Source organism: Pyrus communis, chromosome 3, assembly GCF_963583255.1.
Source record: "Pyrus communis chromosome 3, drPyrComm1.1, whole genome shotgun sequence".
NCBI classification, from domain to species: domain Eukaryota; kingdom Viridiplantae; phylum Streptophyta; class Magnoliopsida; order Rosales; family Rosaceae; genus Pyrus; species Pyrus communis.
The window spans coordinates 19431151-19492098 of NC_084805.1; the positions used below are offsets into that span (position 1 = coordinate 19431151).

The following is a 60948-nucleotide window of genomic DNA, read 5'->3' on the forward strand; positions in this document are numbered from 1 at the left end:
ATAACGTCATGAACGGAGTTTGACCAGATAGGAACAAAGAGATCTCGATTCTTTGAAACACATGAGACCACATGGATCAGCCGATTTTAACTACAATTTTGGAATATTAGTGACTGCAGTTAGACCGTTAGTGAGAAATTAATTAGTGCAAATGTCGTTATTAGCAAATTAAAATGCCATTTTACCAAACTAATACATGTGCAACAGATATATGATCAGCCACCCACGATCACCTACAAAACCTTGATTTTTGACCAACTAGTTAATCTCCATAATCCATATGAATGTTCAATTATACTAATATTAAGGGGGTCACCATTGACTGTTACCCAATTAATGCATTTGGATTTTTTATTTTTATTTTTCATGCTATTTTCTTTGAGAAATGCTAATTAAGTAGACTCTCTCAAAGTGGAACTCTCCGCCACATCATGTTTTATGCACAATATTTTATAACGGTGGCACGGAAATTGTGCCAAAAATATGAGGTGATTGAGAGTCTCACGTTTGAGAAAGTCTCCTTAGCATTTCTCATTTTCTTTTGGTATAGTTGTGGCAAACCATATTTTATCTATTAGCATATAAATTAGTTGGTTAGTTTTGTTATTGGAAAATCAACATGCGGTTTGAGATGCTTAATTATGTAAATAGTAGCATTAACCAAAACATTTCCTTCTCAAAACCTTCTGTGAGCTGCCAGTTTCTGCATCAAGGACGACAACAGTTGGCTACTTTGGCCACTTGTACTATTGTAGTGACAAGTTAGACATTTGAAAAGCTTGATTAATGTCTTCACAAATAGAAGCATGTTCCTCCTTAAAATGCCCAAATACGTACATTTTTAATGTACTTTGAAATTTAACACGCGTGCATAGATGATTGGCTGGTATAGATTGGAATGTATTAATCACAAATAGCACTCATTTACGTATACATAAATGACTCACAATAACATTCCGTCGTAATGTATAGAGTTTTTCCTTTGAGCTCTAGTTTTAAGGCCAGGCTAAATGGAACTCCACTAATTAATCCAACGGTTGGGGTACATTGACACAATCATAATTGAGGGGGCATTAGTTTTGAAATGTGGGTTTTCTTCTCCTCTACATATGACACGAACTTGGCTGCACTTATCGGAAAACTTTGAATTACAACCACAATTTGGAAACAAATATGATAAGGTCATATCAAAATGATGATCTTCAAAGAGAAGGCTCAATTTGGATGCATTTGATGTGCCATGGGATAACGAAAGTGACACACTCGGACTTCTATTAGGTCAACATCATCTCATTCATCCTCGATCGATTGAGTAAGCCAAATTTAGAGCACATTATTTATGATGAAAAATTTCACGACAACGATATCACGTCGGCAACCTAGTTTTTTTGTTTGATTTGAAGAATGAATCTTAGCTTGTATTATAGAGTCAAGGGAATTGACTAGATTAGGGTTTGGGCAGCAACCATACAAATGAAGCTTATTAATTCGTATGTTATTACTTAATTAGGTTATGTACAAGTAACCACTCAACATTTAGAAGATATGTTAAATGATGTGGACGAAAATACTGAAATTGATTTTTATTGACATGTCATCTACTAAGTTATGGATTCTCCAATCAAGTCTTTTTAGCGAAATTAAAGCCTCAATATACTTGGCTAAAAAGGGAGATTGGGAAATTCAGAGCCCCATAGATAATTTGAGGGTGAAAACTCTCTTCAATATTTGCCTACGTCATCACTAATGACAGTGACTTAACAGATGTACAATTTTCACTAGCAATAGTGACATAGCAAATGTCTAGTTTTCAAAACGGTAGATGATTGTTTAGAATATAAAGGTTGTGGCCAATTTGAGACCACCCCTAAAAATTAGATAGTATACTCGTACTTAACCCTACTACTTATTGAGCTTGAATTAGTTCAATACAATCCTCTTGTCCGGCCCTAATCACAATCACTTCCACTAAAGTTATTAGAGCATGCCATGCAATCGTGATTCTTATAAACAGTTTAACAACATAACACATTTACATTTATCAACAATTTAACAACATAACACTAACCCAGTAGGACGAAAACGTTTTGTAACTGTTTACATGAATGCCGGGGAATGGACCCAAGAATAATAGATAAATTTTGATTGCATACATAACACGATATTGTGGTTTGTGTCTAATTTCAAAGTGGCAGGAGGAGATTAGATGGAGAAATTTGAGGGGACCTATGAGCCATGGACCAAAATACCAGGGGTGATAAATTGGTTCAGTCAGGTACCCTTCAAATATTTACCTACATGGACCCAAAATTTAGTGGATAGGGTCCAATCTGGTGCAACAAGACTAGTTTTGCAAGCTGTACAAACCAAGCCGACGAAGGGCCCGTTGTGTGGTTTGCAGAAAAATATAGGGTGGTCCAGTAGGGGTCCTAAATTTGTTACGTGGTCCAGAGGCTAAGTGAGGAACGAGGACTTTCTTGTGGTTGAGAAGGGCATGGTGAAGCCCCTTGTGAAATAGGTGAAGGTACTAGGCAAGTGCCATGTGAAATCCTCATGGCTAGGGAGAAACAAAAAATTTTGAATCAAATTTTGATTTGATTTTCAAGGACATGTCCGTGTCCAATTATGTCTTAGGAAATCAAGGTTACTAAGAGCTAGATATTTTATCAACTTGTTCTTTGATTTCTATGTGTTTTGACTTTAGAAGTTTGGAGAGAGGTGCAGCAATTGGGATTAGAAAAAATGGAAGTCAAAGATGGTGATGCACAAGAGGGCTTTATTGCAAGTCCACTAGCTTCTCAAACAAGATAAATTCTTGAGTGTCGGCAATTGTATATGACTAACGAGATGATCAATTTTTTTCTTCAATTAGGCTAAAAGAGAAGCCAGGAAGTTATTGACATTGGTGGGGATGAAGAAAGTTTAAAGTGTGTAAAGATCGTTTATAATTCTGTTGTATTTCGCATCACATGACTAAGTACGTGATAAGAAAGAGAAATTCATTGCATATAGATAGCTAAGATTTTAACGACTGAATTGGAATTAACCATCACACTACATGGATCAAGCCGCCTTGCATAATTTCCATCTCTTTATTTGATATTAATATGAGTTCAAGGACATTATAATTGTTTAGTAGGTTTGCCCAGAGGAACCCAAAATTTATAGTTCGTAAAATTCCACCATACAATTTGGTTTAAGTGACAGAGAACATAACAGTAGACGGTTTTGTAACTCAACTGAATTTGGAAACACCGTAAGCATTCCACCCTCCACTTTCGTCCCTTTTTAGCACCCACACCATACACCAGTCATATAATGGTGCCTAGAAGCAAAAACTCTTGGCAGGACCGGTGTAAACGTCAAACGTCTCCCGGCCCCTTCATATCTAATCGTTACTTCCCGCTAGGATAACAGGCAATCTCGACAGCACGAGAAGAATCTCATCCAAAAAAACACCTTAAAATTATGTATAATGCTAGTATATTTCTTTGTACAAACAACAGAATTGGTGGGGGAAGAAATAGCTCAGCCACCACACTACAAGAAAGTATGTGTACTCCTAACATCTATCTTCCTGCATATATTGGCAGAAGAGACTAGGCAAAGGAGAAAGAAAAAAAGAATGCACACCCACTTCCATGTCTTTGCTTCCCCTTTCAACGAGGATTTCACACTTTGAATGCCCAAATAAAAGAATAAATAAAGAATTTTACAGAAGGGGCATGGATATAAAATGGGGGAAAGAAAAGAAGAAAAAAGATTTACAACAAATGCAATAGAATTTGAATTACTGTCCTACCTAGAGAAAACAAGATAAAATCATGTTCGCGCATCCTTATAGCCTCACTCATGTAAAAACTCGAAGGCAGGATGCTCAAGAAGTTCATCTGCTGGTTGGACATCTGAAAACTCCTTCTCTTGTAGGGACGTAGAGAGGTCATCAACCGAGAAGGGGATGCTATATTAAGAAACACGGATTAGTAGCAATTCAGAGTGCCAAGTCTTCACAGGTTAATTGAAATTAAATAAAGCAAACACACGTTCAATCGCTAGACAGTTTAGATTGCATCCCGTAGAATGTATGGTTTCATTTTATGAATCGCCACTATGTTCATGCATGCAGGTTTGTACGGGTATGGTCATTTTCCTTCACTCTGTCGCACAAACCTTTTCCAGTAATTAATCAACAAAGAACACATGAGGAGAGAAAGAAAGCCCACCTGGAATTGTCATCCAACAAAAATGAGTTGCTGACAGCATTGTTGGAGTCCTCGGTCATAAGTACTCTCATGCTGGAAATTACCTGTAAAATGATGAATATGGTGGTTGTTAAGAACAAAAATCACTGGACAACAATATGAATCCAAATACTGCAACCAAAGAAGATATTGTCATGAACAAACTTACATCTGGAGATACACTTCGGGTATTATAGTTGTCATCCCAATAGAGAGTACATATTCTATACAGCTGTTGAACACTCAGGATCTGGAGAAACAAAGAATTGTTATCTGAGAGAAAGAGAGTGAGATAGAGAGACGGGAGAGAGATTATTGGTTGAGTGGGAGTGCGTGTATGTGTCTCTGGAGAATATGCTAGACTAGTTCCGAGAGAGGAGAGGGAAAGAGAAACTCACGGGGCACAGATCATTGGTGATTTCATCATAAGAAATTCTATACTTCTGATGTATGACCTGTTGATAAATGTGAGTCAGATCAAGTAAACTCCACAGCCACATATTTAATGACATAAATTATAACGAGATGGGGATAACCATACCAGGAAACCAACAGCTTGTCTTATGTGCTTAAGTTCATCCCACGATGAGCCCGCATACTGAAATCCAAGGAGACGAAGCCATGAAAGTCAGAAAATAAATAACAATGAACCGAGAAGTTACATAGAGAGAGAAGAGGGAGGGAGTCACCTCTTCTTTTGCTTGACAACACCACAACTCCAACTCAGCCAATCCAGATTTCACATACTCCCCATTGCTGAATGTACAGCATTCACGGCGTAGGAGAAGACTGAAAAAGATAACATGTTCCGGTGTAAATGAATATTCTGGCATAAACGATGAAACGTCAAAGCAGAAACAAGTATTTACCTATTGAACAGTTGTACATTAATATATGAGAAAGTCTGAGTGAAGATCTCCTTGACAAGAACCGGAGGCACCTGAAACCCCATAAAAGAATAAGATAGGAAAAAAATTGATGAAGTAGAATGTATGGCATTGCCCAAAATTAGTATAGTATAGTAAACAAATAGTGCAATAAGTTTCTTACAAAATTTTCTTTCAATGTGCTAAGGAAAGTGCTAAGGCCGTCAATAATGCTCAGCCAGTGACTCGCTGGAGAATCTTTCCCAAAGGACCGCCCAGATCTTAGTACACCCTTTGACATTCTCGGTGCCTATATCGCAGATGAGAAAAACAAAGTTCAAAGTGAAGAAAGCAAACAAAAACAATTGGATAATGTAACCAATTTCATCTGACAAACTCATTATAAATGTTTAAGAAAGACTTTAGAAGTCAAAACCCACGGGAGATCAATTGGATTTATAACCGAAATAGTATCACAGCTACTGCTCTCTTGGTAGGACTAAGATTCTTTTGTTCCAGTCAGACAAGAAGTCAAATAAAATTCAGCGTACCTGGATGCACAAAGAAAGCAATGGATTCAACTCCTTTTTCAAGTTGTCTCGAATAATGCCATATATTTTCTCCACATATGCTGTAAGCTGCTGCTTGAATAGCAATGCAGGGTACTTGGCCTCCACTTGGCGTACTACCTCAAGTGCAGGTGCAAGGTTTGCAGAAGAAGGGGATGAGCGAAAACCCTGCAATTACAAAACCATATTATAAGACAGGAGTGAAATCTCCAAGAAATAACCAAAATAATAATGCATTTCAAACATAATATATAACAAAAAGAACCAAAAGGAAAGTAGAAAAAGAATATATTGAAGAATCTGGATACCATGGTCATCCTCCCAAAGAGAGATGTTGGAGCGGCTGGCTTCTTTGCACCTGCACCAGAACCCTTCAGACTTCGTTGGAGTAAGAACAATAACGCAGATGTATTTGACAGCCAGTAAGCCATGTGATCATTGTTGTCTTGGTTCTGGAATCAACAGACAGATTAATTGATTGGTGCACAATTTCAGTCATATTCATCATGCTTAAAAAAAAATCACATTTCAATTTTGTTTTTGACTTCCAACAGAAAACCTTATACAGAGTAATCCAGTTACCTCAATTTCCGAACCAATCATCTGGATGAGGCGATCAAACACACTAGTCCTTTCAGCCTCAAAAGATTTCCAGTGGAGAAGACATTTGTAGATGGTGAAGGCCGCAACAGGCTTTCCTTGACTGAACCCAATGTTTTTCACGACACAGTTGATAAGAGCATCAACACTCTCCTGTGGAAAACGACCAGGCACGATGTTAAAAGAAGCCAACCTAATCAAAGGATGTTTGTATTAGTTAGAACATACATGTTGACGTTCAACAAATGATCTCCTCAGCTTGCTATCAGATTCAGTGCCAAACTTCTTTGGCGTTGCACTTTGTGGTTCCTGCAAAGACACCAGTGTCAATTACTAAATGATAGGGAAAAGGAGCAGCTATATGAGGGGCAAAGATAAAAGAAGATTGACAGCAACAGAGAAGAGAAAAGTAAAATTACATTGGCTCTGTTCTCTTCGTTCACATGGTGACCATTTTCCACTCTCTGAAATAATAGCATAAATCAATAAGGAGATGTGTTTGTTTGTGTGTGTTTATGTATGGACAATGCACACACACATATGTGTGTGTGTGTGTGTGTGTGTGTGTAGAGAGAGATAGGGGGAGGGAGGGAAGGAGAGAGGAACAGAAGGGGGGAGGGAGTGCTACCTGAGTTTCTGGAGTTGGTGGAATTGGTGGGTGCTCATGTGCCCTTTTAACAGGTGTACTTATTTGCTGTCGCCGAAGAATTTTGTTTTCAGACTCAATGTCAGCAAATTTCTCTTCAAGCCTGCAAATGAAAGTAACAATCACTATGAAATAAATAACTGAGAGAGAGATGACCGGTCGCAATTTGAATGGATAGTCAGACAAGAAGCTTACTCAAATAACCTTTGCATGTTCGTCTTTAACTTAATAATCTGTGATTCTGCCTCCAAAGCTTGCTTCAACCTTTCTTCACTCATTTTGTTTGCCTCTTCATATTTCTTTTCTGTTTCATCAATTTTTATCTCCAATGAATTCACTAAAGCCTGCAACATGTTTGAATAAGCAAGACACAAGTAAATAGAAATGTACGAGTTCATTCCCCCAAATTTAGCGTACGTTCTTGATGTATCAACTCAAAATATCAAAGTACAGTACTCGGCAACAAATTTTGATCACTTTACCTTCAGTTGTTCATTTTCGTTGGTTAGCTTCTCCATCAAGCCATGGTCTACAACTGGAACCTCCTGTATTAGTGGGACTACTTTTTCAGCTCTTTCTAAGGCTTCACACTCCTTCTCAAGCATCGCCTTAGTTTCTTTAAATTGAACTTGCATCTCTTGCAATGCAGACTGTAGTTTTTCATTTTCTTGTGTTTTGGCTTCTTCCATGTCAGCCTGCAAGCAAGGGAACATAGTAAGCGATTGGCAAATAACTTCCCCTTTTCCTTTCGTGTAACTATTTTTTGTTTGATATTCCCACTTTCCAGCAGACATCACATTCGAATGAGATACACAGGATAGCAACAACCACCATCCCCAAAGTAGTTTTTTTTTCTCAAGAAGATTATGCAGAGAACAATCTAAGTTTTTGCATGCCTAGACAAAACACCAGTATCACAACTTTACAAATGTTTTATTAAATTCAGTATCATGCATACCCTCATGCGTTTCTCCAGCTGTAATCTCCATGTCAATTCTTCAACTTGCTTTTCTAATTTATTTTTGGCAGCTTGGAGGGCTCCCGTCTCCCTTGCAGCCTGTACAATAGAACAATAAAGAAATGAGACCCTCTAAAGAAACATGACACAAAGTCTTATTTCAGTAGTACTTGGGAAGATTACGTGCCCCCAAATATGAAGAAGGATATAGATCTGCAAAAGACTCCATTTTCAGTTTAAAATGTCCAAACTTTAACCTAATAATGCATACATATCATCTAACAGACCTTATGAAAAGAAAAGAAAAAGAGCTTGTTACCATCTTAAGCTTTCGTAGTTCCATACGTGCAACCTTCCCCCTCCAAGCACATTGTGTGGCAATTGCAGCTTTCTTTGTCTTCTTATAATGCGACCGTGCCAAGAATTTGCGACAGTGGCTCTGCAATCACCAAAGTGAATCTAAATTTTTTGGGACAAATATGAAACAACAATTTTTTTTGCCAGATATAGTAATAGAAAGGCCCTATAGACATTTAAAGTTTTAAAAAACTCTTTGAAACATTTCGAAATTCAAAAGAATGATATTGGCATTTCATCTGTAACCTTTATATGATTAAGGAAAACACAAACTACGAAGAGCTTAAGAAATTTATTATAACAATCATCTTTTTTATCATTTTACCTGGATGATAATTGCTGCTTTGGTCTGTCTTCTGAAGCGTAGCTCATTACGGGCAGTTAACCCTCGCATACCGGTCTGAATAGATACAGCAGAGCAATACAATTCTTTGTAAGCTTTCCTAGCAAGATACATGCGCAAATGCCTTTGGATCATTAGACTGGAAGCTTCTCTCCTCATGGCCAGATAGATATGTCGAGCAAGATGTCCTACAATAAACATACGCAAAACATCATAACAATTAGGTGAAAGCCTTAAGGTATCGACAGACTAGAGTACTTGAAACCTCGAATAACATCCAACTAATTTACCTCTGCATGCAGCTTGAAGTCGTATTGCAGAAAGACGGAGCATGATAAAACTTCTTTTAGCCAAATAAGAACGCACTTTCCTTTGAATAATACTAGCTGATTTTCCTAAGACCTCACTTCTACGAGCATCCAGTTCCGCCATCTGACCAGCCCGAAGGAAGACCTTTGTTTTACCAATCTGAAAACATGAATAAGTTAGTAGGTTAGGTTTAGTTTTAAAACATTATTTTGCATATTGGAGGATAACAGAAATACATCATTCCGTCAAAGATTAAATTAAGACAACAGTACCAATAAAATGTCTAACTGCAAAGGAGAGCATCACTGTCTTCAAATTTCAAGCTGAGAAGCAAAATTGATTATTGGATCAGCAATTACCTGATAGCCTTCTAGGCCCACCTTTTCTAAAAGTCTCTTGCAAGCATTGACCTCATCAGTGCTAAGTATAACATAAGCGGAAAGAAAAAAAGTTAGAACCTTCAATGCTGTGACCAATCGAGATTTACATCCCCAACCCATAAAACAAAATGTGCAGATACCTTCCATCCAAAACTTCAGGTGCAAGAAGGCCAAATCGGTCTATAAATTCAGCAAAAGCTTTTCTAGTAGGATACCCAGCACAGCTTATCCTGATTGCTTCCATGACCCCCTGAAATTCAGATCACATATAAATGCTGGGAATCCTAATTGCAACACTATCAGAAAAAAGAAATCTAAAGATATCAACATTGTCATACCCCACACCGAAGTTGTTGTAAAACATTTTTGTTCTCAAAGATTGCTGGCTTAAGAACATTGTTGGGTTTTACACACCGAATGTAATGTGGCTCCGTAGAACTGAGAGTTTCAAGCAATTGTTGCAGTTGTTGCTGCATAAAGCACAAATGCGGTGTTCATAACCACAAAACTAAGCAAATACACAAATCACTTACTTCAACAGAATTTAAAAAAAAAAAAAATATATATATATATATATATATATATATCAGACCTTAAACCGAGAACCTATTGAGGAGAACTTGGAGGACTTGGACGAATCCTCAACTAAAGACGTAAACATGCCCGAGACAAAGGAACATGTAGAAGCACTCAAAAGTGCTTGATGCTCAGCAACCACATAGTCCTTGTTCTTGTCCAGAAACAGTTCAGTTTGATAAGTGACCTGAAGGTTATATTAAACCTTGTTACTTGGTACAATTACGACTCTAAACTCTATAACCACAACATATTATTACCTAAAACTAGCAGTAACCGTAGTGGTCAACAAACAAGTACACTTACATCACCAGCATAATGGCAAATTGTGAAGTCACTTTGAGACAATTTAGGTTTCACGAAGCGCTTATGATTTTTGAATGTTTGATATAACTTCTGAGCAAATGTTTCATGTGTCGATCTTGGAAACATACTACAAAAAATAAGCCTCGGTTATCTCACCATAAAATAGTGTCAAAATAATTTTTAAGCAAATAGTAATTAAATAAACAATGGTATGTCAAGGATTAGCAATGTGACATAAAAGGACAGGCTAATCCAAACTACTTCACTTACCAAGCTTCATCGAGAAGAGCAATTATGCCACCAGGTTTCTGAAATTCAAAAGATTTATATTTAAAAACGTCATAAGAACTCTTACACAAGAATCATCATAAAAATAAATGTGAATATTCTAATAACAAGAAACCAGATCAACAAATTTACGTGAACAGTAGATTCACCAAAAAACAAACCAAATATACATATAAATACATGGTGGTAAATAGCGACAGAAACAAATTACAGAATTCAAGTTAGACAGCACAAACCTTTTCAATCAGATCTAGGATATCTTTGTTGTCAACAAATTCAATGTAACTCCAATCAATCTCTTCTTTTGTATATTCTTCTTGCTCCATTTTGAAAACGTGCTGCCCAAACAAATAAGCAATATAGATTAGATGTACAGAAGAAGTGCCAAGGATACTAAAGAAAATAGGGAGTCCATTGACCGACAAACCTGATTGAAATGTTGCTGAAGCTTCTCATTCGTCAAATTGATGCAAAATTGCTCAAAACTACAAAATTCATAAGCAACGATGCATCAGGAGAAAGAGCCAAACAAGTTTCTAATAGTAGAATCATCTCTCTATTGATCGGAAATGTATATCAAATTATCAATGCATCTTATGTATTCACAGATACTATGACCACCATCTCTCTAGGTTTCTGACAAACTGCGAACTTTCCAGCCAACCCTAGGCTATCCATAAAGCGGTACTAGAATAATGTTATGCTAATACTAGAAATTTACAATCCTCAATGCGATCTGGTAGGAAACCTAGTTGATCAGTGGAGCTCAGTGGACTGCTAAATGATCATGAGAGCAATGATTTGAAAGTAACTGATGGGAGATGATCCTCCACCTATTTTGCATCTGCCGTGCACACTATCATCGAGGGGAGGGGGATACTTCTTCACTCGACGAAACTATTTCATATCAATTATGTAAACAAAAGGAATACCAATTAAGCACCTGTTCGTTTTGAAACTCTCAAATCCATAAATGTCCAAAACTCCAATTAAGAACTTTGAGTCAGGATCTTGACCAATTGAATTGTTAATCTTATCCACAAGCCTGCACAAACAAGAGAAATGACAAGGATATCAGCATGAGAAACCTCAGTATGGTTCCAAATCTAAGGAAACGGTAAAACCAAGGAACGACCATACTACGATAACTTCATTCAAACTTTTTGGTATGGAAACTTACCAATCAAACAACCTCGAGTACACAACTTTAGCCAAAGCATCTCTACTGACAGCTGCGGCTTCTGGATCCAGCCATTTTGTGATTGTTTCATCACGAGTAACAATAATGCGTTTGCAAAGAGAATCTTCTAGCGCCTTCACATCACACCTAAACAAAATTCATTGAAAAGGAGGCTGCATTTCATTAATTTATAGAAGATGGAGAGCCAATATAAGAGAACCAGCTTGTGTGTGATAATGTGCCAATGAAATTGCATAATTACATGAAAAGCTGGGCAGCAGTTTTTAGGTGGAACCAAGATTTGTCGTCCTTCGGCATGGAAGAGTCCATTTCCTTACCCTTTGCAAATTCAATGTTTCCAAGATGTAGAATTGCTGCCACAACTCGAAATATGGCATCCTAAATACAGTTGCAAAGATTAATTATAATTCAAGGCCACTTTAGAAAGATCTTAACATTTGAAGGTACTCCCTGTATCAATACCTGTTCTTCAGAACTTATTCCAACAACCTCCATTGCCTTCCTTGTAGCAATGTATTCTTCAGCATCATCAAGCGCATCCAATTCAATACAATCTGATTGATTCAAATAATGAAACGTTTTTGCGGGTCCCAATTTGAACCTCTGAACATCCTGAAGATGACAACGTAAAGTCAATCCAAATTGTTAGAGAAGAAACATTGAGCTTTGCCTGCAAACATGGATACTAAGCGTTTCTGCTTCTAGTTGTATATTTGATTTTAAGAGATTCATTACCTCAGGTGGTGCAGCACAAAGCATGTAGAAACAATGATAATTTCTCTCAGGATTGGACACCTGACAAACGCGTGATCTTTCAAGCAAATAAGTTCTTATTGCAGCTCCAGAGATCCTCCCATTCTGATCAAACTGAAGCTCCACAAACTTACCAAAACGACTGCAGAAATCACAACCGGCAAATAAAGTTATACCCCCAATCGAGCATGTAGTATATAAAAAATTCAAGACGTGAGAAACATTTCAAAAGATCCTCTGACCTGGAGTTATTGTTTCTAACAGTCTTCGCATTTCCAAATGCTTCTAAAACAGGATTTGACTGAAAGTTACAAAAAACCAAAACATATTAAATCATACAGACGATAAATTAATAATAAGAAAGACAATAGTTGTCAACCATATAATTGTATCAAATCTCATGACTTCTCGTTTCTGTTTGCAATGCAAACTAAAGTTCTAAATCCTTGGTACCTCCAAGACTTGCTGCTCAACACTCCTCCCTTCAGCAACACCTCTCCCTCCCATGTAGGCAAGATAGCGCATAAGCAATTTGGTGCTTTCAGTTTTACCAGCCCCACTCTCACCACTAACCAATATTGACTGACTTATTCCGTCATTAATCATAAGCCTGTAACCAAACCAATGGAATCTTACATCACTGGACAAAACGAGATCACAAAAATAAACAAATAAACAGCGAGAATGTGAAAATGTACCTATATGCCGCATCTGCAACAGCAAACGGGTGCGGGCTCAGTTCACCAAAATCTGCCCCTTTATATTGTTCCATCATATGGCTATCATACAGATGAGGTAGTCTACAAAAAGGGTTCACGGCGATCAAAATGCTCCCTGTGTAAGTCTGGAAGCAGCATTTAGTATATTAGATCATTGGCTTTCATAAATTAAAATTAAAAGCACACTCACACGCACCAAATGCGTAAAGAAAGATGACATAATGCAGATAAACCGCAGAAACTCACCGTCCCCACCCGATCAACAAGCTAAATAGAAAACATACATAAGCAAATGGAAGAACTTATTTAATTTAGTCAAATACTTACATATATTTCGTTGATATCATATCTTGATCTTAAATTATCCAGGACACCTGGTTCATGCAAATAAGCCAGCTTTGTCATATCATCCACTCCACAGGGTGGGGCCTCGGCATCTTTAGGATAGACACTGGAGGCTTTAACGACAACCTGCGGGAAATGGGGAAAGCAAGGAAGATCGAAAAATTATCAGAATAAACTGATGGAATATTGTAAATAAATGATTAAACACTAAACATTATTAACAGAGATCGGGATGCACAAATTCATAGTGCATAAATATTAAATGCACCCACCGTCTTCCCTGAAGTGCAGAGAACCTTGTAGTTTTCACTTTTAATCTCCACAATTTCACCATCTAGCCAAGCTTCTTCAGGATCCTCGACCCAAACAAGAGATCCAACCACAAGACTAATAGCAGCAGCCTAACGGAAAGAGTCCCAAAAGTTAACATATCAAGTGGAACATTAGAACAAGAATCAATTGTAACGGCAACAATACACAAAGTGTACCGCAAGGATTTTCTTTTAATTTTCAAAAGCAAGGAAACTCTACAGAATTAAGCAGAAGAGTCAGCATATGTGCAACTTAGAAAAAAGGCTGAGCCAATCCAAATTAAAGATAAGGAAAGTACTGCATTCTCTGATAACTGAAAAAAGAGTTAAACGGGAAAAGAGTGTCAGATGTCTATACGAGTTAACTGATAAATACGCTAGATTTGGCATGAGATAAGCTCAATAATGAACCTTTCGAAGTTCAAACTCAACTCAAAATTATTGGCAACTCAAAAACAACCACGCCTTTAAGTTCGAATACCAGTGTCACTCCGAAGAGTCTATTTTCCTATTGCCAAACAAATCTAACTAATGTTCAGTGACTGATTTAGGCATGGTCATAAAATCTGCAGGCCGACTGCTAGTCGCAAAGTGGATATGAGAGCTGAACCAATAAGTCACTTTCAAGCACAACCCCAGAATCCAACATCCAAGTTACTGATTACATTGAGTTATAAAGTCGCACTCTTGTTAATTACTCAGCGTTGCCAACACGCCAATGCTACAAAGAAGAAGCTCGAAACAGTTGCTCACTAAATCCAGATGGCCATTTCAGTAGATTCACATTGAGTTATAAAGTCTCGCTCTTGTCAATTAAATTCCTAAACTTTAAGCATCGTTGCCAATATGTTTATGCTACCGAATACGAAGCTCGAAGCGACTAAATCCAGACGGGCATTCCAACATGACAGCAGAAGTAAACAAATCCTAATGACATTCATCTTACACCAAATGACACAAAACACAAAACAACGAAAGCAAATCAAATCTCTGTTCTGCTCCAAACCAAACGCAGATCAGTCCACAAAGCAAGTAAACCAAAGACAACCATCAAATCATCAACAAGTTCCAATCTTTAAACAAAAATTCCATACAATAATAAAAACCCAAAACTCCAAATCAATAAAATATCCTAAAAAACACAAAAACCAGCAGAAACATACAAAATAAAATTACCATTTTTACAGATAAACTGATCGGATCAGAGACTTGGGTTTGCTTCTGGATCTACTCCCAGCCTTTCTCAACAAAAAACATCCAATTCCAGCAACCAAAAAGCTTCCAACTTCTCCTCCTTTCACTACAATTTTTGCCGATACTTCTTTCCAAAAAAATAATTTAATAAAAAAATTAAATGAAAACTGAGAAGCTTAAACCCTTCAACAAACCCAAATAATTTGCAGAAGAGATTAAGCCCCCGCCCCTTCTGTTTCTTTCCAACTAGATTTTCTTCTTATTTCTCTCTGTTCTGTCGACTTTGGTTTTTAATTTTTCGGGTCTCTGTAAAGTTTTATTAACATAATTGTTCCTATTAACAATTTAATTAACAAAATAAAACGCCTAATAAGCTCCCAAGTTTCCGAAAATGCCACTAGATCTTGACCGTAATTACGGAATTTAAGACACGGTCCCGCTGGAGTGCACACAAGGCTTGTCTGAAAACTTTGACCTTAAATATCGAATTCCGGAGGCGGTAAACTCTCAATATTTCTCAATTTTGTCAACTTCTTTTCTTTTCCTTGTCTGTCAAAAGTTTTGTGAAAAGTTGAAAGTTGGTTTTTCCTTTATTAATTTTTGAATTTAATCCTAATTCATATATCGGTTAATACTAGACTCAATTTCTCTTCACGCATGAATGTTAATTATCTTTTTTATTGTATAAAAAGATTTTTGTTTGCTCACTCAGGGTACGCGCAGCATAAAAATAGATTACGTGGTTGAAATTTTTTGTGATTGAGTGCACGAGCTGTATTTATTAGAAGCAATATTCATTTACGATTAATCACTTTAAAAATGTAGAATTTATCATTCATATGGTATGAAGTTGTAAGAAATGTTATGATGAATATTGCTATTTTTGGTAAGACAAATATGTTAATTCATAAAATTTTATCAAGGGTTGTTATTTTTCACTAAATTTTCTCCCCACCCCTACATTTACATTTTACATTTGTTTGGCTACCACTAAAATGCTAATACTAATTGTTTTGGGTATCTTCTCAACTTAAAGAACTTAAAAACAGAGACACTATATTTTACTTTGCCATAATACACTTTTGTAGGTTTGTTTAATATATAAATTTTGAAAACTATGCTTTTTCGTGATAATTTTAGGATAAATACAGTACTTTTAAGCGTTTCAACAAAAAATACAATGATTTGTAACATTTGATATCAGGTCATCCGTATAATTAATTTTTTTGTGATATTCATATAGGTTTTTCTATGTGAGCTACATAAAATATACAAATATAATTCTCAAGTTCACTCATTGATTCATTCTTTTATGATATAGCTAATTAACTAAAACATTTCCAATGAGATCAGGTGAGATATAGACGATTTGTGAATCAACAATAAGTAATAAAAATCCCACTTTGATAAAATTTATAACATCATCAAGTTCAAGTAAGTACATATCTAGATCGTAATTGTATGAACTTATGATCTAGACTCTGAGAGGGTGCACAAGTTCTTGAACGTGCATGGGAATAGAGGCTAGCTTCGTAATAATAACTCAGTTTCGTGGGTAGTTATGGGAGGGGACAAATATTCGGTGTCCACAACACATCAGATGCAGAGACATCCAGATTAAGGTAAGATACTAAGATGGTGAACCAAGTAAAATGGTTAAAGTCAGAAGTTACTGTTAATTGCCATCTCATCGAATTAAGGATGTCACCCACCACGCGCCTTAGTCTTGATTGTCAAACTCCTCGTTGCTGGTTTTCGTATTTTGGTTGATTGCATCAAATCTTTGTTTCATTTTTTGGTTAATTAAACGAATATATTTTTCTTTTCTTTAACAAAAAGTTACATAAAACGATAACAAACTAAGCATAAGAGCAACACGAAACATTTCCTAAGTTTTTAGATTTATATTCGAATAAAAGTGACCTAAATAAATATTAACATTTACCATATTTCTCCCTCAATACTTTCGCTGTAAGTTTTCTTAGAATCAATTTAGATGGATAGAACTCCTAAAGCAATGTTAGATTTGAAGGAAAAGCTATGAAGCTAAGCTTTAGGTGAATAAATAATATATTATGAGGAATGCTACATAGACCCTCTCAAAAGTAAGTTCAACTGAGACTTGTTGACATGTATATATTTCATAGTAGCTTAATTTGTGATGACAAATTTTGACGGAAAAATTACACAACAAGTACAACTTGGACTTGCCTTTTAATGTATCAACTAGTCTCAATAAATTTAAGATGCGTATTTTCATTGAATATGTGAAAAACCAAATGTCTCCTTGTTAAATCGCATTTTTCTTTCTAGTGTTAAAAGGGGTTTAAGGTTTGAATTTTCATTACCCACAATGCAAAGAAATTGAGAAAATTTGACCTTATTATTGGATTATTTTGTAAAATTAACCTTTTGCATTAGTTTGTCATCCAATTGAATGATATAGATTATAGGAGTGTCAAATGGCATGGCATATTTTGATACGATTCATTTAAAGTCAGTTAACATCAACTTATTGAGAAAGTCATAATGGGTCTGGATTGCAGCTTGTGCGTGGCTCATGTGAGTCATGAGCTTGGCTAAGCTTATTAGGCCTAAATTTTAGGTTCGATCCACCCAGTTCTTACAAATTGTGTTGTGTCATATTTTTTTAAATCGATCATGGCCATACCATACTTGTGCCACCGCTCTATTTGGTTTGACACCTCTAGAATAATATATGAAAGAAGAGCCACATATTCTAAGGACAATAAAATCAGCTACTTAGTACTATACTATAGTAATATCATATTCACTTATAAGTAAGAGGTCTTAGGTTTATTTATCTTCAAAGCAAATTCAAACTGAATATTATGACATTAGCTAGCCTATTTTCATACTCAATATAAATAATATCGTATATATTTAAAAAGGACAATAAAAACTGAATTAGAAAATGAAGACAATCAAATGGAGGGCGTGAAAATGTGAGCGTGGGCTAAAATTTTCATTCTTAACTCACTCGTGAGCACGTTTTCAGGACGTGCAAAACGAAAAATGTCAATATCAAATGGGGTCATCAAACCAACGGTGCAGATAAGAGGACCCACATGCGGTGCAACCACAGCCGTTGGACTGAAACACTGTTGGAAAAAGTGGACGGTAAAGACCGCCTTGACAGACGGGATCAAATTAGAAGATTGCAATCATAATCATACTTTAAACAAGTTCGCTTTATTTCCATTTTTGTGGGTTGGGGGCTAACCGCCTTTTTTTTTGAAAATATATATGTTTTTTCTTTCTAACAAGCGATGGTAGGTAGGAACCACCGAACTCGAAATCTCAGGTGAAAAACGACAACTTCAACTAATTTAAATATATATATATATATGTATATATATTTTTTTTTTGTGTATTGTCAGGCCATTTTTAAAGAATTGACTAACCGACTATTGTAATTTACGAGAAGATAAATTCAAACCTAGATGCCAAGTAACAAGCACACTAATCTTATAAATTGATCTAATTTGCACATCTACTAAAGTTTGTCGTTTTAACATAAGTAAAATAGCTTGGAAAAACAGTATAGGCTAATAGATGACGAGTTCAAACCCTAATTAGATAGTGTTATTCACTCACCTATTTTTATCTCCTATACACTCTTGTTAATTTTTAGTTATTAGTCGTCTTAAATTAATTCGATCCAACGACCAGAAATTGAGAAATGTATATAAGAAGTAAAAATAAATGTGTGAATAATTATACCCTATCTAATTATAACTAGCGTCTAGTCTAGCACATATGTTGCTTAGCCAAAATCCCCAACTAAGGGAGCTTTTATTTGTACAAATGAGTAAGAGGACCAAAATGTAAAAGGAAAAACAAAATATTGGAAGGGTAATAACGTAACGTCACTAAATCGAGATAATTTAATGACTGAGGTTATCTTTACAAGCAAAACTTTGCAACATTTTCACTTCTCTATAAACTAATAATATCATATTGTCAAAAACAATATATACATAAAATAAGGTTAACTATATTTTACACTTCACCATAAACTAATAATATAATCTTGTGAAAAACAATATATATAAAATAAGGTTAACTATATTTTACACCTTCAAAAGTTAGAGGGAATGTTAAAATTAGTCAATTTTCTCAAATCACCCTGTGATTTTAAAGTTGTATTAGTTTACACATTTTGTATATTTGAACATCTAATTATTCATTAATTGATGAACTTTTTAGGCTGTATAGTACAAATTAAATGTCAAGCCAATTAAGTCACTATGTCATAAATTTAATGAAGACTCAAATAACTCACTAGACGAAATGTATAAACTGTTACAGTTTCAAAATATATGAGCAATGTGAAAAAATTAAAACCTCGCAACCCATTTTAAAAATCACCGTAAAAATGAAGGGTGCAAAATATAGTTAGCCTTATATAATACTATAATAGCAAGTTGGTGGGAAAACAATACGAACAAAAACATAAAACTCTTAGCTTTATATAAAGAAATAGGTTTTATATAATTCAAAGCACATTTTTATATCCAGATCCTTGTAAGATTAACTAACATGACAGCACGAAAGTTGAACTACAAGCTGATTAATAATAATTAAATAATTAACTACTTTCATATCAAAATCTAAATCTTGGAGATGAAGAAAAGTTCGTAATCAAACGTGAGTAGGAAGGAACAAACCATTTCAAATTTTCCCTGCTAAATAATGAGGTACAAGAAATTCTCATGTGAGTTGATTAAAACATGGACTAAAAAATAAAGCTTTCCAGGAAGATATGGGACAAGTTTATGCTCAACATTTTCAGGATATTAAGGGAAAAAGAAGAAGAAATATTAACAGGACTATCTCTATGTCGATCCTACCCCGATGCCATTTTGGTACAGAAGTGAGCATGCGTCGCGACTAGTTGGCTGTGTTGTAAGAAGGCAGATAAGACTCTAGAATCAATTGTGTCGGAGAAGGTGATTGTATCTGAACAATCAAATACGTGAACTTCCATTGCTTGTCTGCTCCGTCTTTGAACATCTCCGCAAATACTTTCCCGGCTCCATGGGGTCCGCGAACATGAAAGTTAACCTGCGCTCAATTGGTAGAAGCACAAATTCAAATGAGGGTCTGGGAATCAACTTGTATTGCAAATAACATGGTGAAGTTGACAATAGGAAATCACCTCTACATGCTCTACGCCTTCTTCATCGTGCCATACTCTGTTGGGAATGCGTTGGCGAGCAGCACGGTTTCTACTTTCTTGACCGTATCCAGTAATAGGATATCCGACCCTCATCCTAACCTGATTAAAAAAAAAATCAGGGTCATCTAAGCCACAATATTGGCAACACAATATTCACAAACATACACACAAAGAGGATTATGTGCAAAATTGATCAGTAATTAATTCACGATTGGCTCATAAATCCCATGAACTGCAGGAAAAATACGCATTTCTCTCCCCAAGCAATTGTAGTCCTATATGCAATTGTAGCTAGCACATGTATGGCGTACAGAATGAGGTGTTGACACATTTAATTTATACATTGATAGCCTTAGTTATGTAGCTCTTGAAGTTTCCAGTGTTGGACATAAAAAAAAACCTGTCACCCAACGAATTTACAATATTTTCAAGGTTCACTGCCACTGTACAGATAAGCATAGTCTCAAGACTCCCAACCCCTTTCATGAAATCACGGTTCCAGGATTAAGAGAAATTTTTACACTTCTTTTAGACAAACAATAATGATATACTAACCTGTGCATCATCTTGAATCCTTTTAAGAGCCTTGTTAAAGATCTTGTACCTGCCAATGACCGTGTTGTCATTACAGAGTAATACTGAATAACTCAAATTTTCAATTTATGACAGAATCAAATATTTTATCTAGAAAATTAAAATAAGGTTTTTTTTTTTTTTTTTTTTTTTTGTCTCCTTACTCTTTTGGTTCAAAAATAAGCTCCTTGAAAACAGCATATCCTGCAGCAACAGCAATTCCAAGCCCTGCAAGAATGACAAGACTGTAGGAAGCTCCCTCTACAAACGTCACGGGCTTTTCTGGGATGTTGTATGTAGGAGCATCGAAAGGATCCTCTACAGTAGATACATCTTTCTTATTCTGGCAAAACAAATAGTTGACGAATTAAGAAACCAAAAGTTGAGGTTGCAAAAAGTATCAAGAGAAAAGCAAGTTTAGCAACCTCAAGCACAGAGTCTTGAGGAAGTTAGTTGATACAGATAATCCTAATGTTTCCATACAACACAGAATGAGATGCCTAGAAAAGCCCTTGACCATTTCAACCTAATAATTTCTCTTCATCGAAGCAAGTGCTAGTTTTGGATCAAGCAAATAGATGACGGATCAAACCAGTCAACATGAATGATGTTTGACTAGGTTAAATCACCCAACCACAAACAAGCAGACAGAACACACATGTAAATTTTTTAAAAAATCAGTTCAAACTAAAACCTCAGATGAACTTTGTTGCTGTTTCCGTGTAGCTTTTGACGAAAAGGATCTGCTAAAGAGAGGAATGGTGGTACTTGCTCCGTAGTTTCTTGTGAGTTGTGACTGTGGCAAAGAAGCATGCATAAACTCTCTGGCGGGATACCTTCCATATAGAACAGGAATTCCTGGAAACATGATTGTATAAAACTCAACTACAAATAATAAACTACTAGATAATTCAAAACAATAGGACCTTTCCCTACTCCCCATGAGTAGAGTGTATCATTATACCTCAGACTTAAATATGAGGCAAACTTTTGGCACCAAAAGCTTCCTGGTATTTATCCATAAACTATACAGCATACATATACATCTAGACCCTAGAAAGTTTAACACCTCAGACTTAAATACGAAGGCAAACTTTTGGCACCAAACGCTTCCTGGTATTTATCCATAAACCAGCATACATATACATCTAGACCCTAGAAAGTCTAACTAATGAACTTTTCCTATTTAAGCTGTATATTCGAAGCTAGAAACTAAGAAAAGAATTAATGATTGGAGGCACATCATCTAATACTCTAATTGAAGTCATTTAACGGAAGACTTGATCGACCGAAAAAAGGTCACCCAGTTTAAGTAACTCTCTCACATCCCATAGTTGAAGGATAACCATCTATGACGGAAAATGAAAAAGAAGCCAACCAGAGATTCTTTTGCTGACACTAACCAACAGAAGACAATTGAAATACTTATCCTGAGCACAAGAATTACTTATCAACTGTATGAATTGGAAAAGCAGTCACTAACCATTAGCTCCGGCTATGCCCTGCAGAATTACAAGAAAACGAACATCAGCGAGCAATGTGCGAAAGAAACAGAATACTAAAACCAATATCATACAATTACCTCACCCTAGTCAAATGGCTTCCGGGAGCAGCAGATTGACTCGCAAAACCTGATCTTACTACTGCCAGCAACTGTACCACAACAATCAAACAGTAACTCAGTACATAAATTTCAACTCTTCTGAGTAAAACAGAAATGCAAATCAATCAAATCATATTAAAATAAAAAATAAAAAATAAAACCTGATCTGCCTTGATCTCCTCTATGTGGAAAGCCCTCTGCCCCCTCAATCTCATCCTGGGCAAAACCCTAATCAAATCTACTTGATTTTTCCTCAATAACTCCATTGCACACTTGTAGGATCCTAAAGAACCAAAAGGGTTGCCGCCGCTAAGTCAGATGAAGATAAACCCTTTGAAGAACAACACTTGAAACATAAAGAGAGCTTTATTTCCTGTTTGGATGCTGAGAAAAATGCGTGAAAAAAATTCCGAAAAGGGTGCATACCCATTACGGTTGATGTTGGTTCAGTCTGGTCTCTCGAGGGTTGATGCCCAAAAGCTTTTTGTTCAGCTTCTTGTTCTGCTCAATCGTAAAACCCTCACGGCGCAAAGGGGATTTGTTATGGATCCGTAATAACGGGTCGGGTTAATTCGATTTGAAATTCACGTCGAGCTGAGTGGGTTAGAAGAAGCCTAGGATTGAGTTAGTGGACTCATTTTCCTTACTGGGCCTCAATGCTTGGTATGTGCGAGTTGATTGGACCAACCATGTCTTAAATGTTCCTTTGTTTGGTATGGGGAAGTTCATTGCTAGACGATGATAAGACGATGATACTAATCTGCTAAGGGTTTGTTTACTAATCCGTAATCAAAATGAAGAGAATTAAATCGAGGAGAAGTTGGAATGAGGCCCATTAAGGAAAATGAGTCCACTAAACTGTTCTGGAATTGGAGAACGAATGATATTTGATTTCGTATAAGTTGTTTACTAACTACCTGAATCGGAATAAAAATTAATATGATTACAAAAATACCCTTGTTTTAAATTAGTTATTTCGTATACTAATTAATAAAAAAATCAACTGAATTTTTTACCGATAATAGGCCTCTTAATATAACACTAGCCTCTCCGCACGCATGTTACATTTTTGCATCACGGGCGCTACGCTCTCCTAAAGTTGTATTGTGTTAGTTTTTTTTTTTTTTTTTTTTCATTGTAATTGTCAAGATATATTTTAAATGTATTGTACAAAGAAGAACTTTTACTTTACCATGCACATCTTAAAAGGTTGTCATGCTTTTCGTTTTTACTTTGCGTAAAATAATGATTTAAATGTTATTTATGCAATTGTCGAACAACATGAGATTTTGGATGCAAGTTCCTACCTAAAGTTCATGAACAATAGTAAGTAGATATAAATAAAAAAAGAGTAGATGAAAAGTACTTGTAACAAAATACATAACAACTTAAATGTCAAAATATAAAACCTACATCATAATATGTACATTATTCACAATACCCATAAAGTCTATATGTCACTGTTTCTTTTGAAAAGAAAGTTTACATATTGACATCAATACTGCAATTTCCATCCATTTGTTCATGATTGATGCTTCATATTTTTATTGCCAATCTACAAACGATAGTGAGAAAAAAAAAAAAAAGAGTTAATTGATAAGTGAAAAATGCATACTGAAAGGTTATCGTTAATAAAGTTGTTACCTATTAGGAATCACCATAATTAGCTGGAATGAAGCAAGACTTCTTTGTATACTACATTCCGTGTAAATACTTCTTATTGGCCTACTATGGAGCCATTTTTTACTAACACGGTTCTGGTTGACATTGAGACCTCCTCAATAAAGCAACATATAATTGTTCATGACTAAAGACATGATCTGGAAGGTAAATCCTTGTATGTGGTATTGTCTGACCTTGAAATTTGTTTATAGTGATAGAGAAACTTATTTTAACTGGAAACTGTTTTCTTGTAAGTTCAAACGGAAGCCCAGCATTATCAGTACTTTTGAGAGGGATTCTTGGTAAGAAAACTCTGGATCTGGCAAATTGTCCAGTTAGAATTTCAGCATCAATAAGATTGCGGTAAGAACCACGACACAATAATCTTGTACCATTACACTAACCCAATTCGGATCAATATTTTTTAAAAGTATAATTGAAGCACCTCTTTTCAAAGTTAACTTATGTAGAGGCAAACCACCAAGTGAGATTGAATTCAAGAACTTTTGTTGATACAAATTCCTTGTGTCATCCTCAACTGAATCAAATGAATATATTGTCTCTTCTAAACCCAAAAACATATTGATTATCTTTTCATTCAACATATCAACGTATTCATTTGTAGGAGTTACTACTGCCCTTTGAACCATCTAGGTTGCATCATTTATATGATCCTCTAAGTCATGGAAGATCTTGACAATTAATTGATTAATAGAATGCTCACTCTCCCATGGTATCATTATGCATTCAAGTAGTTTTACCATATCATCCATAATAACATCTTCATTCCCATCACCAACATGAAGTAAAAATTCTGAAAATTCACAATCATTTATGGATCTCATATTTTGTTTGAGTTTTAAAATCTTTACATGTGACCAAAATGATGCTTTAACAACACTGGCTTGGATTAGTTCGGACTTGGTTCATTTCCGAATAATAGGAAGAACTTGTTGAAAATCTCCCCCAAATGGTAAGTCAATGTCTGTTAAGTCTCTAAACTTTCGATCAAGTGCTTGAAATACATGGCAATGCGTCATTGTTGCTTTTTCCCAGATAATTGACTTTGCCTTTTGTATTAGTTTTGCTAAATTAGATTGCTTACTGATCGAACACATCGATGATGCATCGAGACTAAGTGGTATCTTGAATTTAGAATGTGTTATCCTCCCACCAGGCAATATAGTATAGTTGCTATTCCAGATGATATTGTTGCTAATACTATGTGCCAAAACCTTCTCAAGCTTGCTAACAATGCGCGATATAAAAATAAGTTTTTTCCATCCCACAAAGACCATCCACAAAAAAAGTTGCATTCTCCTATCGTTGAACTGCAACCATTATTGTGTTAAACGCACTTCTTTGGACATCATTTAAGCGTTCGATTGCATTAAGATCTAAGATCTAAAGGAGAGGGGTATGGACTTAGCCTCACAATGGGCTAGCAAGAACATGGTTCAAACTCGCATTTGGTCAGAATCAAACCTAAGACCTCTCCCTTACAAGTGAAGAGTAATACCACTAAATCATAGTACTAAGTGGCTTATAAGAGGCTTTTAGATTAGGGTCTAGAAACATAATTCACTCCGTGATTTCAATGTCCTTCTTCCTTCGCCGTCATTTTTGTTCACATAACTTCTAACTTTGAACCAAAACATTGAACTCAGTGAGATTTCTATTGTATATTTTAGTAGGTTACCAGGTGAGCATTCTCAGCCACATGATTAAATTTGACGGTCAGCAAAAGTTGGGCATAAAAGTCGAACAGTAATGATGGAAAATTGCATTTTTCATACCACATTTATAGCATCTCTCTAATAAGTACATTTCCTGTTTGAGGAATAAACAACATATATCATTGAGACAAAATCAAAGTTATGAGGTACTGGTCTTTTTGAATTACTTTACCTTGGTAAAATTCCATAGGAAAACCCTCTTTAAGGAAAAAGAGGTCTCACATGCCCATACCATAACAAAAAAACCATCAATAATAATGTAGTGTAGGAAAATCTAATTAGAATTCTCATGGGCTAGGTTTTGTAAATCCCTGTGGGCTTATAATTATTTGTACATCAAGCCAGTTGACCGGTATATACTTATACTATTGTGATATCACTGATATTAAGGAATTGCATTCCTACATAGTATCACTAGTTTTAGGTTACCCTTTCCCAGTAAAACCCTAGCCTTGCCCCACCCCACCCCCCTCTCTTTCTTCAACTCTTTGCCGTCTCCCATTCAATTTTCTCTCAATTTTTGCTTTGTGCTATGACCACCTCCTCCATTCCATTGCTCACTTTCTGAAACTCACCGATTCCAACTACCTTATTTGGCTTAGTCAGATGAAGTTAGTTGACTAGTATATGTTTGTACTATTATGATATCAGTGATAATAAGGGATTACAATCCTACAAATAATTACAATCTAATAAATCACTAAATGAATTTGGGAGGCTCTTCAAACCATAAAGAAACTCAAAAAGGGTAACGTGCCAACTTTTTGTGTTAATGAAGTTATGTCCTTTAAAGCATCTCTAATAGAAACTTACAAGTGTTTCAAGTTTCGACAAATAAGTAAAAGAGAGTCAAGTGAAAGAGTTGTAAATTTGAAATCCTATTAAATTTTAACTCTTTGATTAGTGGGATCCATCACCGATAGATGTAAAAAGAATATAGTTATAGATTTTTATTTACATCTCCCGACAAAGATGAACCGTTTATATTCTACCATTAAAGAATTTTTTAACAATTCAAATAGATGTAAAATGCCCATTATATAAGCTCAGAAATTTAGGCACTTAAATAATTTATTTTCAGTGAGAGCCTACTCTTGTTCATGACCGTTGGATGGAAGAGGTGAAAAATGAAATCAACAAACTAAACAAACAATATGCAAAGGATAAAAACGGAAAAGAAAATACTGTAGAAATAAGAAATTACAAGGGTTTCGGGTTTGACAAAGAAGCAAAAGGTCAAGCGAATGAGGTGGAAATTTGAAATCTTATTTAAACTTAACTACTCTTTGATTTGTGGGATCCATCACAGAAAGATGTAAAAAGAATATAATTATAGGTTTTTATTTAGGTCTCATGGCAAAGATGAATAGTTTACATTCCGCCATTTAAAGAATATTTCGACAATTAAGAGATGCAAAATGCCCATTATATAAGCTCAGAAATTAAGGCACTTAAATAAATAATTTTTAGTGATAGCCCACGCTTATTCATTACCGTTTGGCGGAAGAAGTGAAAAAAGAAATCAACAAACACAACAAACGATATATGCAAAGGAGGGAGAGAGAGAGAGAGAGAGAGAGAGAGAGAGAGAGAGAGAGAGAGAGAGAGAGAGAGAGAGAGAGAGAGAGAGATTACAAGGTTTCGAGTTTTAAAAAGGAAGCAAAAGAGGGCTAAGTGAAATATTTGTAAATTTGAAATCCTATTTAATTTTTAACTCATTGATTAGTTGGACTCATCAGCGAAAGATGTAAAAAGAATATAATTATACGTTTTTATTTAGTTCTTCCAGCAATGATGAATAGTTTAGATTCCGCATTAAAGAATATTTTGATAATGAAGAGATGTAAAATGAGAAATTTAAGCACTTAAATAATTTATTTCGGTGACATCCTACACTTATTCATGACAATTGGATGGATGAAGTGAAAAAAAAAAAAAAGAAATCAACAAATTAAACAAACAAATATAAGCGGAAAGGATAAAAAGAAAAAGAAAAAGTGGGTAGAAATAAGAAAGGAAGATGATTCTCTCTCTTCCATTCATTCCCCTCATATTTGAACGGTCATGGTTAAGCCACGTCAACATCTTATATTGATTTTTTTTTATAGAGACAATAAGACAAAAAACAATGTGTGAGGGGAGGGGAGGTAAGACCTCCTCCAACCCTGGGCTAAATGCCAAATTACCCCATTTATTCCCCCTCCCCCCAAAACACCACCCAACCTAAGCTAAAACATTGGGTTAAAAGCCAAATGCTAAAGTTGGACCACATACCCCTCTAAATTCCCCTCCCCCCCCCCCCCCAAACATGTGGACTCACCTGCATTTAGGCCACTCTCGGCCCGCCCACTCGTTGGCGTGCCCCACGCGGCTCGCATCAATTCAGCTCTCAACAGCGGGGAGGGCCCACTGTCAAGGCCCCTGTTAGCCACTTCCCCGAGCCCAACGACTCTTTTCTTCATTGAACGGCCACAATTTAAGGACCGTTGGTTGATCCAACGGTCCAGATTCAAATTTTATTTTTTAAAAATATGTTATTTTAAAATATATTGAATCTAATGGCTGAGATTAAATATAATCAAATTAATGGTAAAAAAAAAAAAAAAAGATCTAACGGCCCAAATTTAAATCCAACGGAAAAAGTAATTAAAAAAAAAAATTTAATCCAACGGCTAAAATAATTTAAAAAAATTATTTAACTCACAATTCATCCAAAAACTCAATAAATACCTATGTATTTGTTCAAACATCTACACAAAACTCAATTTTCTCCTACAATTCTTCCAATTTATCTTTCTACTATTTCTTTCCATTTCCAAATTGTTCAACATGGCAAGAGAGCATATTAGAGGTTGTAATTGGACCTGTGAGGAAGATGTTGCTTTATACTTGGCATGAGTTTCTGTTAGCGAAGATGGTGCAGTTAGCACAAATCAAAATAAAAATGTTTTGTGGGATAAAATCATTGCAAAGTTTCAAGAAAACTGCAACGGCGGTGGTGGTGTTTATGATTGGTGGAAGACTATCAACAAAACATGCACTTTATAGAAGGTAAGCTTGGAGAGAGCCGTGGTTGGCATGGCTAGTGGAAGGAGAAAAACTTTTGACAAAGGTAGACCAACTAAGATAAATATCATCTACTAGGTAGTAACCTAGCTCATACCTATTACCATTTACCTTGTAACGAAATTCTGGTGCCCATCCATTCACAATATCATCGAACAGATGAGAAGACCAAAAAATGTTGATATTGTTATTTGATCCGGGAACGCCGAAGAAAGCATGCCAAATCTATGTGTCGTAAGACGCTACAGCCTCGAGCACGATGGTTGGCTTATTATGATGGCCCTTGAATTGGCCAACCCAAGCAGTATGACAATTCTTCCACTCCCAATACATGCAATTGAGATTTCCTATCATGCCAGGAAAGCCTCTTTTGTCTGCCTTGCGTACCTCAGCAATTCAAGCGCTTCTGTCAGACAATTCAATTCCCTCGAAATCTCATGTTGAGATGTGAGATTTGTGGATGCTTACAATACACTACAAAATCTCTCAAATTCCTTCTAATTCCTCAACTTTTTCAAATTCTTTAAAATCAAATTCTAATTGAATACATCTAGAATGTTATAAACTTCTTTAAAATTCTAATTGAATACTCCCAGATTTCTAAGAATTTTAATAAACTATCTTAAAATCCTGATTGAAAACGCATTAAATTTGAGAGAATCACTTAAAATTCTGATTGAATACTAGATTCCTTAAAAGAATTAAAAAAATCCTAATGGAATACACATTCTCAGTATTATGCTTTACTGGTTCGGTATTCCCTGCAATTTTCTGTATTATCCTATCTATAACTGATTCACAACTATTTCATTTCGATTTCGATTTCAAACTCAATTTATTTGTATGGAGTTGGTTTTGTTCCCGACAATGAAGAAAAATATTGCTTCCTATAAGCTATTGCTATTGCTGTTACTCTTGCTATTGTGGTGCAATGCCTCGGCTGACCTCTTTCCACCTTAGGCTATCTTCTGACCATCAGATATCTAATGGCAGCTTGGTGTCGGCACATTGTGTGTTGATTTTTTGGCCTCAGTGGCCTCTTATCCTAAATCCGGACGATAAGATCAAAACAACCAGCTTCAAGGTAATTTAATTTCCCATTGTGCTTACGCTACCGCTACTTGAACTTAGGTTGACTCTGTAGCCCGGTCGTTTGTGCACTTTTAGCCGATGAAACCATGTTCTGTATTGTTATTGGTAATAAATCTTGTTGACACATGAATCATGCTATAGCTTGGCTTTGATAAGTGAGGTTGGTTGGTTGGGTTCGTAGGTTCAAAAAGGTGCGAACGCAGGCAATGCTTTAACATGCGCAGCTCGTTTGGGATTAATTCCGACGCTGATTTCCAAGGTCTTTAATTTTATCAATAACTTCGAATTTTCTTTCTGCAGAGGGAGCCTTGATTGTCTGATTTAGGTAACGTTTTTAAGCTTTGTAAAACGATAGGTTGCAGATGATACACAAGGCAGGGCTATACTGCAGGAGCTACAAGCCGACAGCATAGATACTTCTTTTGTGTTGTGGTAAGCTTCAATTTGAATAACCTTTTTTCAACCCTTATCTTTCAACTTTGTTGAAGGAGAAAATAGGAACTAAAAATTTACAACCAAATTTTGGGTTCAAATAGAATGAACCATCCATTTATTTTTCTAAGAGTCCAAATTCCAGGGACCTTGTTGTGATGCAAGGTTCTTTACAGGCATGTGAATATATGAGTGCATATATGTATACATAGAATATGTATCATCTGGTCACTCGCCCATGTATTTTACAATGGAAACTTCTCAGTTGCCAAAGTCAAGAGTGTCGGTGATATCTACTGTACTCATGCATTGATTTTTGGAAACTACCCCTGTTTCAGCTGATCCGGTTTGCTCACTTTAGTCCTGGATGAACATGGTGTGTCATGATTTTTGCAACGGGCTCTCGCTCGCTACTTTGTAGTTTTTATAAATTGTTAGAAATGAATACCAAGAATTGTAGCATCTCAGAAGGCTGTTTTGGATAATCATCTCAATTTGATTTACTGTAATTGACATTTCCAGGAAAACTCGTACTTGTATTCATACTCCAGGATATCCTCCCTTGATTCCAAGCGACCTTTCCCCATCACGTTTGACATCTGCACTGGATGAAGCAAGAATTCTCTATTTAGATGGACGAGTACATGAGACTGCTTTTCTCGTTGCTCAGAAGGTAGCTGTTGTCTTTCAGTATCTAGTACGTAACTTCTTGCTTTTAAGTTGATTTATCTTTAGGCGATTTGCAAGAAAAAACTTATCATTGAATCAAGAGAGAATAAATCAGCATAATTGGATTCTTACAGGCTGCCTGCAAGAATGTACCCGTTTTAATTGATGCCGAATGTATAAGAGAAGGGTTGGATGATCTCCTAAATTTGGCTGATTATGCCATATACTCAGTGAAATTTCCACGGGCAAGTCATATATGTTCAGTTTCTTTCTTTTGATTTCCAAAATCCCAAGTCATATCCAAAGTCATAAGTGTAATGCCGCTAGGTCATTTATGTGGGTGACTTTGGATATGTTGTCTTACAGGCCTGGACAGGAGCAATATCTGTTCCTAGTGCTCTTGTTTCGATGCTTTTGCGATTGCCAAAGATCAAATTCCCAATTGTGACATTGGGTGAAGATGGATGCATAATGCTTGGGTGACGAGATCTTGAAGCTTGATGTAGACTTGGGCTTCATCGTCCATCGAGAACTCGAGGCATTCCTCCCATGTTTTGATGTGGTTCTTGATAGGTAGCGTGTCTGCTATTGGATCAAAAAGGTGCCGAACATGTTGTTTGTTGTAATACTCCTAATTGCGGTGTATAGCATACAGTAGTCATTCGTGCAATGAGTGCCCCAATCGTTGGCGTATAGTTTTGTCAAACAAACCCATGAACCTCCTAACGGAAGACAGGGGATCGACAGCGTACTTGTAGAGGTTACGTAGTTGTTCAACAACAGCCTCATATGATCCTGTTTTAACAAATTTTAAAGAACCTTGTCAATCAATCATAGTAAATATATACACACACATTAAAAGCAAGGATAAGACATAAGAGTTGCATCTCAAACTGATACAATAAACAAACAGCAAGGAAGGCAATTAAATCAATCTATCAACAAAGTTTTAAGTTGAAGATAAGAAACATAAAAGAAGAAAAAAAGTTATTTGTCAATCAATCATATATGTATTGATACCCAAAAGCTTCTTGGAATGGACGTAGAGATTACTACATGAGATTGAGGGCTAAACACAAGGGCTTCCTCGCTTCGTCTGTTTGGCTCTGCTCTTCCTCTTCCACTTCAACCGTACCTTGGGCTGGAAGTGAAACCAACATCATTTAGTCAAACCCGAATTTCATTAAGCGCGCAGCTCAATTCAACAACTTAAACCGAAATTCGAAATCACCCTATGTAAAAAGTGCAAAGAATATTTTGCAGAAGATTAATTTCTTCAATTGATACTAAGAGACTTTATACAAAGAGAGTACTTGCCGAAGAGGTAACCTATCCTACATTCTAGGGTTTATAGATAATCACAAATAAATTACAAACAATTTACAAGATAGTTTCCCTAAACTAAGCCAAGATATCAGGAATGATATCATTGACTTCTCAACACTCCCCCTCAAGTTGGAGAGTGGATATTGAGAACTCCCAACTTGTGAATGATCTTTGAGAAAGTTTCCTTCCCTAATGGCTTCGTGAGTACATCTGCAAGTTGATTGGAAGAAGGAACAAATCTCGTAACAACTGAACTGTCTTGTATCTTGTCCCGGATGAAGTGACAGTCCATTTCTATGTGCCTAGTTCTCTCATGAAAAACTGGGTTAGCAGCAATGTGAAGAGCTGCTTTATTGTCACAATGGAGCAGAGCCGGTCTTTGATGCAGTATACCTAGATCTTTCAATCAATATCGTAGCCATGATAATTCACAACAAGTTCCAGCCATGGCTCGATACTCGGCCTCCGCTGATGATAAAGACACAGTCTTTTGTCTTTTTGACTTCCAAGAAATCAATGAAGAGCCCAAAAAAATACAATACCCCGTAGTTGATCTTCGTGTTATTGGAAAACCTGCCCAGTCCGAGTCACAATATGCATTTAAGGCCAAATCATTTTCAGAAGAGAAGAACAAACCTTGTCCAGGTGTATTTTTGATATATTTCAAAATCCAAAGGGCTGCTTCCATGTGTGGTGTGCGAGGCTCATGCATAAACCTACTCAACACATGCACGGAATAGGTTATATCCGACCTAGTGATTGTTAGGTATATCAGACGCCCCACCAATCTTCTATATTGGGCCGGGTTTTTGAGAATTGCACCATTGTCTGATAACTTAAGATTTTGTTCCATGGGAAATTCAACGGGGCGAGCTCCCAAAAGACCTCCATCTTTTAATATTTCTAAAGCATACTTTCGTTGGGAAATAAAGACTCATTTCTTAGAACGTGATACTTCGATCCCAAGAAAGTACTTTAGATTGCCAAGATCCTTGATTTTAAAACGACCATTAAGGAACTGTTTTAGGGCATCGATAGCATTCGAATCATTCCCCGTAATCAAAATATCATCAACATAAATTAGGAGGGCTGTAAAAGACTTGCCTTGTTTCCAGGTAAATAACGAGTAGTCAGCCTTGGATTGTTCAAAACCAGCGGATTGAACAGAGTCAGAAAACTTTGCAAACCATTGACGGGAAGCTTGTTTCAACCCATATAAAGACTTGCTGAGGCGACAAACCAAGTTCTCCCCCTGTCGCTGAAAACCTGGAGGAGGAGTCATATAAATTTCTTCATGAAGGTCACCATGAAGAAAAGCGTTGTTAACGTCTAACTGATGAAGAGACCACTGCCGTGAAGCAGCAAGAGCCAATAAACACCGAACAGTGACCATCTTGGCAGTAGGAGAAAACGTGTCATGGAAGTCAACACCTTCAAGCTGGGTATAGCTCTTGGCAACCAAACGTGCCTTATAGCGCTCAATGGAGCCATCAGAATGGTGCTTAATCTTGTAAACCCAACGGCAGCCAATGGGAGTTTTGCCATGGGGAAGGGAAGTAAGAGACCAAGTTTGGTTAGCTTCCAATGCCTCTAATTCAGAAGCCATGACAGCTTGCCAATGAGGAAAACGAGCAGCTTCCTCATAACTCCGGGGTTCAACCTGTTGAGTAATATGGGCAAGGAAAGATTGCTGTGCAGGTGAGAAACGATGGTAAGTAAGGTAATTAGGGAGTGGATACCGTGTACCTGGAGTGTGACCAGACGACGAAGACGATGGAGGATGTGGTTGGGTAAGCTTGAGAGTAGGACAATCATAATCAAGTAACTTGGGTGGCGGAGAAGAATGACGGCTAGAGCGACGGAGCACCGGGGCAGGAGTAGGCACTGACGTTGGGAGGTCAGGAATGGCAGATGCAGGAAGCGGTGCTGGAGGCGTAGGAGAGCTGGCATCAGCGGAAGGGGACGACTTAAGTGGAATCATAGGGTCGGGGGGGTGACACGGGATCAGGTAAGTGAGGTGAAATAAGTGGGACAAGTGAAGACACAGGTTGAGGGGAAGAAGAAGGCGAGGTTTGATAAGGAAAGATGTTTTCATGGAAGACAACATCACGACTAGTAAAGATTTGGTGAGGTTATATAACTTGTAGGCTTTTTGACCAATAGGATATCCTATAAAAATGCATTTGTGGGCACGAGGAGAAAATTTGTGATTCACATTAACATCAGTGGCAAAAGCAAGGCAACCAAAGACTCTAAGGTGTGAAAAAGTAGGAGGTGTAGAATATAAACGTTCAAAAGGCGTTTTCTTGGAAAGAATGGGCATGGGAAGACGGTTAATGAGATGAACGGTTGTGAGCACACATTCACCCCAAAAATGGAGGGGAAGATTAGCTTGAAAACGCAAGGCACGAGCGGTTTCAAGTATATGGCGATGCTTGCGTTCTACGACCCCATTTTGTTGAGGCGTATAAACGCAAGAATGTTGGTAAATCACTCCATGATCTTTAAAGAAGTCACAAAGAGAAAAAAATTCACCACCATTGTCAACACGGATTTGACGAATAGAAGTGTTAAATTGAGTTTTGACAAATGAAAAAAAAATTCTTGAGAATAGATTGTGTTTCATTTTTGTGTTGCATAAGGAAAATCCATGTGAAGCGAGAATAATCGTCTACAATGGTTAAAAAATACTTTGCTCGAGAAGTAGATGCAACTTTAAAGGGTCCCCAGATATCACAATGAATCAAAACAAAAGGTTTATTAGAAGAAATAGAACTAACATGAAAAGGTAATCGATGTTGCTTGGCTAAAGGGCAAACATCACAAGCATTATTAGATGCAAAAGGGAAATGTAACAATTGTTTGGACATGAAATCTAAACGAGGGGCTGACAAGTGACCTAAACGTCGATGCCATAGCTCCGTAGGTGAAAGCACAAGGTTGCAGAATCGCCGAGGATGCTGAGATTGCGCAAGAGCCAAGGCCACCAAGTAGTACAGCCCGCCTCTTCGCTTACCCAAACCAATCACCGTCCTCGTCGTTAGGTCCTGCATAACACACCAAGAAGGAAAGAAAGTTACTGAACAATGCAATACACTCGTAATACGACTTACTGACATCAAATCTACTTTAAAGGTAGGCACACATAGCACATCTTGCAATCTAAAAGTAGAACTCAAAGGAATGTGACTGGTGGAAAGTATGCGGGCTGTCTCTCCACTGGGTAACAAAACAGGTGACAGTTTCTTATTTTCAACACCATTAGTTAACAATTCTGGTGAGGAAGTGATATGATCCGTTGCACCACTATCGATTATCCATCGATGGAGATGCAAAGAGGGATTTGACAAACCTGTCTTGGCGGCATTGGCATTGGCCTGTGGCTGTTCATCACTACCCTGACCATTCATGATTTGAAGAATCTGTTGAAACTGGGCATCAGAGAGCCCAGACATACTGCATCTCCTCTTTGGTGGCTACATTTTCTGAGACATGATTTGCCGAGGAAGAACCCCGCTCCGTCTTAGGACGATGGTTCCCTTTCTCTGGCTTAACCTTATGCAAACGGTGTCCTAGTGGGTACCCATGAAGTTGATAGCAGGTATCAATGGTATGGTAGTCTTGATCACAATGAGTACAATGCAAGGGTTTGCGATTAGAAGGTTTCGAACCACTGTGACGCACAGCCATGGCTGCTGTGCCTGTAGTAACTCGGGAAGAAGCAAGGCTTCTTTGCTTCTCCTCCTGGGAAATCGATACATAGGCTTGACGAACAGTTAGAAAAGGATTCATCAACAGAAGCTGCCCTCGAACAGCACTATAGGAGTCGTTAAGTCCCATGAGAAACTACATCAACTTGTTCCTCTCATTCTGTGCTCCATAATTGCAAGAAACGGAGTCACTGTAGGACGACAACTCATCCCATAAACTTTTCATCTTCGTATAATATGCAGCAATAGAGAGTTGATCTTGTGTAAGTGAAGCAATGTCCTGTTGTAGTTGAAAAATTCGAGGAGCATTACTTTGGCAATAACGCTCATGTAATTCTTCCCAAATTGCATGAGCATCAGTCATATAAAGGATACTGTCAGCAATATCCGAGTCAATGGAATTAATAATCCATGCTACAATCATGTCGTTGCATCTCTGCCATGAAGCGTGATCGTCCGGCTTGGTCTTGACAGAAGATTGAAGGACAGTGCCATCAACAAAACAAAGTTTGTTTTTGGCACTCAAGGAGATCTTCATAGCACGAGACCAAGTTGAATAATTATCCCCATTCAAGGGCTTTGAAACCAGCATCATGGCTGGATGATCAGAATGATGAATAAAAAAAGGGTTGGAAACATTTGCCTTTGCATCGGAATTGCTTCCAGAAACAGCATCGGTAGCCATGGCAAACGACGGAAAAGAGCAGAGAAACAAAAGGCAGCAGAAGGAACTAGGTTTTCAGCCTAGCTCTCGATACCATGTAAAAAGTGCAAAGAATATTTTGCAGAAGATTAATTTCTTCAATTGATACTAAGAGACTTTATACAAAGAGAGTACTTGCCGAAGAAGTAACCTATCCTACATTTTAGGGTTTACAAATAATCACAAATAAATTACAAACAATTTACAAGATAGTTTCCTAAAACTAAGCCAAGATATCAGGAATGATATCATTGACTTCTCAACACCCTAATTCAGCCAAATCCTCATTCCAAGTCACTGTGTTTTTTCATCCTAATCTAAACATGCGCACACTGAGATTCAGCAAGCTAAAACGAAAATCGAAACCGAAAACATCCTAATTCAGCCAAATCCTCATTCGAAATTACCTTTTTTCATCGTAATTTCACAATGCGCAGCTCAATTCAGCAAGTTCAAAACGAAAATCGAATTCGAAATCATCCTAAATCAGCCAATTCCTTATTCGAAATCACTTTCAAGAACGATTATCGGACTTACGATGTTTCGTCTTCGCAGCTTCGCTGATCTCGCTCTCATCTTCCACTTCAACGGCACCTTTGGCTGCAACTGAAATCAACATTATTTTGTCAAATCCTTATTTCAATATGCGCAGCTTAATTCAGCAGGTTAAAACGAAAATTTTAATCAAAATCATCCTAATTCAGCCAAATCCTCGTTCGAAATCAGTTTCGAGAACGACAACCGGACTTACGGTGTTCTGTCGTCGCAGCTTCGCCGATCTCGCTCTCATCTTCCTCCATGGATGATTCTTGCCTGCAAGATAGACATATAGAGAGAGCGAGCGAACCAGATTTGAACCTCACTTTCTTTTATATACAATTAAGCGCGGGGGGAGTGATTACCTTCCAATTTGAAGAAGCTATGCCACGTGTTTTATTTTTTATTTTTTTTCATTCGTTTTTTAGGGATGTAGTCAAACTAAGATTTTAAAGGTTTTTAAAAGTGATAGATTTGATAGGATTTAGGAGGATTTAAGATTCCTACAAAATTCATATGGATTTTAAAGAATTTGAATGGATTTAGTTTGTAGATTTTGGTGGATTGTGGTGGATTTTCATGTAATTTTTTTATTGAAAAAAAAAAGAGAAAAATCTTTTTCCTTGCCCTACTGTACTCAATAAGCCACTTTATCCCTTCCCTTTTCGAGTACACTTTCACACCACTACAAGTCCGTTTCTTTCTCAATTGATAGATCAACATAACTTTGGTGAGCTTTTAAGCACTACACCACCAACAACCATCACCACCGACTACCCTTTTGCCACAAACATACGTTGCGGTACTTCAGTAATGCTTGTAGTACCACAGACATTAAAAAATTAGAATGACGAGAGAGTAGTATTAACCCAAATCCTACATCGATCATGTCCTTCGATGATCATACATGCCTAATTAAGGTCTAAGGGTCATAATTATACAGGAAACTAGTATCAGAAACTGTTACATGCACCCTTTGCAGTCAACAAAGCCTGTCTCTAGCTTCATTTTTCCATTGTTGCAGACTACACATTTTGTACCACCTACCGGTCACAAGTCTCAGTGATTGAAATGGCAAAATGTTGAAAGAAATAAAAAAATTATTGAATGTCGAAATAAAGAAGCATAACAGATGATGTACATATTCGTATTTTACATGCACTACTAATATTTTTTGTTTGCAGCACTGTGATCCTAATCCTATGTATGATACATCCTTGAATGCTTCAAACTAGTATTCTGTATAGTAGGGATCAACTATTAGGTGTTGAACATTGGATTAAAAGTTCTAACCGTTGATCATCAATGTGATTCCCCTCTGACTCGAGAATTCGAGAACTTGTCCAAAAACCTAGCTCAAACTGTGTGCAATACTGTGAAATGCTTACAAAAAGAGATTCCACCAAAGTATATGGTGGTTACCTGTGTATGGCTGGAGTTGGTAGAGATTTGAGGACTGCCCAGATGGAAAATGATTTGAAATCCTAGGGGGTGAGGTTGGATTCTTTTTAGTCTTGGTTATATATTTCTTGCTCTCAAATCCCACAAAATCCACAACTTATTAAAATCCTCCAAAATCTTAATTTTTTTAATACACTTAGATTTGGATGAATTTTAAAATCCTTTAAAATCTTTTAATTGACTACACCTAAATTTGAATGGCTTCTAAAATCCTTTAAAATCTTTTAATTGACTGCAAGAGGATTTTAAAAATCCGAGTATGACTACACTCCCCTTAAATAACAAAAAATTTACCAGTGATAGTTTATAAGACAATTGTCACTTATTACTATCGTCTCTCTATGAGATTTTTCCGTCAAATTAATTCAATTGCAGAATATACACAGGTCCCACAATTAGTCCATAAACTTTCACGTCATTTAAGTTTTAATTTGGTCCCTAAGCTATTTGATACCAAAACCAAACACATATTTATAATTAAGCATGCCGCTCCTGTTGCATTCAATAATTTATTAAAATTAATGCACGTACATGAGTAATCAATGTTAAATGAACAAGACATAATGGATTAGAAAAACCTGAAAATTCGGTCGAGGCAAGTGTTAGACACTCTGTTCTTAAGACAAGTTTACGTCCCACTATGGTGCTCATGGTTGATCGGCGCTTGTCTCTCAAGATACAACGACCAAGTCTTTGTAATAATAGCACTCTAAATCACAAGACTCCATGAACCACAATATTGTTGAATACTATATACTCAATGTAAACTCTCTAATTTTTAGTGCAATATATGTATGATTAAAAGTTATTAAGTGATTATAAGGGCTACTCTATTTATAGAATTTGAGATGCCTCTCATGAAGAGTCAAAAGTTACTATTCTTCATTTAAATAAACACATCTTTCCACCAAAAGGCATCACTTCTAATTTCCATTTAATGATAAATTTAATATAATAATATTATTATTATTATTAAATTTTCCACGTGCGTAACACATCATCAAATCAACAGGGTTTGAAGTGAACTGGAGAGTGGGACAATTCTTGGACCAATTCTAAAATCTTCTCTTCCTATTATAGGCCGTGCTTCCACTTTTATTAATTTGTTTTTATTGAAAGAAACTACAAACCAATTTTTATATATATTTAAAACACTTTTTGAAAAGCACTCCTAACTTTTTATGTCAAACGTTTTGACTCATAAACCATTTTATTTGGCAGAATTTATGATGAAATCTGAGATTTGTATGAGAATAGAGAAAGAGACGAGAGAATGTGGAGTAGAAAAGATGGTCAAATAAAAGAGTTGTGAATTTGAAATTTTATTTAATTTTAGTCTTTAAATAGTGGGACCCATGGCCAAGGCAAAATTTTACGTGAGAATGAGCTTCACATAAATATTTTTAAAAATGGATAGTATTTACAAGAGAGTATAATACATTCTTTGATTAGTGAGCTAAGTAAATTTTTTTGATGCGCTAAATGTTTTTTTTCATGTTGAAATTATGTCACATCCTAGACCAGCTCAGTCGTAGCACGATATTGTCCGTTTTGGACTTACCATTCCCTCACGGTTTTGTTTCTGGGAACTCACACGAGAACTTCCAAGTGGGTCACCCATCCTGGGAATGCTCTCGCCCAAACTTGCCTAACTTCGGAGTTCTGATGGAACCCGAAGCCAGTAAGCTCCCAAAAGTTCTCGTGTTATATGGAGATGGGCATGTACATATAAGGTGCATCACCCCCTCTTCGTTAATCGATGTGAGACGTTACAATCCACCCCCTTAGGGGCCCGACATCTTCATCGGCACACTCACACCACACGGCAGAGTGGCTCTGATACCATTTTGTCATATCCCAGACCGGCTCTGCCGTAACATGATATTGTCCACTTTGGGCTTACCATTCTCTCACAGTTTTGTTTCTGGGAACTCACATGAGAACTTCCTAGTGGGTCACTCATCCTGGGAATGCTTTCGTCCGAACTCACTTAACTTCGAAGTTCTGATGGAACTCGAAGCCAGTGAGCTCCCAAAAGGTCTCGTCCTATATGGAGGTGAGCATGTACGTATAAGGCACATCACCTCATCTTCGTTGGTCGATGTGGGATGTTACAAATTAACCTTTCGATATCAAGCCAACATAGAGAGTAATTAATCAAATTTAAAGAGGATTAAGAGAAATTAACCTTCCAATATCAAGTCTATGAAAAATGCTAGGGAGACCACATAATGTGACGGTTGATGATTAGATTTCTTTAATGATTTAAAGAAGTAGTCTAACCATTAACCCTAATATCATCACGTGGTCTCTAAATATGGCTTAAGTAAATAGTTTTTCTAGCAAAACCCAAGTTAATATAGAATAAGTTGGGAATTTTCGAACAAAAAATGTGAAGAACGGATTAGGAATTTGGAGAACAAAATATGTGAAAATTTAAAAATTTAAGGAGAACAAAGATATTTACAAACTTTATATCATTGTGGATTGGGAATTTGGAGGACAAAATATATGAAATTTCAAGAAAGGGAGGAGAAAAAGCTCAAAGTTTATTTGCTTCCTTTAGCAATATAAACTACATATATATATATATATATATTTTTTTTTATAAAACTAAACTAGACTTTAGATTTTAAATTTAAGAGATTGATTTCTTTATGAAATAAGATGCTAATTTAAGTTTCAGGATGAGTGGTGCTGGGAGTTTCAAAGGAAAATACCTCTTGTTTTAATTATTGGTGGATAGAATTTAAAAGTTTTGTGTAAACTAAAACAAGTATAATACCACGTCTAAAAAAGAAAGAAATATAATACTAAATATTTAGAAAGGCTAAAAGAGTGAGGTTAGGCCTTGGCCAATACTGGCCTTATAATGTCTCCGCCCCTGCCTATAACTGAAAGATGTAAAATGAATTTAAATAGGGGTTTGACTTAGTACTAGATCTAGTAGTATTCATTTTCACTTGTGAGTGAAAGGTTTAGATTTGATTCTTGCTAAAGATGAGTTTGAACTACATTATTACTAGCTCATTGTAAGATTAAATCATCATCTCCCCTTAGTGTAGAAATATTATTTGTTCAAAACAAATATGGGTTTTTATTACAAGGGTTTCGAGTTTCAACAAAGAAGCAAAAGACGGTCTAAGTAAAAGAGTTGTAAATTCCATCTTAGAGAGGAGAAAGTGAGAAAATTGCCAATCGTTCGGCTCTGGTTTTGGGCTGTCAAATTGTTCGGCAATCACTCTGTAGGTAACTTATATTTCCTCGATCTCCTCGATTTCCTCCTTCCTTTATTTGTTTGTGCCAAATGAATTAATCAGTAAAACCCTTTAAACCTTGACGACACTAACAACCAATGTCTAATTTGAAATCCCTTAAACGTTGACCTCTTTCCTTTATCTGTAGCTCGGTTGTTCGTGCACTTTTAGCCGATGAAACCATATCCTGTATTGTAATTGGTAATATATCTAGTTGTTGACACATGAATCATGCGATAGCTTGGCTTTGATAAGTAGGGTTGGTTGGTTTCGTAGGTTCAAGCAGGTGGGAACGCAGGCAATGCTTTAACGTGTGCAGCTCGTCTGGGATTAAGTCCGAGGCTGATTTCCATGGTCTTTAATTTTATCAGTAACTTTGAATTTTCTTTCTGCGGAAGGAACCTTTTTAAGCATTGTAAAATGATAGGGTTGCAAATGATACGCAAGGCAGGGCTATACTGCAGGAGTTACAAGCCAACGGTATAGATACTTCTTTTGTTGTGGTAAGCTTCAATTGGAAGCCATTCATCAATTTGGATACCCATTTGCTGTTTTTTAGGCAAACATAGTAGTGCGTACGGTTTAAAAGTACTTCAAATCTGGAACGTGCATGCTGCATATGTACACAATGCCGTTGCTTCCAAAGATGCGTTTGTAAACCCTTTGAGTGTGGATCAGTTGGAGACGTTGAGGTATCAAGCAATGAATGTGGTGGCCACTAGACTTAGCTGGGCAGAGCCGCCATTGGGCAGAGAGGTGGTTGAATACATGCTTGATCACGATTCCCATATGTGGAGCATGAGTTGGAGCAAAGCCAACTTGTTTCGACTAATGAATGTTGTTTCAGAACTTGTTGCCATGGGAAGATGGGTGAAGTTGATTCGTAGTTGGAACCGCCAGGTTATCTCAGCTTTAGTTGTTGCACTTTTCTTCTTGCTGGTTGCATATCCAGACCTCATTATCCCAATGAATTTGCTCTACATGGCCTTAGTGGGACTTGGCGATATAGGTCAAGACCGCGTCAACCACCCCCTCGCGTTTCCCATGCTGAGAGCGTCTATGCTGATGAATTGGATGTGGAATTCGATTCGTTCCCAACAAGCCGGAGCGTGGAGGTGGTAATGAGGTATGACCGGCTAAGGAGCGTGACGGGGAGGATTCAAACTGTTGTTAGTCACATAAAAAAATTAAGAAATAATTCATTCAATTATTTATCAAAATTAATGCACGCACATGAGTAATCAATGTTGAATGAACATGACATAATGGATTAGAAAAACCTGAAAATTCGGTCGAGGCAAGTGTAGACACTCTGTTCTTAAGACAAGTTTACACCTCACTACGGTGCTCATGGTTGATCAGCGCTTGTCTCTCAAGATACAACGACCATGTTCTTGTAATAATAGCACTCCAAATCACAAGGCTCCATGAACCACGATAGTGTTGAATACTCTCTCACATAAGCTCAATGTAGACTCTCTAATTTTTAGTGCAATATATGTATGATTAAAAGTTATTACGTGATAATAGGCGCTACGGTTTAAAGAAACAGTCTAACCATTAACCGCAATATCATCACGTGGTCTCAAAATATGACTCAAGTAGATAATCTCTCTAGCATAATCCAAGTTAATATAGAATAAGTTGGGAATTTTCGAACAAAAAATGAGATGAATGGATTAGGAATTTGAAGAACAAAATACATGATATTTTAAAAAGTCAGTAAAAATTTAAAGAGAACAAAAATATTTTCAAACTTTAATATCGTTGTGGGTTGGGAATTTGGATGGCAAAATATATGAATTTTCAAGAAAGGGAGAAGGAAAAGGTCAAAATTTATTTTCTTCAGTTGACAATATAAAATAATATCTTTTTATAAAATTAAACTAGACTTCTGATTTTAAATTTAAGAGATTGATTTCTCTATAAAATAAGATGCTAATTTAAGTGTGGGGATGAGTGGTGCTGGGAGTTTCAAAGGAAAAGACCTCCTGTTTTATTTATTTTTAAAATGATATTATCTACACTAAGGTCAGGGGTAGGTTTAGTCTCACAATGAGTTAGCAATAATGTGATTCAAATTCGTTTTTAGCGAGAATCAAATATAAGACCTTTCATTTACAAATAAAGGCGAATATCACGAGACAATATTAACTTACAAAGCTCTAATACCTCTTCCCCAATTTGAAATTTAACGTTAAAAAGAAAAAAAAGAAAGAAAAAAAAGAAAATTAAATTGTTCAACAAATTAGACCTCGAGCAGTAAGTAGTATTCTAGATAGCTAAAAAATCTTTAACTTGCATGGCAGTTATAACCAACGGAATTATGCAATGGTCGATCAAGAGAATAATATACAGCAGTGCAGCGGCTGCAGCCCATCGTCAATGCTCGTTATCTGAATCTTCTTGGTTTTGGGTCGGAATCCCAGCATGAAGCCCTAGGATCAACAACATCTCCGTATGCACCACCACTTCCTTGACCCCATCCGTCATTGCTCTTGCCACCCCAGCCACTGCCACTGCCACTTCCACTTCCACCGGTACCCCAGCCACCTGGGAAAGCTTCCCTTCCCGGTGAGTTTTGAACCTTTGCACCCGGAAAGTTACCCATATCATTTCGGCCTGTAAAATCAAACATAAAAAACCAAGTCATTGGATTAAGTCTTAAAAACAGCCTGGAAGAAGTTGCAAACCAAATAAGGTATTTCTCAATGTGTACTTAATTAAACTGCAAGCAAAGCAAACAGATTCAAATCCATGTTGTATAAGCTTCACCTGTTCTTGAACTCGATGTAGATGATCGATCCCTGCCAGAAGACTGGCTTCTCCGCTCACCATCATTGGTTGAACCACCCGAACCACTGCCCACGGATGCCCCTGAAGAACCCCGAGTTACAGGGCTTCGCATTGGCACAATAGCAGCAACTGATCTAATTGGTGGCCCTAACTCATGCGGAGGGTCATTGACATGGCGTTGAAAATACTCTACAAGCTGATCAATTTTCTTAAACATCCGTTTTCTGAACTTGAATCCCTTTGGATACACGCCAACTAACTCGTGGTGTGGATTTGAACTCCGAATATAGGTCAGAAGTATCGTGCCTGGATATTCATGTGATACACCAAAACTATAAACTATCCGCGCAGGATTCTCCAATTTCTCAATCTTCAAAAGAGCATCAACCTCTGCCTTTGTTCCCCTCCTGAACTTTCGATAATTTAGCATTGCCTTCAACTGAGCCACTAATGGATCAACATAACGATCCACCACCTGGATTTTAAGTTATAAACTGAAAAAGTAAGTAATAGGACTAATACAGTACAACTCTCTGACAACACATTGTGTTTAAAATACTAACCTCGTCGAAATCCTCAAAAGTGTCCTCCCCAATGGTCAGGGTCTTTCCAATACGGAGTATGCTCGTAATGTCCTTCTTTTCCTTTCCACCTTCAACTATGTCTTTATGAGCATAAACTCCATCATAAATCTTGAGAGTTAAGGATAAATGAGAAGGCCCACGGGAACTAGGACGAAAAATGCTTTCCCCAGGATCCTTATCAGACAATAACTGTTAGACATAACAGATGACAGCCTAAGAAATAGTTCGGGGATAATATAAATGTGTGTCTACATAACTCAAGCATTCAATAACAAAAATAAAGATGAAGGTACCATAAAAATCTTAATATCAATTGAACCTTAACCTGCATAACACAAGCGGTTACTAATCAGAACTAAACTATCCTACATAATTCAAACTAACAGCTAAGTTAAAACATACCCTCATTGATTCATCTGCAGATATATTCTGGAAGCGAGGATGAACGATCATCCTTGGCTTGAAATTCTTCTTTTCAAGCTGCATACTCTTCTGAGCTTTTTCTTGCTCACTCTGTAGACTTTTCCAGTCTTCTTGGTAATAGGTATCAAGATTCTGAATGTGAGATCGGTCATTTCTAATCTCGCTCTCTCTATAAGCCAGGAACACCCGGTAACTTTTCTTTTGAATTGATTTGATCTTGCAAGTGAGAATATCACCCTCATTCAGTCTATCAGACAAGTCAGAAATACCCCTCCAATCATCTGGATGATAGTCTGCTTTCATAAGAATACCAGTCAATCCACATTCAAGAGCAAGTTGTGCACGATCAACTTGCACCCTGCGAACTGTGGTCTGCACAAATTTTCCTTCGGCAAGGGTATCCTCCGTTCCGCCTGTAATCATGTAGAATTCTTCATCCTGGGTTGGTTCTTCATATTTTTTACGCCAGTCCTGAAAACCCTGTATTAATTCTCTCCTTATATCGTACAATGTAATTATCTTTTTCTCACACCGTTTGCTTTTAGCATATTCTTCAACATCGATGTTCTTTAGATATTTAGGATGCTCCCTGACGAACCCCACCACATCATCATCATCATTGCGACCTTCCACATCATAAACATCTTTCGCCAATTGTTCTGCAAGTTGATAAGATTCTGGATTGATTCTGGTATCATCCAGCAGATCAATATCGGCGTAGCTGCTACCAGCCGACCCACTCAGCCGAACACGCAGGAAACCACAAGCATTAATAAAAACCCTATTATCAAGCCCGTATTTTCGCTTGAACTTGTCCTTTAGTGTTGGTGGATTTGACGTGTCCTTTGACATGTCCTTTCGTGTATACACTGCTTCACCAAAGCCTACCAACATCTTCTGCAACGAGGCTGCCTTTCGAGGTCCAAGTCCAGAAATGAATTGAAGAGGTGCAAATAACCATTCATGGCTTATAGCCAAATTTAGGTCAATGCCTACCTGGTTTGTAACATCTACCATGACCTGTTCAACCACCTCATACTTCTCATCCGGGGTGAGAAAGTGCTCAAAAGCGCTGATATTCCAAGATAAGATCTCTCGTCCTGGTCCACAAAGCGTGGCAACCATGGCCAATGGATTTTGAAGATAACGCCCAAGAGCCACAGCCTTCTTGACAATGCCTGATAACATAGAAGAAATCATAATCAGCCGCAAGACATCTTCATAAACACAAAACTCAGGTCGGAAACATATATTTATACCTGACTGCAACTGCATAGGTAGCTGATCAGATGAAATCCGAGAATTTTCATATAGGCGAGCCAAAGATTCATCCCCATGTACAATGCTTAGGCCATCCATATCAGCCCCAACATCTCTTGGATGCTCCTCTACCATCTTATAAATTATCTGATAAATGAAAGGGAGAAAAATAAGCATCACGTAAACCAGATACGGATTTGATATATGTTGAAGATCAACACCAGCCTAATTAGTGTTTGTGTTGAAGTGTAATCTTGCCTTGGCCCAAGATGGATTCAGCCCATGGACAAAGAAAGATCCATACAGATGCTAGAGAATTCTAGCAAAGTTCAAGCTGGTGGAAGAGTCTAGAAGAATGGTGAGGTTTCCACCAAAATGCAAGATTAGTGTAGATAATTCTAGCTTAGGAAGTTAGTGGAATTATCTAGATATCTCTAGCATGATGTTTCCATGCTTCTCCAAGGTTTCATCCATACCTATAAAAGGAGAAGGCATCCACATCATTTGTATCAATTAAGAAGACTAAGTGAGAGTGAGAAGTAGGAGTAGTCTTGTGAGGAGTGTGAGTGGTCTACAGTTTGTCTCTAGAAAAAGTGAGTGTTATAGCTTCAAAGAGTGTCCTTAAGAGTTTGTGTGTTGTAATATTTTGTGTGTGTAATACAAGTAATTTGTTTACTTTTGTTGTCTCTTTAACACTTGTGTTAGAGTTGTGTAATCTAAGTTTTTCCCTAACAATTGGTATCAGAGCGGTACGATCGAGGACCGTCTCTAGTGAAGCTTCTAAGAATCGTGAGAAGTTAAGTACTTCGCAAGATTGTTGACTAATCTTGTTCGGTGTATCGAAGCTCTACCGACACGATGGGAGATCTTCAAGTTGTTGGAGCAATCAAAAAGTTAAATAACAAAAATTACAACACATGGGCGACATGTATGGAGTCTTAACTACAAGGCCAAGATCTTTGGGATGTCGTCAGCGGTAATGAAGTTACGCAGCCGAAAGAAGACACTACCGGCACTTTGCGGAAATGGAAGATCAAGGCAGGTAAGGCAATGTTCACCTTAAAAACTACAGTTAAAGATGACATGTTGGAGCACATAGGGAAGGCCAAGACACCAAAAGAAGCGTGCGACACCTTCGCCACACTCTTTTCAAAGAGGAACGATACAAGACTGCAGCTTCTTGAGAACGAGTTGTTATCGGTGGCCCAACGAAACATGACGATTACCTAATATTTCCACAAGGTAAAGTCTATTTGCCGTGAAATTTCTGAATTAGATCTTAGTGCTGCCATTGTAGAATCCAATATAAAAAGAATAATTATCCATGGATTGAGATTCGAATATTGAGGCTTCGTTGCCGCTGTACAAGGATGACTGACCCAACCATCACTTGTTGAGTTTGAGAATTTGCTTGCTGATCAAGAAGTTTTGGCAAAGCAAATGGGAAGGGTCTCGTTAAAAGGTGAGGAGGAAGTGCTCTACACTGAAAGTAAAGGCAACTTTAAGCAGCATGTTGGTGAATGATCGAAAACAAATGGTGATAAGGCGAAAGGTCATCAAGGAGGAGGGAGTTATCAGCCAGGGGAAGCTTCGAAGTATCACAACAACCGTGGTCAATCCCAGAATAATAAAAGGTTTGAGGGCAAGTGTTACAATTGTGGAAAAAAGGGCCACATGGCGAAGGATTGTTGGTTCAAAAAGTCTGCAGAAAGTAACATCCCCAACTCAGAGAAGAAAATTGAAGATGATTGAAACGTCGTTGCATCTCTAGCCCTGGAGGAAGAATGGGATGCTGAAGCATCCATTGCTACGAAGAAGTAAGAGTCAGCTTTCACAGCAGGAAGTTCTGAGTCGATTGACTACCAGAATGATTGGATCGTAGATTCAGGCTGCTTAAACCGTATGACAGATGATGAGAAAAAATTACAAAGTCTGATTGAGTACAAAGGAAGCCGCTTGGTGGTTACGGCCAACGACTCGAGGCTACCGATTGCTCACATCAGTAAAACAGTAATTGAGCCCCAATACAACACTAACCATGTGCCGCTTCAAGATGTTTACCATGTTCTAGGTATGAAGAAAAATCTACTTTCAGTGCTGCAACTAACGTCATTAGGAAATTATGTCTTGTTTGGTCCACGAGATGTGAAGGTGTATCAACACCTCAAGATCTTAGGGGCGTCAACAATGGAGAGACGAGGATTGCAATCAGTTTATGTAATGTCAGTAGAAACTGCATACGTAGACAAGACAAGGAAGAATAAGACAACAAATTTATGGCATATGAGATTGGGTCACATTAGCTATCACAAGCTAGATGTGATGATGAAGAAGTTAATGCTGGGGCTACCTCAGCTTGATGTGAGAACAAACATGGTTTATGCAGGATGCCAGTATGGTAAAGCACATCAACTACCATACGAAGAGTCGAAGTTTAAAGCGAAAGAGTCGTTAAAGTTGGTTCATTCCGATGTGTTCGGGCCTATCAAGCAACCATTGATAAGTGGGATGTGGTACATGGTGACGTTCATTGATGACTTCTCAAGATATGTATGGAATTTTTTTATGAAAGAAAAATCTGAAACATTTTCAAAATTTAAAGAGTTTAAGGAAATAGTCGAAGGAGAAGTGGGAAAGAAGATCCGTTGCATATGAACGGAAAATGAGGGAGAATATACCTCGAATGAGTTTTCCCAGTATCTACGAGATTGTAGAATACGTCACCAGTTTACATGTGCCAACACGCCACAACAAAATGGCGTAGCTGAAAGAAAGAACTGGCATCTTGTAGAAATATTTCTGAGCATACTCCATGCCAAGAATGTACCATGAAGGTTTTGGGCCGAAGCTTCCAAGAATGTACCATGAAGGTTTTGGGCCGAAGCTATGAGAACTGCAACTCATGTGATCAACAAGCTTCCTCAACCAATGTTAGAATTTGTCTCACCCTTTGAAAAACTATGGGATATGAAACCTACCGTTAGTTACTTTTGAGTATTTGGCTGTGTATGCTACGTATTTGTTCTAAGTCACCTATTTAGCAAGTTTGACAAGAAGGCAGTCTGATGTATCTTTGTGGGATACGACAGCTAAGGAAAAGGGTGGAAATGTTGTAATCTTACAACTATAAGGTGTTACACATCACGAGATGCAGTGTTTGATGAAGCATCTTCTTGGTGGTCTTCAGAAAAAGAGGCATTGCCTGATTGGAGAGAGATTGAAGATAAGCTGCAACAAAAGATGGGAGAGCAAACTATTCAAATCTAGTCGAGACCAAATGAGTTTGAGGATTCACTTGATGGTGATGGTGTTGAGTAAGCAGTGCCCCAAAACCCTTGGTAAGCTGGCGTATATCAACAACCAAAAGAAGGTAGACCTAGTGAAGTGGAAGTATCAACTCCACAATCACAACTAAGGAGGTCAACAAGAATCAGGAAGCAAAATCCTAAATACACCAACACAGCCATAGAAGAAGAAGCAGCTGAACTTGAGTGGCTCAAAGTTGGGAGAAGAGATCATTGCAGCGGAGCTAAATCAAGTTTGGAATCTAGTGCCAAAGCGAAGAGATGTGAAACCCATATCATGAAAATGGGTGTGCAAGAAAAAGCTTCGTCGTCAACTCGGCATGGAGGAAAGAATGAGCTGGTGTTGAGGTGGAGTGTTGAAGATCAACACCAGCCCAATTGGTGTTTGTGTTGAAGTGTAATCTTGCCTTGGCCCAAGATGGATCCAACCTATGGACAAAGAAAGATCCATACACATGCTAGAGAATTCTAGCAAAGTTCAAGTTGGTGGAAGAGTCTAGAAGAATGGTGAGGTTTCCACCAACATGCAAGATTGGTGTAGATAATTCTAGCTTAGGAAGTTAGTGGAATTATCTAGATATCTCTAGCATGATGTTTCCATGCTTCTTCAAGGTTCCATCCATTTGTATCAATTAAGAAGAGTCTTGTGAGGAGTATGAGTGGTCTAGAGTTTGTCTCTAGAAAAAGTGAGTGTCATAACTTCAAAGAGTGCCCTTGAGAGTTTGCGTGTTGTAATATTTTGTGTGTGTAATACAAGTAATTTGTTTACTTGTGTTGTCTCTCCAACACTTGTGTTAGAGTTGTGTACTCTAAGTTTTTCCCCAACAATATATATATATGATATAAGGTACATATATACTTGATACAGATTAAGAAAATATATGATAAAAATGAAAAACAACATAAGAAAGTGCATTCTTCATTTCGTATCTGATTATTTGTACTAAGATTAATCTTCCAACTGAATAATCTTCTTCTATAGAAGATAAAACTTCCATCAGAAGAAAGATAAACCACAAAAAAGGATGGTAAAGAATCCTTTGAATTTTAACTGCTAAGATGAACAAGGCATACGGAGAAAAGGCTGGTGATAATTTTTGTAAAATTGCTCCATCATTTCCTCCTCCCCTCCACAAAAAAAGGTAATTAAATAAATACACCATCACAAGAGAAGCTATATAAGAAGAGAAAGAAATATTACACTACTCCTAGAGAAAAAGAATCGTAATACACACAACCCAGTGAACAAAATGATTACTATAATAACACTCACCTCATAAATATCGTCCTTCAGGCGAGTACAAGACAAGTTAACACCTCCTAGGACGACGACGTGTGGTTGATGATCAATCATGAACTTCAAAATGCGTTCTTGTTCATCCTTTTTACGCTTCTCGTCATTAGCATTGAGGGAGCGTAAAGTGAGGGACCCGGCATAAAGTACATCTAGCACCTCCCCAGATGAATCTAACATCACAAAAGTGGTTGCTGGGTTACCAGGTCCCCAAAAGCAAGCCATGACCTTCGGTGCAGCTTCATTGTTTGAGCTACTATCATTTTCCTTCCGTTGATAAGGTCCCACAGAAACTTGATTCCACAAAGCATTTCCGTATTCCACACGTAACCAGTGTTTTGCTCTACTAGTCAATAGGGATCTTGCTTCTTTCTCCATTGAAGGTAGAAGGAAATTAAAATTAAAAAGTGCATCCTGCAATATCAGCTTCCGCTGCTCATTCCACAGTTGTGCAGATTTACTAACACCATCACTAAGATAGTACTCATTAAAGTCGCTGATCAACTTGTTTAGTCTGTCTTCCGGCAGCTGAATAGTAACTTGAAGAAGCTTCTCCTCTTCAGCCTTCTGGATAAGCAGCCATTGCGCGTCCTCGAATCTATTTAATGGCTTTCTTTTCAGCCACTTCACCCCTGCAAACTGATGAGAAGCATCTATTGCAACATTTCCTTCAAGTGTTGGGTTTGTTGATATCTCAGTTATATCCAAGTAATTGCTTCGAACATACTTCCTGACACATGGCTCCCAACTTATCTCAACAGCTGCCTGAAAGAAGCCATAAAGAAACATCAAAATACTTTCAACCTAAAATTTCTATGAAAGTTTCAATGAACAATGCATACCATATGCCTAGCTCCTTTGAGCACGGCTTGAGGTGTATTGAACATTGCACATGTAAAGGTGGAAGCCATCTCCTCTGGTGTCTCCTTAGCATCCTCCAACTCATCCATTCTCATATTTTCTAGTGATAATTGCAGTCCAAATTGCTCAGAGCTGTAGCCGAATGTTCTTGCAGCATGCCACAGGCCAGCCTTGATGCAGATACTATAAAGTGATTTCCTCTTCGGCCTCTTATATTGTCCTGCATCCACACCACCCTCGCCCAGAGGAAAATGCAAGTTAAACTTGGCATCAGCATCATCAACTTCTCTCTCTGATTTTGCAGCCTCAAGTGACTTCATAACTGATTCAAAAAGCTGCTGATTCAATGTGAGTCTGGTCTCCTCAGATATACATTGAGATTCTACCTCAAACCGCTTCTTGTAGTATGATTTCAATGCACTTTTTCGCTTCTGAAGCAGCAGCCATTTTCTGTCCAAGTCCTGAATCGTCCAAAGTAATCTGTGACACTTTAGCTCAGGTTTGTTCTTATTTTTGTCCTGGTTTTCATCTTCCAATTCAAGGTGTTTGGGATCTTTCAATAAGCTTAGACACTCCTCTTTCCGATACATAGCAATAAAGGGAATCTAAAAACAAGGAGAGAATGATCATCCCATAAAATAAATATCAGATAAATGACCAAAAGTGCGTCAAAATGAATGAGAATACTAACATCGAACATTTGCACATGGTGCAACTCCAAAAAATTTCTGATGTTGTCCCTGCTTATAGATTTCCCCAAGTCTGTCGTCCCATAGAAGGGTATTATACCACTCGTAAGTTGATCATATATCCAGCTACTCTCATCATCTATACTTTTTGCATTCAGTGGAGGAGAACCAGTGCATTTCTCAGATATCTGTACAAAATAAATACGGTCATGGTTTGGGACATGAAATTTGAGATTTGTCGCATATATTTTCATGAAGGGCAAACTAAAGAACCTGAATTCTTTCCGGAACATCAAGCGCCTGTATCTGTTCATCCTTGTCTGTCATATACTTTTCAGAAAGAACACTAGGTTCAAACTGATCTTTAATCCTCATATTCCTCCATTCCCCGGAATCCAAACCTTGCTTACGAAGTTCTATCAGTTGTTGAGGATCACCAAATATATCATGTGCTTCCTGCAAAGAAGATGACAGGACTTCTGGTGCCTTTGTAGATTTTCTTCTCTTAACCTTCCCCTGTCTCGCTGGAGATCCAGTCACATCAAATTCTTCATCATCGACAATGAAGTCTGCCATATCATCTTCACCAACATCTCCATCGGCTTCTGCTTCTGGTTCCTCCTCTTCTGCAATGTCCTCAAGCGGATAACCTGTAGGATTATAGTGTAAAATCAACAAGAAAAAAAATATCAGATTCATATATTGATTATTCTGCAAGTCAAGTTCTACATATGTAGAGATAGGCATACCTTCTTCACCATCAAATAAAGTTTGCTCAATCGTCTTCCCATCAGATACCCCCTCAGAGTTCCTCTGAGCTTTTTTCAGTCGCTTAAATTTCCCCTGAGACTGTTTGGACAGAAAAAGAAAATCCATATCACGAACAACTTTAGAAGAACTAGATGAATTAGTTTCAAATGCAACCGAAACTATAAAGAGATGTAGACTATGTCCAGAACCAGAACCAGAACCTTTCTGCGGAAGGCATACACATTATTGTCCTCCAGGAGATCATAGTCATCATCATCAAGGACATACTCCTCCCTAGAAAATTAGACACGGAAAGAATTATACAAAAGAATTATAACTAGCCTTCTGTTCAATTGCTACAAGATTTTTGAAAGAGAAAAAGAAGTGGGAAAACTCGAGAGAGAGAGATAATTGCTCCGATTCAGGGTATTGAACATTCACCTTTTCTTTTTTTTCTTCTTCTTCTGTTTTTCTTCTTCATCACTGTCCGCCCTCCCTTCTTCCTCCTCCTCTTCTTCCTCGACATCATCCACTAGAAAATCATCCTTCTCGTATTCATCCAGACCTTTTGCAAAGAGTGCACTCGAGTCAAATTTCATTAATAATAGCGATTAAAATAAACGAGGAAAACTAAACAAAGGTTGAAGCACATTGCACACAAGAAAGAAGAATTCACAGACAAAGAAAATTCCAAAACGTCCAAAATTGCGAATTCAAGAAGAAACAATTGAAGCCCGTACCGCCCTCCTCCTCTTCATCTTCCACGTCGTCACCGTCACCGCCACCGTCAGAGTCATCCACTGCAACGTCGTCAACAAGCGACCTGTCGTCGTCCTCTCCATGAATCATCTCCTCTGAAAGCATTGAGTAGACGCGATTAAGGTTAGGGTTTTCAGCGTATTTTATACGAAACGAGAGAAATAAAGATGCATTACACTAACCTTCCTCGTCAGAGACAACACCTTTGCCCATCGGATTTGTTGAAACAAGAAACACTTTCTTTCTCTCTCCTTCTTCTTCTTCTTCTTTGCAAAACCCTAAATTACAAACAGGCGATTGTAATATGCATCTCTATTTATAAACATTCGCGGCGCTCCCGCTCTCTCTCTCTCTCTCCAAATTAACGCGTGAGGATCAAGTCAGCGAAAAGCGTACGAGTGCTCCTGCTTTGATCTTCTTCTTTACGCCCGATCAGCAGCCTGCAGTAACGCAGCCCTCCATCTCCATGCAGAAGAGCACGTCCACTTGTTTCTCCTATTGTCGTCCTAAAGTAGTGCTCCAAGCACAAAGTTTTATATCTCCCCGATTGAATAAAGTAGGCTTAATTTTGGGACTGCATATAGTCTACAGAAAGGAGTTACATTCGGAGTAAAATTACTCCCTATATTGTCACCGTAATTTAGATCTGGTACTTAAATTAAAAGTTCGTTAATTGAGGTCACTAAATAATTAGCAAGACGTGCAACATTGGTCACTCCGTGAAATTTCCTTTCAATTTAGGACATGTTTACTAATAAAAATTAAAATCATTTTACTACTTAATTTTTTCTTGTTTTTCCCTACATGTAAGAAATAAAAAGGCACATAATTTTCTTTGAAATTCGTAATCAAGTACTTAAAAATTGGGAATCAAATCGACTAGGGTGGACTAGTTGATATTATTCACTTTCCTGACTTCTATTCAGCTTTATTTTTCAGATTTCTTCATTTTTTTTTTTTTTTTTCATTTGTATTTAGTAAACTTGCCCTTAATTATGTGGAACCAAGAAATAGGACCAACACTCAATCCACAAACTTTCATTCTAGTTTAGATTTGGTATCGGAATACACATAGTTGTAATTGGATCACACGCATACCACATCCTCACAATACAGTAAAACTCCTAGCAAGTCATAAAGTTGGGACCAAAACAATTTCATAACTCTAAACATCATTATTTCCTAAATAGGATTCCTAAGGATTACAGTATAGAAATACCAAGGTCTCATGCCAAGAAGCTGTAAACATGCTTGAGAAGTTAGAAACATTTTGGCTTCAACAAGAAGGTGTCCTTGTTGATGAAGTATTATGTAGTTGCAAGCTCAAAGACATGACATCAATTCTAAAGACTAAAGCATGAGCCTCACACTGGGTTAGCCATAATAATGTGATTCAAATTCGCTTTTGGAGAGAATTGAACTTAAAACCTCTCGCTTACAAGTGGAGAGGATATCACTAGACCGTAGTACTAAGTGACAATTATTACTTTTTGAGAAATAGTTTAGTTCATCTTACACTTTTATTTGTAATATTGCACACTTTTTGTACTCATTGACAATTATTACTATGTAGTAGTGTTTTCTTATGAAGGGATCAAGAAAAATTATCTTTTTTTTTATTTTTTTTTGTCAAACGATAGATTTTATTAGATTAGAAGTTAGATTAGCCATCGATGAGATTTGAACCAATGCCGTCATGCAAAGACTTAACACCTTTTCACCATTGTGGTATGTGGAGTTTATTCCTACACATAGGGCTAGTTTGGTATTGTTGTGCTGTAAAAAAATGTTTTTGCTGTGCTGTGAGAATAAACAGCTATAAAATAAAGTTGTTAAATATTTGGTAAACTTTTTTTTTTTTTTTTGTTAAAAGTGCTTTTAATATTTAAAAAAACAGTGTCTGAGTGTTTTGTAAACTTTTATATAAATTGTATTGAATATGTTAAATGACTAAAAATGATATAGTATTTAATGTGATATAATAAGTGTCAAAAACAATAATGTAGGGGCAAATATTGTAATGTTGTAAAGCATGTGAGGTATACTTGCCATTTGAACAATTCATTAAATGAACATTAATTAATTACTATGCTTTGAAAAAAGAAAAAAACTTTTTTTTTTTTAAAAGCATGTAGACCATGCTTCTGCTTTTTTTATTTTTTATTCTTTTCTACTTTCATTGATAGCATTTTTTTTTTGTTTTACCAAACACATTTAATGTTCTAAGTTTTTATTTTTTGTTTTTTTAAAACACCACAATCTCAAACCAACCCATAATCGGTCTCGAGTTGGAACCATAATTTTTTATTACTTTAAAAAGGTTATTTCTTTATAAAGTATTTCTTTGTAAAGTATTACCTTACAAAGGTTTTTTTGTTTTACCAAACACATTTAATGTTCTAAACTTTTTTTTTTTTTTTTAAACACCACAATCTCAAACCAACCCATAATTGGTCTCGAGTTGGAACCATAATTTTTTATTACTTTAAAAAGGTTATTTCTTTATAAAGTATTTCCTTGTAAAGTATTATCTTAAAGGTTTTATTGTATTATTTTTCACGGAAGTTAACAGCAAGAACTAATGATGGATAATGGGTAAAATGTTCTATTAATTTTTCTGTCTCGTTTATGCAGTTTTGTATGAGTTGAAAGTATTGTTTGATCTTTGACCAAAAACAAAGTATTTTTCAGTCACACGAGTACATTTCTATTATAAAATTAATTAATAATATATTTTTCAACAAAAAAATGACGAGAAAAGATTGTTCGGTAAATTAGTACATTTTCTAATAATTGTCAATGAATTTCCATAATTACATTGAATTGAGACAATTTTATTTTTCAAAAAATAAAAAAAAAATTAAAAAGATATATATTTATATATAAAGCCAACATTGACGTGAACAATGGTTTTTTAGGTCACAAGCTTCACAAAAATAAGTGGATAAAAATGCCCTTCAAACAAAAAAGTTCAAAAGCAATCCAAATTAATGCACCAAATAATGCAGGAGTATTTTCATCATATAAACAATGTTTTTTTAATAATTAATTCTTTTTGTACAATTATATATATATATATATTTATAATTAGTACCTCGCAATGGACTAGTAATAATGTGATTCAATCAGTTGTTTATTAAATATTATTTTCTCTAATTTTAAACATGTTCAAAACATCTTAAGATGCGTGTAGTGCCGGTTATAAAAAAATGTCTTTTGCACGGGCATAATAATATGATTCAATTAGTTGTCGAATGATTTTTTTTTTTTTTAAACAAGCGATATTATATACACTAAAAATGAAGGCTGGGCTTAGCCTTATAATAGGCTAGCAAAAATATGATTCAATCAGTTGTTTATTAAATATTATTTTCTCTATTTTTAAACACATTCAAAATATCTTAAGAGGCACGTAGTGCTGATTATAAAAAAAAGGTCTTTCACACATGCATAATAATGTGATTCGATTTGTTGTCAAATGCTTGTTTTTTTTTCTTGAACAAACGATATTATCTACACTAAGGAGTAGGGGATGGACATAGCCTCACATTGAGTTAGCAATAATATGATTCAATCAGTTGTTTATTGAATATTATTTTCTCTATTTTTAATCACGTTCAAAACATTTTAAGAGTCGCGTACTGCCGGTGATAAAAAAAGGTCTTTCACACGCTCACAATAATGTGATTCAATTAGTTGTATTATTTTCTCTATTTTTAAACACTTAAGAGGTACATAGTGCCCATTATAAAAAAAAAGTCTTTCGCATGCGCATAATAATGTAATTCAATAAGTTGTCAAATGATTTTTTTTTTTTTGAGCAAACGATGTTTCTACACTAAGGGGGGGGTGAGCTTAGTCTCACAATGGGCTAGCAATAATGTAATTCGATCAGTTATTTATTAAATATTATTTTCTCTTTTTTTTGTTGAATTATTTTCTCTATTCTTAATGTAAATTCAATAGAATGTAGATGACACACCCCGACCGAAATCGGAGCGTGCTGGCCGTCACACAAGGGTGACGTAGCCATGTGCACGTGCGGAAGCTAATAAAATAGTAATATAAAAGTACGAACAATTAAAAACTAGCATACAAAGTACTAGAATAAGTGCTAGTGAGTGAGATACAAGTTCAGAGCAGGTCTATAGCAGCCCAAATGAAACGATAACAGTAGCACGCCCGAAGGCAGCCCTACAATATGAAGTGTCTGTCAGAACGCCGCAGAGCTCTCAAAGGAAACCACCGCAACGGCTAAGCAACTAGAACCTGGAGGGGCGCAAAACAAAAGCGTGAGTGGGCAAAACAAAGCTCTTTGAAAACCATTTAGCAAAATACATTCTAACCCCTCGCCGTAAAACCTGTATACTTCCCAGAAAATAAACATATATACGTATGTATAGGTATGCCCAATATGCTCAAGGGTATGCCAAACATGCTCAAGATATGCCATGCCAAAGCCATAATATGAATGTAAGTGCCCAGGTATAAAATCATATCAACGCCATAACATCTGGCAGCCGGAGTCACCTAACGTGACCTGTACGGCTGCATCTAGAGCTCAAATCTCAACTCTAAACTGAACCTGCCCACGAGTCGGAACCACTCAAGGTGGTCTGTACGACAGGCCTGGGTGTAACATATATATATACGCTCTAGTGCTACGATCACGTGAAGACTGTGCGACTAATCGCGGGTCACCTACGAGTCGGAACCACTCAAGGTGGTCTGTACGACAGGCCTATGCACCTAACTTGGATCCCAAGCTGAGCGTGTGGTGCGGGAGGTGAACATCACGTGAAGGACTGTGCCCTACTCTGGGCGGGAGCACTAACACCGGGGGTGCAGGTTATGAGCTCTCTAGGCATCTCAAGCCACTACTGAAACATAAACGTGAATGTCACTTACCTGGCACTTACCTGTGCGTCCACAGCACCCAATACGCATATGTATATGTATGCCACTAATAATGCATGCAATGATGCATAAACGATAATAATAAAGTGCATGACATAAATCAATTACCCTTTTTAATCTATTTCTGGGAATATAAATGTATATAGGTATATACGGAAAATAAAAGCCCACTCACTGGTATGTAGAAGGGTCGTAGCCCCCCTGCCTCGTGTGACCACGCTCGTCCTCGGGGTACGTGTCACCTGTCCAAAAACTCCAAGCTCGGCCAACCTCGAACCAGGCCTTCCCGACGTCCAAAATCGTCCAACGAGCTACTCCGACGCTCCTGAAAAGGGTATGGCTGAGCTCGCCTCGACCTCACAAGCTCAAATATATCCTTGGTTTCCTCGATTTGTGAACATTCGAGTGGGTGTGTGTTGGTCCGTACGTTTTAGGAAGAAGAAGAAGGATAGAGGGCTCGGGGGAGAGAGAGAAGACAGAGGGAGAGAGAGAAGGTAGTGTCTGTGTGTGTGTGGGAGTGTGTGAGGTTCCAAACACATGCCACAACACACCAAATAACCCACAACGTGACAAAAATGAACTAGGGGCAATAAAGTAATTTCACACGTGCGTTTTCGATAATTCCGGGACGGGATGTCACAGTAGATGGTTATGTGGATTCAGCTACTTTGATTGGTTTATAAGGAGTTTCTTCTAGCATGGTCGAATATTATTCATTTACTTCAAATATTTGACCTTCTTTTTGTCATAAAAAAAACTATTGAAGCAATCCACGCATATAAATACATGTAAAACGTGAAAGTCGAGTGTAGCATGCCGTGGTTCAAAAAATGTCTTCTGCATGCACGTGAGCACGTGCATGAAGGCTAGCAATTAACTATGTCAATTGAGTGAGAAAAATAATTACCTTGAAAAAAAATACAAATTTTAATTTAAAAGATAAAAAAGATAATATGAAAATCTATTAATCTGTTGAGGTGTACAAAATCAAAGGACATTGATAAAAAATTAAAACTAATAAAATTTCAGTTTAAAGTGAACAATACCGGGAGTGTTTCATTAAACTCTCTATTAATAGCTGGTCACCGCATCTAAATCTCCCTAATTTTGAACCTAGGGTTTAGCAACAAAAAGTACAAGTATTTTAGCTTCCAGCAAACCATAACTCTGTATAATACTGATACAACATCTTAGCTAGTATGAAAGAGCATTGTGTTCGCACTACTAGAATTATGCTCATTGCACACCATTTTTTGCACACCCTTTGCAATTGGTGGCCATAGATATAAAGTTGTTGCTCTTATTATTTTTTGGTGGC

At 37.0% G+C, this 60948-nt stretch overlaps 4 protein-coding genes and 1 pseudogene across 6 annotated transcripts; 1 reads left to right on the forward strand and 4 right to left on the reverse strand.

Moving 5' to 3' along the window:
- Window positions 1-3084: 3084 nt before the first annotated feature.
- On the reverse strand, window positions 3085-15263 carry LOC137727395 (myosin-6-like). 2 transcript variants are annotated; one of them, XM_068466264.1, is made up of 39 exons: window positions 14945-15263; window positions 13730-13858; window positions 13440-13583; window positions 13092-13237; window positions 12847-13003; window positions 12636-12694; window positions 12376-12535; window positions 12103-12252; window positions 11882-12018; window positions 11620-11766; window positions 11383-11484; window positions 10867-10924; window positions 10676-10777; window positions 10422-10459; window positions 10152-10278; window positions 9862-10032; window positions 9608-9739; window positions 9410-9519; window positions 9249-9309; window positions 8871-9048; window positions 8563-8768; window positions 8200-8319; window positions 7881-7979; window positions 7405-7617; window positions 7127-7266; window positions 6905-7025; window positions 6696-6740; window positions 6505-6585; window positions 6259-6429; window positions 5985-6128; window positions 5659-5844; window positions 5292-5417; window positions 5111-5181; window positions 4931-5030; window positions 4783-4839; window positions 4640-4696; window positions 4411-4491; window positions 4224-4306; window positions 3085-3961 (listed from the first exon to the last, which is right to left on the reverse strand). In XM_068466264.1, the coding sequence occupies exons 1-39, from the start codon at window positions 14945-14947 to the stop codon at window positions 3847-3849; spliced, it is 4527 nt and encodes a 1508-aa protein (XP_068322365.1). In that variant the 5' UTR covers window positions 14948-15263; the 3' UTR covers window positions 3085-3846. The 2 variants fall into 2 exon arrangements, with proteins under 2 accessions (XP_068322365.1, XP_068322363.1); XM_068466262.1 differs by having other exon boundaries at window positions 3087-3961; window positions 7118-7266.
- Window positions 15264-19610: 4347 nt separating this feature from the next.
- On the reverse strand, window positions 19611-22885 carry LOC137729313 (probable mitochondrial import inner membrane translocase subunit TIM21). Of its 2 annotated transcripts, none has more exons than XM_068468225.1 (9): window positions 22768-22885; window positions 22503-22624; window positions 22326-22391; window positions 22222-22240; window positions 21433-21596; window positions 20903-21081; window positions 20721-20769; window positions 20145-20264; window positions 19611-20050 (listed from the first exon to the last, which is right to left on the reverse strand). In XM_068468225.1, the coding sequence occupies exons 1-9, from the start codon at window positions 22769-22771 to the stop codon at window positions 19877-19879; spliced, it is 897 nt and encodes a 298-aa protein (XP_068324326.1). In that variant the 5' UTR covers window positions 22772-22885; the 3' UTR covers window positions 19611-19876. The 2 variants fall into 2 exon arrangements, with proteins under 2 accessions (XP_068324326.1, XP_068324327.1); XM_068468226.1 differs by having other exon boundaries at window positions 22503-22687; window positions 22768-22830.
- Window positions 22886-29520: 6635 nt separating this feature from the next.
- Window positions 29521-31481, forward strand: LOC137728375 (uncharacterized; annotated as a pseudogene).
- Window positions 31482-36170: 4689 nt separating this feature from the next.
- Window positions 36171-36719, reverse strand: LOC137728376 (uncharacterized). Its single transcript, XM_068467181.1, has one exon. The coding sequence runs from the start codon at window positions 36717-36719 to the stop codon at window positions 36171-36173; it is 549 nt and encodes a 182-aa protein (XP_068323282.1).
- Window positions 36720-44384: 7665 nt separating this feature from the next.
- On the reverse strand, window positions 44385-54926 carry LOC137728377 (transcription elongation factor SPT6 homolog). Its single transcript, XM_068467182.1, has 13 exons — window positions 54896-54926; window positions 54695-54808; window positions 54396-54519; window positions 54176-54248; window positions 53478-54047; window positions 53207-53392; window positions 52497-53120; window positions 51634-52419; window positions 47055-47202; window positions 45775-46973; window positions 45352-45561; window positions 44768-45263; window positions 44385-44614 (listed from the first exon to the last, which is right to left on the reverse strand). The coding sequence occupies exons 1-13, from the start codon at window positions 54924-54926 to the stop codon at window positions 44385-44387; spliced, it is 4791 nt and encodes a 1596-aa protein (XP_068323283.1).
- Between the last annotated feature and the right edge of the window lie 6022 nt (window positions 54927-60948).

Coding starts and splice junctions, on each gene's coding strand:
- LOC137729313 (XM_068468225.1), bottom strand. Junction 21,082..21,432: donor AGCAACAAAGTTCATCTGAG/GTTTTAGTTTGA, acceptor TTGTTTTGCCAG/AATAAGAAAGATGTATCTAC. Junction 20,770..20,902: donor CTTATTTTTGAACCAAAAGA/GTAAGGAGACAA, acceptor GGTCATTGGCAG/GTACAAGATCTTTAACAAGG.
- LOC137728376 (XM_068467181.1), bottom strand. CDS start 36,719: ATGGCTACCGATGCTGTTTCTGGAAGCAATTCCGATGCAAAGGCAAAT.
- LOC137727395 (XM_068466262.1), bottom strand. Junction 11,485..11,619: donor TACTCGAGGTTGTTTGATTG/GTAAGTTTCCAT, acceptor TTGTTTGTGCAG/GCTTGTGGATAAGATTAACA. Junction 9,049..9,248: donor TGGGCCTAGAAGGCTATCAG/GTAATTGCTGAT, acceptor TCATGTTTTCAG/ATTGGTAAAACAAAGGTCTT.
- LOC137728377 (XM_068467182.1), bottom strand. CDS start 54,926: ATGGGCAAAGGTGTTGTCTCTGACGAGGAAG. Junction 54,520..54,694: donor AGATGAAGAGGAGGAGGGCG/GTACGGGCTTCA, acceptor TCTTTGCAAAAG/GTCTGGATGAATACGAGAAG. Junction 54,048..54,175: donor TGTATGCCTTCCGCAGAAAG/GTTCTGGTTCTG, acceptor AAACAGTCTCAG/GGGAAATTTAAGCGACTGAA.